This window comes from Podarcis melisellensis, assembly GCF_964234715.1.
Source record: "Podarcis melisellensis genome assembly, chromosome: 17".
NCBI classification, from domain to species: domain Eukaryota; kingdom Metazoa; phylum Chordata; class Lepidosauria; order Squamata; family Lacertidae; genus Podarcis; species Podarcis melisellensis.
Genome location: NC_138534.1, coordinates 37,981,237 through 38,042,184, shown reverse-complemented (window position 1 = coordinate 38,042,184; position 60,948 = coordinate 37,981,237). Strand labels below are relative to the sequence as shown.

General features: G+C 45.5%; 4 protein-coding genes across 5 annotated transcripts in view; 1 reads left to right on the top strand and 3 right to left on the bottom strand.

Annotated features, from left to right (window-relative positions):
- Positions 1 to 527: 527 nt before the first annotated feature.
- PTMS (parathymosin) lies at positions 528 to 12,223 on the bottom strand. The gene is made up of 5 exons (XM_081895074.1): positions 11,987 to 12,223; positions 7,666 to 7,734; positions 4,668 to 4,752; positions 4,488 to 4,555; positions 528 to 1,558 (listed from the first exon to the last, which is right to left on the bottom strand). Exons 1-5 carry the CDS (start codon positions 12,032 to 12,034, stop codon positions 1,508 to 1,510), a joined length of 321 nt encoding a protein of 106 aa, XP_081751200.1. The 5' UTR covers positions 12,035 to 12,223; the 3' UTR covers positions 528 to 1,507.
- A 15,493-nt stretch (positions 12,224 to 27,716) lies between these two features.
- Positions 27,717 to 39,827, top strand: MLF2 (myeloid leukemia factor 2). The gene is made up of 9 exons (XM_081894836.1): positions 27,717 to 28,003; positions 29,577 to 29,649; positions 29,765 to 29,891; positions 32,152 to 32,187; positions 34,380 to 34,433; positions 35,326 to 35,451; positions 36,417 to 36,576; positions 37,120 to 37,359; positions 39,148 to 39,827. The coding sequence occupies exons 2-8, from the start codon at positions 29,600 to 29,602 to the stop codon at positions 37,296 to 37,298; spliced, it is 732 nt and encodes a 243-aa protein (XP_081750962.1). The 5' UTR covers positions 27,717 to 28,003; positions 29,577 to 29,599; the 3' UTR covers positions 37,299 to 37,359; positions 39,148 to 39,827.
- A 132-nt stretch (positions 39,828 to 39,959) lies between these two features.
- Positions 39,960 to 47,060, bottom strand: LOC309360209 (transcription factor HES-2-like). Its single transcript, XM_081894855.1, has 4 exons — positions 46,869 to 47,060; positions 43,248 to 43,343; positions 41,666 to 41,747; positions 39,960 to 41,531 (listed from the first exon to the last, which is right to left on the bottom strand). Exons 1-4 carry the CDS (start codon positions 46,962 to 46,964, stop codon positions 41,119 to 41,121), a joined length of 687 nt encoding a protein of 228 aa, XP_081750981.1. The 5' UTR covers positions 46,965 to 47,060; the 3' UTR covers positions 39,960 to 41,118.
- A 12,864-nt stretch (positions 47,061 to 59,924) lies between these two features.
- COPS7A (COP9 signalosome subunit 7A) overlaps positions 59,925 to 60,948 on the bottom strand; it is a 10,195-nt gene continuing 9,171 nt past the window's right edge. For both annotated transcript variants that reach the window (XM_081894764.1, XM_081894765.1), the window contains exon 8: positions 59,925 to 60,547. In XM_081894764.1, coding sequence (XP_081750890.1) covers positions 60,508 to 60,547 — 40 coding nt within the window. In that variant the 3' untranslated portion in view covers positions 59,925 to 60,507. The remainder of the gene's footprint in view (positions 60,548 to 60,948) is intronic.

Here is a 60,948-nt window from a genome sequence, read left to right as displayed (position 1 = left end):
GGTCCCTTTACCTCGGGTTACAGACGCTTCAGGTTACAGACTCCGCTAACCCAGAAATAGTACCTCTGGTTAAGAACTTTGCTTCAGGATGAGAACAGAAATTGTGTTCCGGCGGCACGGTGGCAGCGGGAGGCCTCATTAGCTAAAGTGGTACCTCAGGTTAAGAACAGTTTCATGTTAAGAATGGACCTCCAGGATGAATTAAGTTCTCTACCCGAGGTACCACTGTACTTTTATCATGAAAATGGAACCTGTACTCTACTATGCTGCATCTCTCCTTTTCATTTATTTTTTGTGTGAAAATGGTTGCATAGTCTTGGGAACACCGGACGTTGTAGCACTGGTGTTCCATTTCCTGGGTAGGACACCCACTGCAAGAGCCACGAGACCATTGTTTACCTTTTTAAAATAAATAAATCAGTTTATATTGTTGGCTACATAAGTGTGACAGGTGAGCTGACTTGCACTAGACGCTGATGTGCGCCAGAATTAACCAACACCCCAAGACACGTATGGACTGTTTGAAATCTTTTTGAAAGGTTTTTATTTACAGTGCTAAACAATATATATATTTATATTTCTCATCCTCATAATGTCTGTGCCATAGAAAATACTGCAGATGGGTCTGCGTTAATTTACAAACAAAAACAACTAAAGACCCTGAAAGGAACAAGGGAGAAATCAAAATTTGGTCCCTAATTTTTTTTTAATTTAAAAACAACCCGAAATGAGGAACACACACACTGAGTCACATTATTACTTTACACATTTAAAAACAAGCTTCGCCTTCTGGAAGAAGAAAAAAATGTCGACCAGATCCAGCTTGTTGCCTGCCTTGTAAATTTGTACAAAAATGTATTAATAATGAAAATCTTGTCTATGTTTTACTTAAAAACACATTTAAATTGTGTATATATATGTATGTATATATTTATATATTTGCCTTTTCCCAGCAATGGAAAGGGAACCAGGCACAGGACAAAGGAACAAATCACTGCAAGATTCCCTGCCCCCTTTTACATCCCAGGCTCTGGACCCAATTTAACATTTCAGCACCATAAAATTTCCACACCGCATTTGTGGAATTCTGTAAGGGGCCAAAGAAAAGAAGGGGAAAGGTGGGGGGGGGGGAGAGACGGGAATTTGTCCAGGGCAGAAGAAGTTTACAGAAGATGTATCAAAAAGCAGAGGCATGTGAGGATCTCCAGTTAGGCAGCAATTTTGAGAGGGTGATTGGGAAGAAGTAGGGGCGATGTTTCTGGATATTGGGGATATTCGAATGGGGGGGGGAGAGGAAGAAATCAGCAGCTGTAGGGAGCACTGTAATATGGAACAGATCTCGGGGCTAGGAAAGAGCATCTTCAGCTTCCTCTGTCCTCGTTGGAAAGCCTTTTGTGACCCCTTCTCGTCCTCTGTGGCTACAGCACAGAAGTGGGGGCCTGCACAGGTGGAGGAAGGAAGATGGGGGGGAACAGATAGTGGAGAAGAGGGTGGGGGAGGGAGGGGATCAAGCAGAAGAGCCGTTTTCTGTTTTCTTTCTCTTTGGGTCCACTTCGTCCTGTAAATAATAACAACAAAAAAAACACGGATGCATTTAGTCATAAGCCATAAACCATGTGTCTCCAGAGAATCCTGAAAAATTCAATGCTGCCTGGTGGAACTGGTGGAACCCAAGGTTGCCGGGAGGGTAAAATAGGGAGACGATCCACGTACGCCCCCTTGAGTATCTTGGAGGAAAGGCAGGACACAAATGTAACAAATGAACAAGTACGGTGGTACCTTGGTTTATGAACTTAATCTGTTTCGTTCTTAAACCGAGATGCTAACGAGGCCTCCCGCCACCAGTGCCCTTCCACCTTTCGGATTCTGTTCTTAGACCGAGGTAAAGTTCTCAAACCGGAACACTACTTCCGGTTTTGCAGAGTTCGTAAACCAAATCGTTCTTAAACCGGACTGTTCTTAAACTGAGCTACCACTGTATGCTTGTGAAGTTGTTGTACAAGTTCAATTCCACCCACTTTGAAGATTTCAGAAGGTACCCCATCAGGTCCACTGGCTTTGTTGTTTTTCATTTGGTTAATAGCTGTGCACAACTCTCCCAGATTTGGGGATACCGCAAGCTCATCTCTAACTTGTTTTTGCAGAATTTGTGAGGGGACCTCAGCAGCTATGGGGGAGTTGTGGTTAAGGAGATGTTGGTGGTGTTCTTTCCAGTATGCAATGAAGAGGCAGGGGAAGGGAAAACACACTTGTAACCTGCACTGTCTGTAGTGGACTAGGTCAAACCTTGAGCTATTTGAGCTGTTTTCTGCCCCAAAACCCTAGCATGTGGTGCAATGCAAATACCGTATTTTTCGCCCTATAGGACGCACTTTTTCCCCTCCAAAAATGAAGGGGAAATGTGTGTGCGTCCTATGGGGCGAATGCAGGCTTTCGCTGAAGCCTAGAGAGCAAGAGGGGTCGGTGCGCACCGACCCCTCTCGCTCTCCAGCCTTCGCGGACCTCTCCGCAAGCAGCGGGAGCCAGCGCTGGGCTCCCACGGCTTGCAGAGAGCTGCCTGTTTGGGGGCTGGGGTCGGGGGAAGCTCGGGCCTCCCCAGCCCCGCGCCTGGGGGGGGGAAATAATTTTTTCCCCTTTATTTCCCCCCCCAAAAAAACTAGGTGCGCCTTATGGGACGGTGCGTCCTATAGGGTGAAAAATATGGTAAATGCAGGACTGAGAGTAGATGTGGAGCTCTGAAGGTTATCTTCTGCAGTGTGGGCATCTCCTGTTTTTTCTCTAATCACAAAGGACTCGAACGAGGCAGCAGTGTTTCCCGAGCTCATTCAAATTACCAGCAGCTTTGCACATTGACACACCAGTGTGTGCAGCACTGAGGTGCAGAGATCCGATCTGTAGGAAACTGTGCAGGGAGTTTGTGGGTGAATGGAGGATGCAGAACAACATTGAAGCACAGTGCAAAGCCCCCCAAATTTGGTTTCGGGGGGGGGATGGGTGCTTCCAGGGAGGGGCTGCTGTTCTTCCGGACAGCCAGAATTTGCCTAGACGGAACTGCTTTATAAGAATGACAGCTTTAAGACCCAGTGTCTAAGGAAGCTTCACCACCGCCTCCCCAGCAATCATTTTTCCTAGTATGCCATGCCTTTTTAGATTGCAAGTCTGCTATCGATCTTCCCAAGCCACTCTGGGAGCCTGCTCGGCTCAAGGGTGGGGTCTAAAAGCTTCACATAAATAAATGATAGATGTGCCGTTACCTCACTTCCACCAAATGGGAGTGAGCAATTCACGTTTCACAGACGGCCGTGCCTTTGGCTTGCCGCAACATGCTTAATGGCCGACTTACAAATTGCCTAGAGCTGTTCTGTCGTCTACCTGTGAGTAGCCGCTGGGAGGGCAAGGCCTCAGCCCTTAGAAGAAGCGCCCAGCTTTGACCCAGAAAAGGCCTTCAAGGACTCAGGACCACAATACCTCAAGGATCGCCTCGCCCCCCATAAACCCACCCAGACCCTGAAATCAACATCTGAGGCCCTGCTTTGGGGGCCTCTCCCACGAGAAGTCTGAAGGGGGGGCAACATGAGAACCAGCCTTTTCTACAGCGGTTCCCCATTTGTGGGATGCTCTCCCCAGGGAAGTTCGCCTGGCGCATTCGTTATCTTTAGGCCCCAGGTGAAAGTGTTCCTTTTCAGCCAGGTCTTGGGCTGATTGACCATTTACGCCCTTTTAAATCCATCCGTGGGAGTGGCGGTGTTATTGGTATGTTTTCGTTTTACAGTGCATTTTGTCTTCTCGTTTTGCATTTTTGGTGTTGTGAACCGCCTTGCGATTTTCAAAAGCATGCGGATTTAATAAATAAATACATAAATGGAGAGCAGAGGAAACCCATTCTCCATTTACAGTGGTACCTCGGGTTAGATACGCTTCAGGTTACATACCCTTCAGGCTACAGACTCCGCTAACCCAGAAATATTACCTCGGGTTAAAAACTTTGCTTCAGGATGAGAACAGAAATCGTGCTCCGGCGGCCCGGCGGCAGCAGGAGGCCCCATTAGTTAAAGTGGTCTTCAGGTTAAGTACAGTTTCAGGTTAAGAACGGACCTCCGGAACGAATTAAGTACTTAACCCGAGGTACCATTGTATTTGTTCACCCCACCCCACAGCTGCAACCAGCTTCGAGACACGGCCAGAGCTCTCACGCTACAGGATAAGCAGCCCTTCACCTTGGGGGTGGGGTTGTTCGGGGGGGGAGGTTTCCTGCCTTTATGCGTTTACACGTGGACCCCGGCACAAGATGAGAGTCATGCGTTGTTCAGGGTCATCTATCAATCCAGCTGGGTTGTGTACTTGGAACTGAGTGGCGCCACCATCTTGTTCTGTGCCTTAGGAAGCCAAGTGCCTTGGGGTGGACTTGTTCCTCATACGTCCCCTTAGTTCTTTGGCGGAACAGAACTCTCCCCACTCCTGCCATCCTTGGCATCGTTTCTACTAACCTCTTCCTGCTTCTTCTCCGCAGATCGCTTCACTGCATGTGAATCTGGCTCCTGTTCGTTCTCATCGTCTTGGAATTGAGGGAAGGGGAGGGGTGGGAAACACACGTTAGATCAGTCAACCAGCCACGGAAGGCAGCATTCATTTATAGCACAGCTCACAAGCGGTTTGCTCACTCTCACCTTCGTCCTCGTCCTCGTCGTCATCCACATCCTCAGGATTTGCGTCTTCCTCCTCGTCCTCTTCCTCGGCTCCATTCTCATCGTCCTGTATAATGCAAACCCACAGAAGGCAGCAGTTGTGTCAGTGTCTCCGGGACATGCTCTGCCTTCCCAAAAGCTCATCCCCGTCTTAATTTCCACTTTCCAGAGCCCAACAATTCTAATAATAATAATTTTATTATTTATACCCTGCCCATCTGGCTTGGCTTCCCCAGCCACTCTGGGCGGCTTCCAAAAAAATATTAAAATACTGTAATACATCAAACATTAAAAGCTTCCCTAAACAGGGCTGCCTTCAGATGTCTTCTAAAAGTCTGGTAGTTGTTGTTCTCTTTGACATCTGGTGGGAGAGAATTCCACAGGGAGGGCGCCACTACCGAGAAGGCCCTCTGCCTGGTTCCCTCTAACTTGGCCTCTCGCAGTGAGGGAACCGCCAGAAGGCCCTCAGAGCTGGACTTCAGTGTCCGGGTAGAACGATGGGAGTGGAGATGCTCCTTCAGGTATACAGGACTGATTCTGCTCAATTTATATTTATTTCATTTACTGTCACACAGATACCCTACTCCTCTTCAGAGGAGCTGGTTGTGGCTTAAGCAACTCCCTGCACTGTCCCCTTTACACTTTGAGTCTCTGTTCTTTACAGAGGATGACGAGAATTCTGCTTCATTTCTGGCCATATTCGCTTCTTGCCAGTTTTCCTTACACAGCCACTGCTCTCTTATTCAAAACACAGCTCTCCTCTCTGGGTGAACTTCCACGTTGGTTCTTGTCAGGGCATGGGAGAGGCTGACACTGGAATGTGCGGATGTTCATTCAGCAAATCTGACCCTGATCAGGAGATAGCAGTAGCTGCTCATAACACAGATGGACTCTTAGCTGAGAGCCTTCTCCTAACCAAGGCTGTGCTCACCCAGCAGGTACAGAGAACAGAACTAGCAACAGCTGTGATCTTCAAATTAGATGTGATGCAGAAGATCAGTGACTGGCATTTTCCTTGATTTTAGTCTTTCTGCAGAGCTATTTTGAGGTTGAGGATAGCAGTGTTCTGGGAGAGGGTCTGGACCTTTTGCCAAGTCTAAACCCCCATCTCCTGAAGCTTATTAGCTTTGTGAGGGAGGGTGGGAAATAGGGGAGAGGCAAGCAAAATGTAAGTATTTCTGTACCTATTTCCCAGAAGCAACTGCTTCGCCACAGAATGCAACATTGAATGTATCATGGGTCTTCTCAAGCTAGGTGCTAAAGTATGGCTAGGCAAACTAAGGCCTGGGGGCCGGATCTGGCCCAACTGCCTTCTAAATCCAGCCCACAGACAGTCCGGGAAACGTGTTTTTACATGAGTAGAATATGTGCTTTTATTTAAATTCCATCTCTGGGTTATTTGTGGGGCACAGGAATTCATTCATCCCCCCCCCCAAAAAAATATATAGTCCGGCCCCCCACAGGGTCTGAGGGACAGTGGACTGGCCCCCTGCTGAAAACATTTGCTGACCCCTGTACTAAAGAAACCACCATTCCACATTAAGACTTATTTTTTTCATTTAGGGACTTCTTCATCTCATCTCATTGTGATTGATGCTGAGAGCACAAGAAACTCTTGCAGTCGTGCAAACCCAGCTCATCATCTTGGGACTGAATATACAGCCACCCACTCACTGCAGTAGCACACTTTGGGCTTTCAAATTTCAGCAGCGCCCTGGGCGACGCTAAAATTTGGCACTCCCGTACCTCTCACGCTACATTCTACAGCACTGTTGTGGCACCCCGTGCAGCGTGGCACCCAGGTCGGCCGAACTACCCTAAAACCGCCTCTGGTTCTTGCTCTCCCTGCTGCCCTCCACGAGAGGTATTTTTGCACCCTAGAGAAGTCAGCATGAACCCCACTTTGTAATTCTTAGCACCTGAAACTCTCCACTAGGTCTCAGGATACCTGTTTAAGGAGCAGGACGCAGTGGTAGACTGCAGCATGGCCTGCTTGCCACACATTCTAATTCTCCAGGGCAGCTAAGATTGCCACCTTTCCCTCCTACCTTTCCCTTGCTGCATGGCAGATTCCTCCCCCCCCCCCGCCCCCCAAATTAAGTGACCCTCCTCGCTCAGCGGACACAGTTTCCCGGCAGATCTCCATCACAAGAAAAGCTACACTTGTTGGCATGTCTGCCCACCACAGAGTTGTCCACAGCCTTCAAGGGAGCAGGGTTGACAACCCGGTGCAGCAAATAGATAGCCCTTTCTTCTGCTGCTGATCTGATGGAGCAGGAGAGTAGAAACAGCAGTTCCTGTTCCCCTTTCCTATCCCTGCAAGTTGGAGCCCCAAAGTGGCAGAACTTGGAAATCGTTCAGTCCAACCGTATATTCTGATGGGCACTCCTTTGCCTATTCTGCTTTGCCCCAGCCTGCACCCCAGCCTTGCCTCTAGATGGTACTAATTTTTCCAGTTTTCCTTAGGAAAAGTCTATATGGGCATTAAAAAAAAAAAGCACATGTGCAGAGAGCTGCTCAGTTTGGCACTTTTGGCATCACAAAGAAGCCTCCCCTCTTCCCCCTGAAGCATTTTGCAACTTAAAAAAAATGAATAAATCTTTAAAAACGCCAGGCACCATAGGATCTTTTCCATTATAGCTGTACAAATGGTGCTATAAACAAGACCATCGTGGGTGGAGCAAGATAAATGGCAAGAGGAAACCAGCACTCATGGCTGAGGCAACTATGTGAAGAGTCAGAAGAGGCAAAACCAAAACCCGGTGTCTCTTTTTTTAAGTGTTTGCCTGTACACACCCTCACTTTGCTGTCTTCCTTGCCATGCTCTCCAACCTCTCTCTGCTTCTCAACCAAATACAGGCATAGGCAAGGGACTACAACTAGCTAACAGGACCAGTGGTCAAGGATGATAGGAGTTGTAGTCCCAAAACATCTGGAGGGCCAAGTTTGCCTATGCCTGACCAAATATCTGCCCAGTTACCTCTATTATCTCCTTCTTTTCTTTGCGGGCAGACTTCTCCTCATGCTTCTCCTTCTTTTCTTTCAGGTCCTGGAAGACAGGAAGAGAAATACGTGTGCTTAATACTAGAGGGGCTGTAAAGAAGGGCTAATATGAAGAAGCAGGAATTGCGTAATAATAAGACAGAAATAATAAAATCGGTGAAGAGGAGGGCGTGGCTCAATTACCGGCAATAGGAGAGCAGATAGCTGAATACCAAAGGCAACATGTTTAAGCGTTTCAAAAAGGAGAGGTTGCTTTTAGAATTGCCCGCAGTGTATCACTGAGATTAAGAGCCTTGTCACTGTGACAAATAGGGAAACCTAGGCAACGTTTTTCAAGCTATAGAAGCCTCGCGGTGGAAGACCAGCTGAAGGCTTGCCAACATTTGGTGGTCGTGGTGTGATTTAACTGTGGCCCATGACGTTTTGGTGCCCAAGACTGATCATCCAAATGGGCGCTTCCTCCCACTAATTAACATGTGTCACAATCTGCCAGCCTGCTGCCACGCGGCTCCCATTCATTCCACTGGAGCTTGCACAAAATTACTTCCAAGTCTATTATTATTACGCATGAAATTTGTCAGCCACCTCACAGCGCCTCGTTTTAGGGCTGCCTGTGCCCGTGGTTTGTTGTTGTTTGTTTATATGCCACTATAACATCATTAAGATCCTTCAGAGAGCATTTTTGGAAGTTAAAAATTTAGCTCTTTCTAAAAAGGAACCCTTGTTTTGTTTTTTTAAACTTCTGGGGAAGCCGTCCCATCGCATATGGTGTTGCACTGCAATTCTCATCATCCCCTGAACAATTGCCCATGCCGGCTGAGACTGATTGGGATTTAAATTCAACACCCGATTCACCCTGCCGTTTACAGAGACTAGCCGGAGATGTCTAATCGGAAATGTCTACACTGCTGGTCACTGCACTTATGATGTAGACCTGACTTTCATGGGCAACGACTTATTTGACTTTAGTTATTAATACATCTATCAGCAACCTCCCATCTGGTGTTGCTCCTGAGTGCTAAGAAACCCAGAGAGTCAGCACAGCTTTTAAAGCAGTGCAGTTAAGGTTCGGTTCATCATCTTGATTCAAAATGGTGTCCAACTCTATCCAAACACAGGTGAAAACCTGCTCCTTTATCTCAGGAACCAACATGCAAAATTTGGCTATGATAACTCAAGAGGCGTCCAGATGTACAGCAAATAAGTAACTCTCTGAAATAGATAGCAGATGGTGTGGTAGTTTCTGCTTGGCTATTGGCTGTTTATAGGTAAGAATAGCAGTATGTTTATGCAGTCTGTTCCCTCTATGTGTTCCGGAATATTTCATCTTTATCTCCAAAATTCTTCTGACAGAGCCTTGTAAAATAGGATAAGCTGATATTATCTGCATGTTGTGGCTGAAGAGTTGTATCTGAGAGAAGAGTGGTTTTGTTCTTGGGTGAAACGAGATAAGAACCTGGGGCCTTAATTACTATACTACACTAAGCTGCTTTCTTTAAAACACACACACGGGGGGGGGGTGCAATTTAACATACTGAAACATCATCCATTTAGTTATTTATGCAGATAACAAGCAAGAAACTTACATACGAGGTTTAAAATAGGATTGCTAAACATGCACCGCCCTCTGAGAAAGGAAAATGGGCAAAGGACATAAGGCAGGGAACATATCCCAGGGTTACTCTAGAATTTTTATTTTGCTCTCCGTAAAGGGTTTTATAGGGTGGATGGAAATGTGCACCTTTTTGCACACTTTTTGATCTGTGCCAACACTGGGCCCTTGCACCAGTTCCGGTGAAAACCCAGCTATGCACTAAAACAACTTCACCTTTGTGCAGGACTACAAAGTAGAAAAACCTTAATTAGATGGTGTGAGAGAGGTAAGCCTTTGTAAAGGAGGCATCCGGGGTAAGAAAGGTTGCCATATAGGACAGATGATCCCATAAATGTTCCACTAGAGGGCATAATACGCTTTCAAAACTCAGGCATGAGGCTTCTAAAACCTGCTACTGGCAAAGATGGAACACTGGCCTAGATATGAGGTAGTCTAACCCAGATTGATCATTTCAGGGTCAAATCAGCATCTGAGATTTCCATAGCTAATCCTCTAACCAGAACCATTTTTCTATGCATTCAGAATCAAAAGTAGCTTCTTTCTTCCTTTCACACACAGACAAAAGGCAAACATTTTCCATGGCCACTCCCAAAGCCTGGGGCATAATGAATAGTAACTGACTGGGGTTCTGGGGTTTCTCTTATAAAACCAGACAGATTTTCCTCCCGCTGGTCATTTTCTGAACTTGCAGCTGGAAGGGTTGTGTTCTTAGAAATGTCATGTCATGACAATAGCCCATAAAACCTTCCATAAGTGATGTAGTATGCAAGACCCATCACTGACAATCTCACGGGGACATAATTTGTATGATGTAAAACAACGAAACTGACTGGTGTTGTGATCCAACCACTGCTATCAAAAATAAGGTGAACCTGGGAACAATGTGCCCCAAGGCTTTGCTTCTGCAAACATTGCACACAATTAGATACCTGGTTTTGTACGTTAACTAAAATCTGGGGGAAGTCTTGTGTGGAAGACTATTTTCAAAGCTGCGGAACTGACTATCTTTAGCTTTCTCATGCAAACTGAGAAAGAGATGTACAATACTGTAGAAGCAAGTCTGAGCAGCATGTAACTGTAATTTATGCCGATGTCCCCGGCTGCCCTTAAGGTTGTTTTAATCAATGACTATCCTTACAGTGCAGGAGAGGAGACTGCCTAACTATCAAAAAATATTGTGAAAGACCCAAGCCCTGGAACACAGTTTGAGTACTGTTTGCCTTTGCCTTTTATCTTTTTCTCCCTCTTTTCTGGCAGGCCAGAGAATCCTATGCCCTGGTATGCCCTGCCGTGAAATTGCATGTTTACTCAGAATTACTGCCAGGTACACGTGCGTAGGATTGCAGCTTTACACGTTCCTGCTTCCATTCTGCTACAAGGGAGCGAAGAAGCTGGACGGAGACCTATTAATGGCATGGCGGCACTGAATTCCTACTGCCTCCCTCGTTTAATCTTTCCCTTCTCTCCCCACCCCCTCTTCAATTAACGTTTCCAATCCAGCATTAGTAAATATACCAGGAGCAAATCCCACGCGGCGCTAACCGCCCCCCCCCCCTTAGGGAGTCACGTGGCTTCTCGAGGGTTGTGTTGTCTTACTCTTCGGGGTGACCTTGCCCCGCAACCTACTTTCCCGCTTCACCCGCAGCAGGCAGCCTTCTTGCAAGACCCGAGCTACAGTTCCCACGACGCGGAGATAACACGTGTCTCCGCGGTTTGCGCGCACATGGACACAAAACAAAGTCAGGAACGCCAAGGCAAGCGAAGACATAAGGTCCGATGCCTTCGCAGGCAAGAAACATGGTTGCGGGGGAAAATGACCCATATGTTGGCAAGCGAGCAGGCAGGCAGGCAGGCAGGCGCACGCACATCCCGGCGCGCGCGCGCTCTTTAATTGCCTTCCATCTTTTCCTGGCTTTGTGCTGCGCGTCTCCGCTTCACTGTTTTTGTTTCCTAATAAAGCGAAACGGTTTAGGCGTCTGGTTTCGTAGTCCGCCGGATGGGAGGTTCGGCGTCCTTGTTTAAAAACTGTGCCCCCCTTCTTCACACTGAGGATCACCCACCCAACCCAGGTGGGCGCATGGTTTGAAAGGTGACCGCCCCCTCCTCCCCGCCCGCTCTCCATGATGATTAATGGCACTAGGATGAAAAGAAAAAGCTCTCCGCCTTTGGCACAGCTAGGGGCACCCAACTGACACGTGCATTCTTTCCCGGTTCTCACAAACCCTGGAGACTTTGGGCAGAAAGCAAACGCGCCCCAGCCAGCCAAGCGCACCGTGTTGGCCGCGAAGGTGACGGGCGCGAGAGCGCAATGCCCGCACGCCGCTCTCTGCCCGTCTAAGGGCGTGCGTTTTCTTTTCCTGACCCGAAGCCCAGCCGACAGCTCGTTTGCAAGGGGACCAGGAAAAAAAAGGAAAAGCGGGTCGTTCGGGAGACGCGTGGAAAGGCGTCGGGATAAAGGCGGGCGCGGGGGCGCGGGGAGCAAGGCGCACGCACGCCACCCTCCTCGAGTCTTCTCTTCCCTCCGTAACTGTTTCCCCACAACCAGCTTGCGCCCTCTCTGCCATCGATCCCGAGCGCAGCGGGGCAAGGGCGAGCTCCGCCACCAGCCCCTATCCGCCTGCTTCGTTGCAATCGAGCATTGGGCGCCCTCGCCCCGGGGTCTTGATCCCAGCTTGGTCCTCACCTTGGCCCCCAGCTCCACCGGAGCCTCCTCGGCGGGCTTCTCCGACATCCTGGAAAGAGGGGAGCGAAACAAAAGAAAAGGCGCAAGGCGAGAAAGAGCGAGGGCGCGCGGGAGAGGCGCTTGGCCGGAGGGACCAGGTGCAGCTCGGGTTAAGCTCTCGGGAAGCCGACGGGCACTTCTCGGCTCGCCCCGGCGCCACAGCCACAGGGTTCTCCGCTGCCGCGATGAGGCTGTGCCAGAAAAAGGGATTTATACGGCGCTCGGCGGCGAGGGAGGGACCTGCGCAAAGGGAGGGGAGGCTGGGAGGGATGAGCGGGAAGGAGGGAGGGCTGGATGGAAGAGCGAAGGCGCAAGCAAGGCTGCCCAGCAGGAGGAGGAGGAGGAGGAGGAATATAAATGGCCCGGCAAGAGGGGACGCTGCGCTTTGCGAAACAAAAGAAAACAAAACCATTCACTGCGGAAGGAGGGTTAGGGGAGCTTGCGTGGTCCTGAAGGCCGGGAACCCCAGCCAGAGCTATGCCCTTGGGGAAGCTTCCCTTCCGCGCTTTGTCTCCGGCTCCTTTGTTCGAGTCGCGCTCTCCTCTCCTCTCCTTCGCAAGACCGCGCGTGCCCTTTGTACTACTACCCCGTGTTAACGGAGCCAGAATAACGAGAACCTAAATCGCCAGCTGCTGGCTCCGTTGCGCCAGGCACGGCTGCAAGTGATCTGCTGTCTGCGTGGTTGCAAGGCTTGAGATAGCTGCCTTTAGCCACCCCCGACTGTGGCAGAAAGCTGGAACCGAGTTGTGCCCCACAGTTGGAATCCGATCCAGAACCCCGGGGTTCCTGTTGCGGTGGAAACATCTCCAGGTTATTACCCAGGACTCCTCGCATTCCAGTGAATTCTGGAGTAAAAACGGTATTGTTCAGCCTAGGCCATGCTGAGCCCTAGGGGTGCGTATCATTCTGTGGCTCTCTGCCCATGTCCAGAGTGGACTGGAGAACCCTCTCCAGATTCCATACCATTTGGCACAGGACGGATTCATCCTTTTTCATTCCCCCTTGATAGAAACTTGACAAGGGGTAACCAAGCCATGTTAGTCACCTTCCCTATCCCAATTCATTCACCTGTGAAAAATCAGCTACATGCATGTGAGAACCAGTCCCAAGACTTGCACTACTTGGAACAAACTAAGGCATCCAGAGAAAAGGAATGGGGGTGTTTTACCAAGTCTCCCCCCCCCCAGTCCCCTGGGCAATTATTTTTGAGGAAACATGAACCCCCTGCTTACGTGATCACCTGTCCTCTTCCAGTGTTCCCCTTTGCGAACACCATATAACACACTTCTTCACTCATTCTGTTCACAAGAATCACATTTTGCCCAAGAAAATTTCCCTGAGCTAGAGTAAATTCCCTCTGAATCACTGATGTACTGACTCGGGGTTATCTTCACAGACACATTTTATTTATTGAAAACCTTCCCTTTAACAGGTTCTCAAGGTGGCTTACAAGACTTTACGACAAAACAAAAGCATTAAAACACTAGTATAAAAGCAGTCAGCAGAATTAAAAGCAAACACCAACAGCAAAGAAACAAAACACAAAGAGTGAAAAAGCCTGGGGAAAGGAAAAGGCCTTTCCCAGTGCCAAAATGACATCAAGGTAGGTGCCATGTAAGCCACCTTGTGGAGAGCATACCCTAGTTGAGAGGCCACCATCAGATAGTCAGCAACCTTTCCCCTGAAGCCACCTGTCATACCTCAGATGGAGGGGAACCCAAAGAAAGGCCTCTGCTGAAGATCTCATTGTATGGGTGGACGAGCAGGCACAAGTGGAGACCGGCAGTCTTTCAGGCATCCTGGTCTCAAGCCATAAAGGCTTTTAAAGGTCAAAATCCACACACTGAACTGAGCCCAGACCAGACTGAAAGCCAGCTAAGTTGGTGAAGCATAGGAGTAATGGGATCACAATGCCTAGATCCAGTTAATAGACTCACAGTTGTACTTTGAACTAATGGAAGCTTCTGAACTGTCTTGAAAGGCATCCCTATATACATTGCATTACAGTACAGTGGTACCTCGGGTTACGAGCTTAATTCATTCCAGAGGTCCGTTCTTAACCCAAAACCATTCTTAACCTGAAGTACCACTTTAGCTAATGGGGCCTCCCACTGCTACCTCGCCGCCGCCATGCGATTTCCATTCTCATCCTGGGGCAAAGTTCTCAACTCGAGGTACTACTTCTGGGTTAGTGGAGTTTGTAACCCAAAGTGTTTGTAACCTGAAGCATTTGTAACCAGAGCTACCATTGTAGTATAATTTGGAAGTTACCAAGACATAGATCACAGAGACCAAGGTATCTGTCTAGATACAGTTGCGGCTGGTGCACCAGTCTAAACTGGTATAACATGCTCAGCACCACAGAGGCAAACTATACCTCAGGTGGCAACGATGGATCTGTAGGCAATCCCTCTCCAGAGGGGTTGCACTCCAGCACAGGGTGAACATAAGTAACATGAGGAGATGAATCATCTCCATCCTGTCTTGTCTAGGCTGAGCTTCATGTTCTTTGCCTTCATCCAGTTAATTACTGAACCCATCTAGTCCTGGTTTATCACCATCATCACTTAATATGAGTTCGGTGAAAAAGAGAAATAGAGCTGTCATCCCCATATAGATACAACTAATTTCAACTTCCCTGATGATGACCTCACTCAGTAGTTTCATTTGTATGGAGGACAAAGATGTCAGGAAGTCAAGGAGTGGTTCCCCCTGCACCACCTTCTGAAATTGGCTGCCCAAGTAGGTGTGCACACTTTACTGTGCAAAAGAACTCCCCCCCCCCTTTTTTTGCTTTCCCTATTTCAAGCCTTGCCCTCTTCTATCATATCTGCACAGCACCGATGGGGCTACCTGCCTATATCACACAACTGAGTCATACTATCAAGTCCTCCACTACTGGTCAGTTGGTTTGGACTCCCCATTGTGTTTTCATACCAGAGTCTGGCAAAATCTAGTGCTATGGGAAGAGAACAGTAAGTAGGCAAATCGCTCCTTGGAATTAAGTGGCATTGATTAACACCCCCTCCCCCAATGGATATTTCTGCTCTTCCTTCTGCATCTTCCAATATCTCAAGACAGAAAGACAAATATGGATTGGCTTCTATTGTGAAATAGGGCACATTCCATTATTTAACTGGTCCAAATGTCTTGCAGCATGACATGCTTCCTAAGGAAGCATAAGTAGTCCACTTGTTGAGCACATCTGGCCCCTCACAGCACACACTTTGTGATAACAACATGGCTGCTCAGTTTGGTATTAAGGAGGCAAGGCACAAGCCTTTCTTCTATCTGTGTCATTACTGGCTTCTTCACTTGAGAGAATGTAACAAATCCTTTTGACTCTTTCCTGTTATTTCTGCCAATTGGATCATTACGTTCATTGGGCCTAAATACTTTTTTTTTTTTAAGCTAGAAAAGTGGAAGTTTCAGCACAGAAACCCAAGAGTTGTGAAGCTGAAATAATGCAGTTTCCAGTCTTCTGTATTCAACTACCCCCATTTGTGTGTAGCACGTGCCACAAGCAGAGGATTAATCAAGACACAGCTTGTCATAAGTATTCCTATTCTGAAAAAGGAATATATGTTTTTAAACAAAGCTGGTCTTCCAGAATGGAATAAAACCGCCACAATGCAATGTGCACAATTCCCAACTTAAGAGAGCATATCCAGATAAACACAATTGCTGATATCGAGGACGACTAGGAGGTCCAGCAAAATCAACAAGGTCCTGCTCCTTCTGTTTTCTGGTGTAGACCATCTATCAGGATGGCCAAGACAGTTGCTGCATCAAATGTAGGCCTAAAGTCCAACTGAAATGGATCCTGATAATTGTCTCATCCAAGACGTAATGAAGTTGGCACAGCCACCACTCACTCAAAGCACTTTACCCAGGAAGTGGCAAATAGTGGGTCTAACAGCAACCACACATATGCTTCCTTCAAACAACTTTGATGACGTTGGAACAGTTTTGTCTTGAGATGTAGAAAGAGAGCTGTCTGGTAGAGCTCTGAGGGTTCCTTAACACCTTCTAGTTGCCGACCTTGGCGGCTCCAATTTCAGTAGAGTCCTGTGCAACACCAAAATCCAGTGCCCCCTGCCTCTCGCCTTCCATTGGACTTCATAGCAGTGGCGTAGCATGGGTTGTCAGCACCCGGGGCAAGACAAGTAATTTGCACCCCCTAACCCGTGGATTTGCGCCCCCTAACCCTAACCCCCAGATGTTGCACCCGCTGCGGCCGGCCCCCCCTGCACCCCCCACGCTACGCCACTGCTTCATAGTTGTGATGCCTGCTGTGGCACTCCAGAAGCTCTGTGCCCAGTGCAACTGAACCAGTTGTGCTCTCCTAGATCTGTATCTGCAGCATCTGCTGGCTCACAATAAAGATGAACCAGGGTCACTCAGAAAAACTCTGCTGGGAACACAATGATGGCCAAGAGCATTCTAATATTTCCAACCACTCCTGCAGAAGAAAGTAGGTGCTGGATCTGTAAACCTCAACAGGAACCGATCTGACCATGGTGAGATTCATATCCTCAGCTATGATCTTAGTACCTATCTCCTACCCTAGAAATGCCTTCAAAGGCTGGTGCCACATATCCAAAGTACTAGAGCTTTCCTCAGTTGACAGCTAGAAGTTAGTTGAAGATTCCACCTAAACATTAGGAAGAACTTCCTGACAGTAAGAGCTGTTCGACAGTGGAATTTGCTGCCAAGGAGTGTGGTGGAGTCTCCTTCTTTGAAGGTCTTTAAGCAGAGGCTTGACAACCATATGTCAGGAGTGTTCTGATGGTGTTTCCTGCTTGGCAGGGGGTTGGACTCGATGGACCTTGTGGTCTCTTCCAACTCTATGATTCTATGATTCTCTGCTCCTGGATAGCTCCTCTTCTTCCATCAGCAACTGGGGAACAGGAGCTGTGTAGAAAATTTCTCTCGTTGCTCCTCTGCTGGTCCAGCTGCCTTTTCCATCTTCTTGGGAAACACTCAGTATCTGGAACTACCTTGGCCTTTGGTAAAAAATCAAGTAAAAAAGTCCTTTTATCAGGAAAGCCACAGAAAAAATATATTCAATTGATATCTGATAACATAAATCCAAAATTATATCCATTGCTTTAAAAATGTTCAACCCACAACCAGTTTTATTCTTGCCTTCATTCATAACTCCATGAGCTGCTCCTCTTCAAAACAGGATCCAGAGCATGTGGTCCCACAGCCCTGTCAACTAGCTTTTCTATTGGTGCCCTCACAATTAAAGCCAAATACTGTGAGGCAATTACCATGCTAATTTTTATTGTGGGAATCTTTTGTCAGTTGACTTGAGAGCCTCCCAGGAATAAAAAGCAGGATATAAGCCTTCAAAATAAATAAATCCCATTTATTCTTGCAAGTAAAAAGTTGCCACAAATAATAGGTTAAAACATATTCATTCTTTGTAAATTCTCCAATTGGTCTTCTAGCTTGATTGATCGCTGCAGAAAACACTCAATAGGGCTGGGTAATAGTACAACGGGAGCCATCACGAGATGCTGAGCACTTCATTTAAATAGGGGCCTTTAACAGTCTTTAAAATATAAATACAATAATGGGATGGTGAGATATGTGTATTTTTAACAAAACAAAAAAGTGCTTATGTTCAGTAGGCTTTGAAATGCAGAACAGGCAAATTCTGTGGAATCTTTTATGTTTTGCACTTTGAATAAGAGCTGGGTAGCAAAAGTTGGGGCAAGTGCCTACAGTAATGGCCTCTGTGTGTGTGTGTGTGTGTGTGTGTGTTTGTAGAAGCAAGCTTTATCAAATTTGTATGGACTGATTTTTTGCAATGTGTTTCTAGGTTCCTAAATTGCAGAGATCGCCATTACTTGGGGGGCAGCGGGTGACACTTCAGAGCAGACATCCTGCTGTTAGTTGAGGCAGCAAGCCTGTGTTTCCAGGGTAGAACACTTCACACTTCCTGTGTAGCTGAACGCTCCACTACACATAAACAAGATCCTTCTGAATACTGGAAGAAGAAATCAAGAAAACAGCATGTTAAGAATTGAGTTCCTGTCAAACCTTCCCGTTAACACCTATTCCACCTCCCCCCCAGTTTAGGCGTATTAAAAACAGAGATATCACCTTGCCAACAAAGGTCCGTATAGTTACTATGGTTTTCCCAGTACAGTGGTACCTCGGGTTAAGTACTTAATTCGTTCCGGAGGTCTGTTCTTAACCTGAAACTGTTCTTAACCTGAAGCACCACTTTAGCTAATGGGGCCTCCTGCTGCTGCCGCGTCGCCGGAGCACAATTTCCGTTCTCATCCTGAAGCAAAGTTCTTAACCTGAAGCACTATTTCTGGGTTAGCAGAGTCTGTAACCTGAAGCGTATGTAAGCCGAGGTACCATTGTAGTGATGTATGGAAGTGAGAGCTGGACCATAAAGAAGGCTGATCGCCAAAGAATTGATGCTTTTGAATTATGGTGCTGGAGGATTGCAAGAAGATCAACCCTATCCATTCTGAAGGAAATCAGCCCTGAGTGCTCACTGGAAGGACAGATCCTGAAGCTGAGGCTCCAAGACTTTGGCCACCTCATGAATAGAGAAGACTCCCTGATGTTGGGAAACATGGAGCGCACAAGGAGAAGGGGACGACAGAGGACGAGATGGTGGGACAGTGTTCTCGAAGCTTCCAGCATGAGTCTGACCAGACTGCGGGAGGCAGTGGAAGACAGGAGTGCCTGGCGTGCTCTGGTCCAGGGGGTCACGAAGAGGCGGACACGACTAAACAACATTGTCATGGACACGCGAGCCCACACCCGCGATCCTTCTATAGCGAGGATCGAGGGTCTTTTGTCTTTCCTCCTCGTGGCATTTATTCGCACGACCTTTATGGTACTGAAGCACCGAAGGATCTCGCTCGGGAAAGAAAACGCAGCTCGAGCGCCAACAAGATGGCGAGGAGCTATTAGTCTGGAGCCGGAGCCTCGCACAGGTTCCCTCCCACTCCTGCTTTCCCCTGACTGGAATTTTCCACTCCAGCTGCCTTCGCTCGCAGCCCGCCTCCCTCCCGTCTTGTCCACACCCAGTTCCAGAATAATTCCCGGCTTCGCACATTTTATTCCCTCAGAACTCCTCCCCAGGCCAATATATTAATACGGGGCGGGGCTAATTCGCTTGTCCGCGCGAGGCAAACCGCGGGAGGGGGCGGGAGAAGACGAGGTTTTTTGTGTTGTTGTGTTGTGTTGTGTGTGTTATGTGTGTGTGTTTTGCCGTTGTTTTCCTCCTCCCTCCCTTTTCCCGCGCTCTAATCGGGAGCTCAGGGAGCTCGTGTGGTTGAAAGACGGAGACGCAGCGCTTTTTGCTCCCCTTATAAGGAGAGGACAGGGACGGGGACTGCGATTGGACGATTCAAATGAGCAGGAGGCTTAGCAACAGGCTTCGTATTGGCTGCCGGGCGGGGAAGGGAAGGAGGGGGAGGGAGAACCCACAGCGCCCCGCGCGAGGGAAGAAATGGAGGGAATGGGAATGAGGCCATGGGGGAGGGAGTTGGGTTTTGGGCGACAGTTTCCGTGGCAACAAACGGGAGGATTTCGCTTCACGAAAGCCGTGGGGCGGAGTGTCCCCTGGAGGGGTGGGAATGAGGGGAGTGGGTCTTCCCATCGTGGCTTGAAGGAGGGGAGGTGCAATTTAGCTTGTTGGTTACCTCAGAATATTATTTCACAAGCAAAACTAGCCTGATAACACATTTGAAAAACGACGACGAGGAGGAGGGGAAAAAAACCAGGGCAGCACACCTGAGAGACTTCTATTTGGTGCATCTATAGGACCATAATTCCCTCTTATTAAAAGCACCAGAATAGTTTCAGCTTTCAACAATATGCAGCACAATCTGTTACTAATATTGTACTGGCCTTAGGTGAGAGTTAACCACTCCCATCATAAAAGGTTGCCATGTAAGAGAAGCCCTCAGGCAGATAGGAAAGATTCCTGGGATATTGTGTGTGTTTGGCAGCTAACAAATCATTTATTTATATGTGTTAATGGATGCATAATATATCTGTGTTATTAATTATGTTTGTGTGTGTGTTGCTATTTCATATATAACAAAAAAAAATAGTGTCTGTAGCAATACAAAAACACAGATCAGAGAAACACCTAGCCAAAGATCCGATCAAAACTCAAGGGAATCCTGGAATCTTTTTGGAAAAATAAAACTAGTGCCTGAACACGAACAGGGAAGTGGGGTGGGGTGTGTGAAACCAACTTTTGAAAGGTTGGAGCTATTATGGGTTATATTATAATTCACATAGTGAGGGGATCCAGATAAGAGCTTCTAAGGAATGGGTTTATGTGAGAAAAAGCAGTCCTACTCATATCCAGTTAGGGCTTTAAGAAGTTTAACGCCAGCACTTTGAACTGGGCTCAGAAAGCAACTGAGAGCCAATGAAGTATTAAAATTGGCATAATATGACCCCTGCAACCTGCCCCATTCAACCATCTAGCAGCTGCGTTTTGAACCACTTGTAGTTTCCAAGTTCATTTTGAAGGCAGCTCACATAAAGTGCTTAGATTAGCACTGTCCCAATATATCAGGTCAAGCAATGTGGGCAGAACAGACTGGTATGAAATAACAGAAAAACATGGTATTCCAGGAAATGTTTTCATATCAATAAGGAAATGCAGGCAGACCGTGTAATACATGTTCATCACTGTTCATGAGTACCATTAAAGCACAAAGCTGCCATAGGTTTTAATGTTTTGATAGGCACTTTATTAAATAGAACCTCAGATTAGTTAGTACAAGACAGAAAGGGGCAGACATCCACTGGAAGGAGATTTTGCAAATTGGCAATCCCCTTACATTCCACCTTTTTCTTTTCTTAACTGATTCCATTAAATCTCTTATTTCAACTCTGGCTGCAAATGGTGCTGCAAATTAAGGGCCCCTCAAGATGTGCCTTTTTATGGTGCATTCATAATGATTTATGCTCATGATGGGGCAGCCATACCCGATCCCACTTTCAATACTATTTGTGCATGCAATAGTTTCAAGGTGGACACACATGGCTTTATTTCCAATAGATGTGTGTCCAAAACTTCCTGCTGAAATCCTGTAACTTTTTATAGCACACATGTTCCGGTGTGTGGGTGTATCTATAGGGCAAGCGTGCTGCTCCAGAAAGCAATAATAGAACAATAGGGAAGCATCACACAAATAAAATGGAACAATGTGTAGACGATCCAGTATAAATCCACTACTAATGCACTGTTACTGTGCCTGTTAAATGTTGCAGAATGCACCTGTAAAAAAAAACCACCAGTCAAGAGGGACCCTAAATGATTTAAAAGGGGGGGAAATGGACAGGGTTATGGACTAAATTTGTTATTGTTGCAAGTCAGGAAAAAGGTCTCTGAATTTTGAAAAATGGTCACCATGGGTTACAGCAGCAATTCCAATTTTGCAAAGATATTTAACTCTACATCAGTCAAATGATAAAAGAAATCTCCCCTGGGATTTACCCTGGCTTTTAATACACAGTGCCCAAGTGTGGCCACCTTTTCAAACAAGCTATCAATAAAATGCATTGAGGTTTAAAAGGCCAATAAAGGCTCAGCTGAATCTCTTTCTATACCAAATTGGTGGACCCCAAAAGAGAAAATATGCAGAAGAACACCTCAGAGCCTGAGGCTGGACTATTCCCTCCCCCACCACAGGGCCTTTCTTATCACCATTTGGAAAGTGCATCATACATTCTTTTCCCTGTGGTTTAATTTCAAATCATGCAGACAAACATGGGTCACCTGGCTTCATATATTTATGGGGCAGGTAAAGGTGGGTTTGGGACGAAAGGTGCCTGCAAAGCGGCTTGTTATCTCTGTGCACAGTGCTAGCCACATGCCAACAATCGGCAGATGGTCTGTGCTTGGAAAATGTTGCGCAAGGCCCTTTGCAGTTCCCCCCTTTACCTGCCCCACACCTGATGTCATATAGAAAGTCAAGTGTAGGACTGGTGGGCATGATTTGGCCGAAATGGCCTCATGGATCAAGTGGGGAGGCCTAATTAGGCCCATGGAGTGGAAGATCTCCCCCTTGTGTTAGGGTGTGCTCAGGTGGGGAGCCAACAGAAGTAGGGGTGCCATGTCTGAACTCAATCATTGAACATCATCACACTTGTGTCATTGAATGATGCACTTAATGAGGTTCCACACCAGTAGTGACTGTATAAGGGGTTATGTTAACATATTGGATTTGCTATGGTAAGGAGAAATCTGGATTAAATGTAAAAATAAAAAGTATGGGCTGGCATTTTAATGATATTATTGTGTGGATGCGGCAAAAAACAAATGTATGAGCAGCACTGATTCCACAATACACTGAAAGTGCCCTTAAATTATTTCACTGTCATTTGTGGATTGCGTTGCTGCTCCTCCATTATAAAGTTCTATTTTATTAATTGTATTTTAATATCATAATTTATTATGTGCTGTTTTACATTGTTGTGAGCTGCCTTGGAGGCCTTTCTGAAAGATTTTTTTAAAAAAATAAGTAAGATGGAAGTTATGGCTGCTGATAGAAATCCATTCCAGTGCAAATGGATTTTGAATGGCTATTCCTACCTGGCTGGGAGTAAAGTCATTGTTCTGATGGATGGCCTTATGTTAAATTGGAAGCTCTTACATTAGCACACAAGGTTCCCAAAATTACATGCACATTTAGAAAGGGTAAGGTGCATCAGGCTGCAGTTTTATACACATGTGGGAGTAAGCCCCATTCAACTCAGTGGGGCTATCTTATTAGTAGATACAAGATTGCATGTTGGACTAGCAAAATGTGAAGTAGCAAGTCTTCCTCTCAACTTTTGCATGGAATAGAGATAGGGTTTATGGGTCAAATTCATTTCTGATACAATGGCATGCATGCCTCTCCAGAAGTAAGTTTAATTAAGTTCAAAGGGACTTGCTCCCAGGTGAGTGTGTGTTGGATTGAAGCCTGAGTAGACCAGTATAGGACTATGCTATAACAGATTTATTATGTCATGAGATTTCATGGACTAGAGAAGTCCATTTAATCAGAAGCATGAAGTGTTATTTTAGACATGGCCAAAGGAGTAGGGAATAAACAATGAAGACAACTGGCAATGAAGTGGGAAAAATGCAGTCTGTAAATTCTGTGCAAACTTTAAGATCTGCAATACACACTGCACTTTTTGTTGGTTCTTTTAATCCCTTTATGGGCAATTCATTTGTAATAGTGCAATTCTATATGAAATATACTCAGAGTCGCAAAGTGATTTCATGCTCTTTATTCAGCTCATAGTGGTGAGGAGGAATGAATGAATGTCCCCTCAAAGTATCTGCTTTATATACATTATTTACACAAAGGGCTGCACATGATTGGCTAATTCCGGAATTCTACTGTAAGCCAATCAGGTTGTGGATTTACTTCCATCTGGAGCATGATTGGGTGGTTCCTGCCAACCAATCATACTGCTGCATTGTTCTAGGACCAATCAGACTGCTGCATTCTGAATCCTATTGTTCTAGGACCAATCAGACTGTTGCCTTTTGGATCCTATTGTTCTAGGACCAATCAGACTGCTGCAGTTTGGATCCTATTCAACTCAGTACATAACACTATATCTACTCAGAAGTAAGTCTCCTTCATTTAGTGGGGCCTATTCCTGCCAACTATTCCGACAGTAAGCAAAATATTGAGATTTGGTGATTCTGCTCTTTTATTATTTGGAAGCTTTGAGTCTCTCTCAGGCCTCCCTGTTTGCTCAGAAGTGTCCTATTGAGTTTCCTTTTTCAAATCACTTCAGCCTTACCTTCACTTTTTGTACTTCCCATTACTTTCATTCATTTCACACATTACTGAATGATAATTTAGAAGATCCAATCAGTGTACAACAACAATGCAAAAGAGATAAACTAGATCCAGAAGTCATTATCCAAAGTTAAACATTTGTATGTCCCATTGATGTCAGTGGGAGATACCTGAACCCTGAACTTAACTATTTACTCAGCAGCAAGTTCTACTGAATTCAGTTTGGAGCCTATTGCCAAGAAATTGTGGCTAGAATTGCAGCTTTAAGCACATGCTTAATTTTCCCACTGAAATCAGTGGTACTTGAAAGCATTTGGGTGAATCATGTCCCGAAACTATAACAGAATCCCAAATTAATTAGGCAAAGCTGCTCTTTGTACTTATAAAAATTGTAGGTGGCTGGCACAGCGTTAAAAGAGACAATATCCCTTTATTCTCTTCTGAAGTGGCACCTGGTAAATAGTACAGATAACAGAAATGTACAGAGAAGCATTTTTCTTTATAAATGAAGTAGTTTTCGGGCCAAACATGACATAACAAATCAGTCTCAGGGGCCTGTAGTTTGTGTTTGGAGCATAGTGCAAAGGAAGGGTCAGTTTGACCCTTTCCTCTCCTCCCGCATTACCTAACCTGCTCTTAGCCTTGGAAGGGAAAACTCCATCAGAGCTAATGGAGCCTTCCCTTCCGGAGTTAACAGCAGGCACAGGGATTATTTTTGTCAGGACCACAGCAGAGGAAGAAAGGGTTAAACCATTCCCTCATCAGGCGAAATATTCCCTACACCTCCTTTTTAAAAAACCTATTGATGGGATGATTCCTAATGACACACTTGGCATCACATCTAGTTTTCCTCTTACAAAGATAATTAATAGGTGGAGCTGGTTAGGGCTCATCTCATACCCAGCATAATTCTTGGGCATCTCCACATGCTGCTGGATTACAACTCTCATCATCCTTGATCATGTTGGGTGGTGCTGATGGGAATTGGAGTTGTGTTTTAATGCTGTAATCTACCCTAGGATCTTAGGGTAAAGAGCAGACAGGTAGGCAATCAATCAATCAATCAATCAATCAATCAATGCAATGTCTATTATTATTATTATGCCACCCTGAGCAGCTTCCAAAAAATTAAAACATCAAACACAGTAAAACATCAAACATTAAAAACTTCCTAATACAGGGCTGCCTTCAGATGTCTTCTAAAAGTCAGAGAGTTACTTATCTCCTTGACATCTGACAGGAGGACGTTCACAGGGTGGGTGTGACTACCAATATGGCCCTCTGCCTGGTTCCCTGTAACCTCAATTCTTGTAGGGAAGGAACCGCCAGAAGACCCTTGGAGCTGGACCTCAGTGTCCAGGCAGAACGATGGGGATGTAGACGCTCCTTCCGGTACATTACTACTACTACTTAAACTTGCATATTGCCCCTCATACAGAGCCGAAGCTATTTAGGGCTTTAAAGTTCAGCACCAACACTTTGAATTATGCTCAGAAATGTACTGGGAGCCAATGTAGATCTTTTAGGACCAGTGTTATATGGTCCTGTTGGCCTCTCCCAGTCACCAATCTGGCAGCCACATTCTGGATTAGCTGTACTTTCCACATCACCTTCAAAGGTAGTCCCACCGTAGAGCACATTGCAGTACTCCAAGCGGGAGCTAACCAGAGCATGTTTCACTCTGGCGAGACAGTGTGCAGGCAGGTAGGGGATCACAGGTCTTACCTCTGACCTGGAGGAAGGTGTATGGTGGGCGGCTTGCAGGATTCCAAGAAGCACAACACAGCGCCATCATGGGGTCTCTAGCCTGCAGCTCCCAGAAACCAGAGATGGGGAATCTGACAGAAAGAGGGTGGATTTGTACACAAACGAGGAAGATCATGTTTTTTTATCCATTAAGATTACACTTAATAGGTTTCCCTCCGTCTTATTACATGCTTAAATGTCAAATACACTGAGGCCAAAATACCATTTCCCCTTGCATTTCCCCCCATGTTCCTCCAATGTCCTTAATAATGTCCTGTAGTTATTTGCTGAGCTTTCTGTCTAAGATGCATATGTATGCATCTTGTATTCAGATTAGGATAAAATTATCGCCACAATATTCACTACCTTTCAAATATGCAAATCAGCACTGTGTATTCAATTTTAATGTATGAGTAGAAACTAAACTGGTTAGTTCAGCTGGGTCAGACCTTTAGCAGGCTGAAGCAGAATGAAATTACAGCAACTTTAGTCACAGCTGAATCCAAAACAAAACTGAGTCAAACACATCTAATGCATTAATTTCCTGACATTTTGTCTCGACTAAACACATGCAAACACACATGCACACACACACACTTCAAAGAAAGAGAGAAAAAATTATCCAAATATTTTTGCTAGTTTTAATTTTTTTTCACCTTCCCTTTTTTCCTGCTTTGTATTAGGATAAAAAGTTCACAAGAGGAGGTTTTTGTATTTTCGTTTGTAATGTCCATCCTTACTTCTCTCTTCCTCAGCCTCCTTCCCCTTTACACCTGGGTCCATGGGGCAACCAGGTGGAAGTCAGAAGTGCAGGAATATCACCTGTTTGATGAGCTGCTTTTCTGCCACGTCCTCTAGAGCAGTGTTTCCCAACCTTGGGCCTCCAGCTGTTTTTGGACTACAACTCCCATCATCCCTAGCTAGCAAGACCAGTGGTCAGGGATGATGGGAATTGTAGTTCAAAAACATCTGGAGGCCCAAGGTTGGGAAACACTGCTCTAGAGGTCAAAGGCAGCGACTGTGTTCCTCGACGTTTGCAAAACTGAATTTGGGTACCTCGGACTGCTGCCTCTGTGGGCCGGTCCTCAGGATGCTATTTACCTATGCAGATTTCAAATGCGATGCATGGAGGCGAACGAATCGTGTGGGTGGATCAAAATCTGGGCTCGTGACACTGTCAACACATGCATTAAGACTGTCAGTTTTGACAGCTGAAAGAGAACGGGAGACATTTGCTTTGGCTGTAACTTAGAATCATAGGATATATTTTTTTTAGAGTTGGAAAGGACTCTGAGGATCATCTAGTCCAACCCCAAGCAAGACGGGAATATGCAGCTGTCTCATACGGGGATCGAACCTGCAATCTTAAGTGTTATCAGCACCAGGCTCTAACCAACTGAGCTATGCGTGAACTTGCCTCTATGTTTCCCGTTGATTTGAAATACTGCACACACCTGGTTTGAAACGCATTGCCTTCCACACAATGCCGTATGCACTCAGGGCGTTCACACGTCCCAAGCAAGCAAGCGAGAGGCTCAAGAGTACCTTAAATGATTTACACGTGCGCTGGCTGGAACCCGCAAAACCAGCTACAGGTTTATTGCTTTGCAGACGCGCTGAGCTGCCGTTCTGTGATGGTAGAGCGACCTCTACTGTTCACACGGGCGCGTTGCAGCTTCGGCGACTACTGGCAGGACCGGGGCATTCTCTCCCCATTCATATGAATGAAGTTGAAGCTGGACTGCAAGCAACCATTTCCTTGGCATCCAAAGAATTTATGTGGATGCATTTATTTTTGAATGTTCATTCGCCTGCATTGCAAGCCCCTCGGAATGCTGCACTTTCCCTTGTTGCAATCCCAGCAAACGACAGCAATGCGGGGGTGGGTGGGATATTTTGCAAGCCCCCGGCTATTGCACTGCAAAGCAAAGACCCACCGTCGTGCAGCGGACTTCGCCCCAGATCCGGCTATGTAACTCCTTTCTGGAGGGTGGGGCTTTGAGGCTTTTGAGGGGGCGGGGTTTCTGACATCACATCCTGCTTGGGCCTTGTTGTGGGTTTTCTTTGAAAAGGCAAAATATCCTTTTGCTTGCAAACGGGGATGCTAGCAGTATTTGTCTTTTCCTAAAAGAACGTGGGGGGGAAAGAGGGGTGCAAACTCGGGCGGCCTTGCTGGTGGCCCCGCGGGTGGCTTGCTTGGTGGCGGGGGTGGAGGATTTGAAACAAAGAAGCTTGTCTTTTCCCCCCCAACACACCAGCCTATTTGCAACAAAGAACATCTAGTGGGGGGGAGGCAGGCAAGGCAGGAAGGAAGGAAGGGGGGAAAAGGGATGCAGCATTAATCTTCCCCTTTAGGACTCGTGGCTGGAATAAATTCCGGGAGAGCAAGAAGCAGGAGACGACAGCAACAAAGGAGCTGGCCAGAGATGTGAGCAGTCCCCTTGGGGAGTCTTCCGTGGGGCTTGCAAGGATGGAGAGGGAGGGAGGCAGGGCGGGCGAGAGTTGTCCTGACAGCTTGGGAAAGGAGATGGGGAGTTAGCTCACAAAGCTCAGCGCCCAGAACCTTCCGGATTTTCGGCCTGGGGCATCTTGGAGACGGATACACAATCCGGAATTGGGAAAGGAAGGTGTTTTTGGAGAGAGAAGTTGGTCCTTGCCTTAGGCCTGCTTCTGTCCCTCTGCCTCCCTCTCTCTGTTTCGATTACAGGGGCAAGCAGGTGTTATTGATGATGCCATGCACTGCAATAAGTGGATTTTGATGGAATTGCATTAATTGTACCGTGCTATGCAAATAGTACTTTTTGCAGTTGTTGGTTCCTGGTGTGAAATAACAGTAATGTGATGTGTTGTTGCATTCTGTATTGCTAAACGTGTTGGGGGGGGGGGTTGCATTTGTTTGCAGCTGACAGAGTTGTGGTTGGAATTCAGATTGGAGGAGTTTGTGCAAGGGTTTTCGGGCGGGGAGGGGGATAGGACTGGGCTACGTGAGCTCCACGGAGTTGCCTCCGCACTGGGATAGGAGTTGAGTATTTGTAGAGTAAGCAGAAGGTCTAGGACCTGAGCACTGCATTTGGAGGTGATGCAGCAGCGAAGAGATGATGGATTGGTGTGCAGCAGCCTGGGCAGGTTTTTCTCTGCTGTCCTTATATGCACTGTTTGTTCATTCTGCTATTTAAATAGTTGGATTCCTCACAGCTAGTGGTGGAGTGGGTGACCCTAGAGTCCTGTGCTTCTAGTGCAGGGACAACAAACATGATGTTTTGGACTACAGCTCCCATCGTCCAGCTGGCTGGGTTGATGGGAGTTGTAGTCTAACATCTGGAGGGCACCTCTCCTTTATTAGTTCTAAAGATGAGGGGATTTGGGGCAAGTGCGTCTAGCTGTGCAGTGATGAGAAGAGTGCCTATATACCTGCTAAGGTTCTCTCTCTTCTTCATGGTTGTTAAAAGGTGCAGGAGCCCTGTTGTCCCTTGCAATTGGTTACCCCAATACTTATATACACAGAGAGAAATTGTGAGTGAGTAGTTGCAGTTTATGTGTATGAGAGAAAACAAAGATTGGGTGGCTTAGTGCAAAGGTAATTTCTCAGTATCTTTTGAGACCTATCAGGAGAGTAAAGAGCAGTGATGGGGTATGTTGTCTAGTACGAATGAGGGCAGGCACATGTTCTTTACGGTTCCTTATATTAATGGGGAAGGACTTGGGACTTGCATTGTATAACAACTTTGAAAATATACACAAACCCTTAACTAATGTCTAAAAATCATACAATGCCCTTTCAAAATGTGTTGGGGCGGGTTATTGGGTTGCTTTTGTTTTTATTTTGACTATGTGTTTTGTGTTTTTACATTGTGATTTTATCTTGTGAACCTCCCTGAGACTTGCAGGTATAGGGCGGTATATAAATTTAATTAATAATAATAATAATATAGGACTGCATGCAAAGGGGGAGTCTGGCCTTCATATAGATTCATATTCCTCTTTTGTTTCCAAATGAACAGCCCACCCTGCATTTGAGGGAATTATGTTCCGGTTCATGAGAGATGGAGAGCCAGAGGACCCGATGTTTGTGATGTGAGTACTCTAGTTTTGCCTCCTGGAGGGAAGCAGTGGACAGAGGGGAGGGATAGGTTTGATGTGAACTGCTTCAATACTTAACTCCCTTGTGTATCATCTCCTCTTCCTTCAGGGACCCTCTTGCCATCCACCACCAGCATGTGAACCGTGTGCTCTCAGGCGGCTTTGGTTATAGCCCCTTCCTCAGCATTGGCAACGGGACTGTCCCTGCAACACGCCAGACTAGTCGAAGAATGCAGGTAATGGAAATCTGGAGACTTTGACTAGGTCTGTCTTTCCCCCCTTTGGTACAAATGCAAGTAAAAAAAGAGAGCCATATCCCTGTGCCACTTTTCTACCTAAATAATAATCAGCATTTTGAACATAGGAAACTATACCGAGTCAAATTGTTGGTCTATCTAGCTTGATTTGGCTAGTAGTGCCTTTCCCAAAGTTTCAGGGAGAGATAATCTCCCTCACTTCTCTGCCTTTCAACTTGAGACTAGCAGAGATTTTCTGAAAAACATGCTGTGCCACTGAGCTTCAGCCTTGATTTTTTCCTCGCAGCTGTAGTACACAGGGTTGATATTTCACCTTGACCCCAGGACATGCTTGTAAGTCATAGCCTTATGAAGTTCATCAGTATGTCAGGTTCAGACCCTGAAACACAGGCCCAAAAGGAGGGCTTGTGGGAGTGGTTGGGGACGGGGATACCAAAGAAGGATGTCAAAAACATCAGAATGGCCAGTTCTTGTGCTTTATTAAAGAAAGGTGTAGACTTACAGCAAATTAGCCTGCCAGGTCTCCCAGCCTTTACAGACACGGGACAGACATGGCAGCAAGGAGATGGCTTGTCCACACCTAAGAAACCCTCATGCCTTCTTTATTCACCACTTGGGCCAGGACTTCCCTTCAGATGAGGGCATAGGTGGCAAATACCCAAATCTTACAGATAGTTCCCCTTTCTGGGCTCAGAGCCCAGCACCCCAGGCCCACAGATCAGGATAACATCAAAGCAAGACAATTAGCTTATAGCAAAGCAAGTGAATAAAAACATATATGAGCTCAACTACCAATTAATTGTGGGGTTATCTTGACTACCAAGATGGCATTTGCAGAGCTTTCGGAACAGTTCACCTGGGGTTCAACACAAGAGAGATCCTATTGAACACATCAGGATACGGGTGGCGCTGTGAGTTAAACCTAGGACTTGCCGATCAGAAGGTCGGCGGTTCAAATCCCCATGATGGGGTGAGCTCCTGTTACCCGGTCCCTGATCCTGCCAACCTAGCAGTACGAAAGCACGTCAAAGTGCAAGTAGATAAATAGGTACCACTTTGGTGGGAAGGTAAACGGCGTTTCCATGCGCTGCTCTGGTTTGCCAGAAGCGGCTTAGTCATGCTGGCCACATGACCCGGAAGCTGTATGCCGGCTCCCTCGGCCAATAAAGCGAGATGAGCGCTGCAACCCCAGAGTCGGCCACGACTGGACCTAACGGTCAGGGGTCCCTTTACCTATTGAACACATCACAAATTTGTTTGGGCTTTCAGTATCCTTAGTAAGTTGGTGTTATCCACAAGCCTGGTTAATTTATTGTCTCCATGGGTGAACTGATGAGAAAAATAAATAGCAGAACCAGAACAGAGTAGCTGAGGGTGGGCAAACAGTTCAGTTCCTCCATCTTTTCCTCCTGCTTTCTGTTCTTCACTCAGTTGCCAGTTTATAAGAAGCTGGGCAGTTTTACCACATGACTGATAAGGAGATTTAGGGGTATTTAGTGTGGGGGTGAGGAAAGAAAGGCCCTCCAGATGTTATTGGACACTAACTTCCATCAGCCCTGCCTGCAGGGCCACTGTTCAGGTATGATTCCCCAACCCTGCTAGTGAGGTATTTTTTAAAAGCATTTTGCAAGTCCATCAGGTTTCCTCTTTAAAATGCCAAAGAATTTTTAAAGTGAAAAATGTTCACTTTCAAATAATTTTTGTTGAAACAGGACCGGACATTTTCTTGGTCTTCCTTTAGCTCACCCTCTTACACCTTTTCTTCTAATAGTCCTACTTTCTCTTCCTGGTTCGCTGCTGGATTAGGGTTTTTGTGTAGGGTTTGTTTGTTTAAATCTTCATTTGGGCATTGCTTCCAGTTCTTAAATGAAGCGTCCTTGCCTTTTATAATTATAATATTATTAATTTTTACTTATTACTAACCTTTCTAATCTGTAGGATGTGTTTTATTTGGCTTTCTATTAGATGACATTATATAACCTGCAATCTTCTTAAAGAGATTTGACCTTGCTTTTAAATTTCTTTTTAAATGCTTGTTCCACTTTTGAGAGATTCTCTATTTTGAAATGAAATTACTCGGATGATAGACTTGAGGAGCTGATGTCATGCTATAGCTCCCCCTCTTGAATCTTTTAACTGAGTGAGTGAGCCCTTTTGTTGTTCTAAGATGTGGGTAGGAGAGATGTTTATTACAGAAGGGTAGCTTGTCATTGTTCTTTATGCCTCTGTCCTTTTACAGGCAGGAACTGTTTCGCCCTTTGGGATGCTAGGAATGGTAAGCCCTGCTGTTCTTCTCCCCACACAAGCGGAGTTCTCTGAATCTTTTCCTCTGAGTAACATTCCAGATTTCTTCTGCTGCAGAGTGTAATCTCGAAATCATGAAAGTAATGATACTTGTAAATTCCTCGACAGAAAGGGAGAATGTGGAGGATTACTCTGTTCTGATAGGAGAATTATAAAGGGGGGAAGGAATCTCCTTTGGCCTTTCAAGAGAAAAATAAAAAAGAAGTCAAAAGGGGAGAAAATGTTGAATAATAGATTAGAATTTTGCAGAATGGCTTTACTGTACCTGCATGTCACTGTAAGCCATAGGTAAGGTTTACTGTGGTTTAAAGGCTTTTTCCGCATGCTGGTGCATTAGAAGAAAATAGAATAATATAGAATCAGAGTTGGAAGGGATCTTGAGGATCATCTAGTCCTACCCTCTGCAATGCAGGAATATCCAGCTGTCTCTTACGGGGATCAAACCCCCCAACCTTGCTGTTGTCAGCCCCGTGCTCTAACCAACTGAACTATGCAATAACAGAATACGTAATGCAAGGAGGAAACTTTTGTGATGGTTTTGCTCCTCCCCACTCCTGCTGCTCTTGCACTGCCAGGAGCTAAGGTTTGGTTTTGCTTGGCATTATGTCCGAAACCCAGGCTTGTGGTTTATGTCCCCCAAACAAACCATGAGGGAACGGTAAGTCAATAACAATCCTTGGCTACAGCTCATAGTTTATTTGGAAAGAGAGGAACCATGGCCCTGGGTTTGAACGTCGCGAAACCATGGCTTCGCTCCCTGATGTGCAGCAGGATTCTGAGCAGGGAGAGGAATGAAGGGGTTGTGATTTGCTCCCTGTTCACCGTTACATTGCGCGTTCACTTTTAAACCATAACTTAGCTATAGTTTAAAGTGATGTGTGATTGTGAATTTGGTTGTCTCGGGAGATTTTTCAGTCAAGATCATGGGAGTGGTGGGGAAAATGGATTGCTTATTTGGATAATGAGGGCACTCAGGGAGGTTAGCTGGTAAGTGGGGAGAATCAACTTGCTCATTGTGTGAGCACAAACCATTTCTAAATGGCATTTGAATTTGACAAAACCAAATTGGACATTGGGCCATAGCCACGAGGCCAAAGAGATATCCAGGAGTCCACACATTTTTGGCTTGGAAACTAAGTTCCTGGATATATTGTTTTTTACCTTGAATAACTTGGTGCTGGCTGCTTAAGTTTCAGAGTAATTGATAGTGTGCAGATCTTGCTGTACTGACTGATATTCCAAAGAATATTTAGCCTAAATGTGAATATGTCCAAAATTGAGATGAAATCCGATGCACTAAGAACATGTACTGATGTAGATTTAATTTAAATTTCCTACTCTAAAAATGGTGGCTTTCCCGATTCCTTCCTTTGTATGCTTTTGTGTGTACGAAGTAACAACTTGTAACTTTAGCACTGTAAATATAGAACGGGGTGTGTGTGGCAATGTTGTGTATTGATCGGATTTTGGACTAGGTAGCCCTGGATTCAAATCAGTGTTCAGACATGAGGCACACTGGGTGATCCTAAGCCACTCAGTCTCTGTCCTAATTTAGTAAATCTTTGTCTTAAATTAGACTGCGCGAACAGGAGGGATTGTGAGGACAAAAAGAGTACAGTGCCTTCAGTTTTATGGAGAAAAGACAAGCTAGTAGTTGCTCTTGAGTGTAATCCAGAGTATGTCCCTTGGGTTTCGGGCAGAGGCGGGGAGCTGGATCTCACCGGGGGGGGGGGGGCAGATCCTTTTATCGACACACCCCTTTGCACAGTAGGCAGCATTCCACCCATGCAAAAGTCAGAGGTTTCTACATGCATGCACATCCACAATCACACACCATCCAGGAAAGCAAAAGGCATTGGCATAGTTCAAAGGCAGAAGTGCTCCGTGAGGGTGCAGACCAGGCCTGTGAGTCCTGTAGCCCAAAGAGAGAAGTTCCCCATTCCTGATTTGGGGCATAGTCACCCTTGAAACTGTACTGTGCACTCATGAGGGTCTGGCAACAGTCTAGACTTAGTCATATCCTTGATATTTGCAGGTGTTCATGTAAACAATGATTAAAAAAGGAGTAGAAACTCTGTTCATTCTATCTGAGCATTATTTGTGCCTTCATTGACTGATCACTCTCCCCAAACCTCAGCTCTTTTCCTATACTCTTTCCTTCAGGCAGGTGGTTTTATGGACATGTTCGGAATGATGAACGATATGATTGGGAACATGGTAAGACCCCCTGTGTGCATTCTTGTTGCATGGTATGATCCCTGTGTTTGTGTCTTTCCGTTCAGTTGCACCACGGTCATCCCCAACAACAGATCCCATGATAGAAGTGACACAGCTGGGTTTGTGATGCGCTGCTGCATGACACCCGCTGCACGGCTTGGGTGACTTGTAGACGTGGCTGTGATTTTGCTGCCCCGGAAGACAGATTCTTGCTTATGCCCAGGGCTCTGTGTACGTCGCAGTTCTATTGTAGTGCGCACACAAACCCCTGCGAAAAATGCAAATCAGAGCGTAATATTGGGAACAGAATTCTTGAGGATCTTGGTTATCACTGTGAGAAGATATGCTTGAAACCAATACCTGCTGGAATCTCAGCCGAACTGGTAGTTGAATAAAATTTCCAGCTGCTGGATTCCAGTGCCCTGCCTAGATCATTATCCCGCCTTCCCTGACCCACAAACCCAGAGTAGATTTTGCAAAGTGGCAACAGCTGCAGAGTAAGACTCATAAAAAAAAAACTATAAATTTCTGGCCTAGTTCATACAAGTTACAGAACTCTGATTGCTTGTAAGCAGAATTTTATTTGTTTAATTTTTTATTCCCCGATGTAGGGTGTACACAGCCCTCTTGTGGGTGACGTGGTGGCAAATTAGCTTTTAAGCATGTGCAGAGTTAGTTAATATTTTCTCCTAGTTCCAAACAAGTTGTGCCCCATTCTTGCTCCTTGAATAGTATAGGAGGGGAGATACCCCCCTTTTTCAAAATGTCAAGAAAAACCTAGAAAGTCAAAGGACTTGTTTGCAGAAATGGTGGTTTTCATTCTGTAGTCGCAAGAGTTCTGTGGATGAATCCAGTAACCCTGCTCACCACCTTTGATCTTTTGCGTGTCCAGGAGCACATGACTAGTGGTTCCAACTGCCAGACGTTTACCTCTTCAACTGTCATATCCTACTCGAATCTGGGGGAGGGCCCCAAAGTCTATCAGGAGACCTCGGAGACACGCTCTGCACCTGGTGGGGTAAGAAAGAGACTGTTTTCTTCTACTAGAATTTTCAACAAGTCCATGGACTGCTGGTCCCACCGGGTGTCTAGGCATTGTTATAGGAAAAAAACTGCTCCTCACTTATGGAGTACCGAAGAGCCTGTATAGAGTCCTAGGTTCTCTATCGGTAGGAGAAACTAACAGAGGTCAGCCAGAGAATATTGAGAAGCAAAGCAGCTAGTAAGCCTGATCTTTATTAAACTGTTGCAACAGAGTCCTCACTCACCACATGCAGGAGGGAGGAGGAACCCAGAACAATGGTGCACAAGCCCATATATACTTTTGAAATTGCCACCCTGTAGCTCAAGGCCACCCCCCAATACATAATACATACATCACTGGAGGGGCAGTCTACAGCAGAATCTTGTCTGGCAGGAAACCTGTTGATGGGTTTACCTGGAAAGCCTGGCCATTCTTTTGTGATGATATATACTTAATTCCTGAGTCCAGGTCACAGGCCCTATTAATACCCAAATGGGCCCTTAAGGCAGGATTTGTGAGCACAGAGACACTGGGGAGGCTTTTCCCATTTCCATCCAAACTGCAGAGGAATATTTGAGGTCACTGAAAGCGTCAAAATGGCTTTAGGACTGTTTTCCTGTACTGTTTCAGACATGTGGTTTATATATTTATGTATGTGTTTGCCTGGTACATTTATGAACATTTATTTTATATCTTAGACCTTATAATTCTCATAACAGCATCAATGCAGACTGGGTGTGCTGAGGGTCAACATACAAGATTCGGAATCTCTGGTGGGTTTATGTTTTCCGGTGCAGGATGAATTCTTATGTAGGGCCAACAGATTTGATGACTAAAATTACCTGCTGTGAAATTTGAGGCAAACCACTTGGCTTCCGTTTGGGAAGATCCAGGGAGTTAAAAGGCTAGCAAAATAGTTCGACAACCCCAAATTTACAACTTTGTTCTCTTGTCCTTAGATCCGGGAGACCAGGCGGACGGTGCGAGACTCTGACAGCGGTCTGGAGCAGATGTCTATTGGACACCACATCCGGGAACGCGCGCACATCATGCAGCGCTCGCGCAATCACCGCACGGGTGACCAAGAGGAGAGGCAAGACTACATCAACCTGGATGAGAGTGAGTGTTTTTCCCTCTGGCTCCTCCCCTTCCTCCAGACAGTCTGCTCAGCCTCACCCTCCCACTCAATGGCCTCCTCTCCTCCGTTCCCATTTTCAGTACGTTTTGAATTGTGCTCCCAGTACGTTTCCGAGCACAATTCAAAGTGTTGGTGCTGACCTTTAAAGCCCTAAACGGCCTCAGTCCAGTATACCTGAAGGAGCGTCTCCACCCCCATCGTTCAGCCTGGACACTCAGGTCCAGCTCCGAGGGCCTTCTGGCGGTTCCCTCATTGCGAGAAGCCAAGTTACAGGGAACCAGGCAGAGGGCCTTCTCAGTAGTGGCGCCCGCTCTGTGGAATTCCCTCCCACCAGATGTCAAAGAGAACAACAACTACCAGACTTTTAGAAGACATCTGAAGGCAGCCCTGTTTGGGGAAGCTTTTAATGTTTGATGCATTACAGTATTTTAATATTTTCTTGGAAGCCCAGAGTGGTTGGGGAAGCCCAGCCAGATGGGTGGGGTATAAATAATAAATTATTATTATTATTACTATTATTTCAGGTGATGCCGCTGCGTTTGACGATGAATGGAGGCGAGAAACATCCCGCTTCCGGACGCAAAGAGGGCTGGAATACCGGCGCCACGAGGGAAGCAATGGCCGCCGGGCCGAAGGGGCCCGCCTTGCTATTCAGGGACCTGAAGATTCTCCAACCAGACAGTCGCGCCGGTACGACTGGTGAACCCAGAGCAGACTTAAGGGGGGTGTGATGCGGTCACCCCCAAATCTACCTTCATGCTCTTGTAAGTCTTAACTGTTGCCCTTCGCATGCATGCTGTGTCCCAGGGTATGCCTGCCCAGCTTCTCAGTTGGGGTACAATCTGGCGAACCTGACTACTTTTTCAGTGCAACATTGGGCCTGTGACTTACCTCTGTGCCCAGCAGTGATCGCCTTCATTTTTTTTAGTATTTTTAAAAACACACACACACATACAGGAAAACAGCATGCACATGTGCCTGGCTAGGCCTTAAAGATGGTGATATTTACAGAGCATGAGAGGACGTTAAGGTGCAGCAGGCTGCCACAAGTCGGGCAGAGGAGGGAGTCATGGATAAGAAGAAACCTGAGCTTTCTGGAAGGAGGGTTGTTGCTCTTCTGTGTGTCAGAAGCAGAGGCTTCTGGGAATTGCAGAGAATGAGGAGTGGTTGACGAGGGAGTATTTTGATAAAATCTAATAAAACGCTTCGAAACAAAGCAGGGTATATGATTCATCTGGTGGCTCCTGGTGCAATTCTGTTTCTGAAAAGAAGCCTGATGGAGCTTTGTCGTTACCTTTATGGGAGGCCATCAGGGAGCGCTATGCATGCTGCCCTGAGTCTTGAGCAAAGGCAGTTTGCAGGGCGGAAAGTTAGTCCAAGCCCCTTTGCAGCCCTGGAAGTAGGTCCCAGAGGTTCCATGCTTTTTCCAGTCAGGATCTCACTGTGGAGAGAATCAACAGCTAATGCTTGTGCTTCCACTGAGCTCCCACAAGAATCGAGTATTGCACCATCTTTTCAAAAGTAATCTCTTCTTCTGCTGGGCTGTTCATCTTCCCGAAGGCAAACTTGGCAGCAGCCACGATTGTTGATAACATAAGGGAGGAATCTAAGGGCACCATCACATCATCAGATTGCAGCCACACTTTGAAATAAATCCAAACCTGTTTCAATGAGGTTTATTTCAAAGTGAATAAATTTATTGCCTTGGTTTGAAATGGGGCAACTGCCATCACTTCTCTTCCGGAAGCTTTGGAATGATTGCTTTTAGAGGCTTTTAAGGTTTGTCTTGCAAAGAGAATTTCCTTCTCACACAACCACAGTTGAGAGCAAGGGAGGCTGTAGTATAGAAATGTTGTAAGTTAGGGTTGGGGGAAAGCAGATGTTGTTAAAGACTCCAGCTCCCATTATCCCTGATCACTGGCCATGCTGGCTGGGGATGATGGGAATTGGGGGTCCAGAAAAATCCAGAGGACCACAAAATAGTCCTCCCTGGCCTGAGCCATGAGCAAGGTACACATACCATGCCAGGAACTAGGCACCTGAGCTGCTTTTTTTTTTAAAAAAAAAAAGCAAAGTTGGATTTAGTTTCTGCTGATAGGTTTGATTGAATGAAAGCAAATTCTCAGTTGGCTCAAGTGGCTAAAGATGCTTTAACAGTGTTCAAAGCTAGAGGTTGACTTACAGAGGTGGTACATTTCAGATTAGCAGCTGGGAAATTCCATGGCTCCATTCAAAAAGAAGAAAAAAGTCTTCCACAGAGAAGATAGATTGGGGGGGGGGGGAGTTCAAGCCTACAGTCTCTCTGAGAGGCCAGGTTTTTGTGTGTGCAGGAGCTTTCCTATAGAGAGGAAAATTCCGCTGTGTGAGCCCCAAACCTGCAATCTGAAATTGTACAGCCCTGAAACAAATTGTTCATCCCCGCGAGATCTCAGCCATGGGGGTTTTGCACTGAGTTTCCTGTTTTTCTTGCTCGCTGTTCCTTCTGCATTTCCCTTCTGTTCCCTTTCTGATTTCTATTGTTTCTCTTCTTCTCCTCCCACCCTCTTGCTCAGGTACAGACAGTGAAACTCTGATGGCGAAGCCCCTACGAAACATCACTTGGACCTTCCTCAAGTTGAATACTAGCCTCCTGCCCCTCTTTTAAGATATAAATTAAGTGACTAACTCTCTCTTCACAGTTGTACTCCTTGCATAGAGCGGGTGGCCAAGGGGAAGGGAGGGACCTTGTCCATGAATGAGTGACACATCAATTTTACTTTGTTCTTTTTCCTCTTAACTCCTCCCTGCCCTTCACTGAGCTACCCAATCCCTCCCCTTAGTGTTTTTTGGAGGGGTGCAGGAGTGGTTTCCCTCAGTTTTTGCCACCCCCTCTATTTCCTGCTCCAAGTTTGGCTGGTTCCGAAGTTTGTATTTAATCTACCCACCCACCTCAAGTGGCAACCAAGTAAGGAAACCTGTTGACCTGCTATTAGTTTCAAGCACTTGGAAAAATAACCTTTAGTCGCCTTTGCTCTCGGCCTGCCTGCCTGCCTGCCTGCCTGCCTGCCTGCCTGCCTGCCCTGGAAATGGGGTATGTATGAAAGGGTGGAAGGGATCAGGTGAGGTGTGGACAAACAAAACAGGCCCTACCTCTCTGCCCCAATCCAGTCAGCTCCCCATCTTATAAAATTTGATTTCGTGAAACTTGTAACTAGATGTTTACTGAGTTGAATAAAGAAATGGAACCTGTAAAGCAAGTGGAGTCGGCCTCTATCTCCCATTGTTGCGTCTCTTGAGTTCTCAAGGGATACAGAGCCGCTTGTTGGCTTTGTGTGACACTATTCTTTGAACGCCTGGCCTCAAAAGTCCGCATTTCCTCTTATGAATCAGTCAGTTTGACAAGCTGTGTGTATGGCTAGTTTTATTAAAAACCTTTACCCTTTCTTCCCAGTGCGTGTGACTATTTGCAAGATGGAATCCTTGACAGAACAAGAGTAGCACTAAATCCCCGGGCCCTGAAGTTGTAATCTTGATCAGAATGAAAATGGCCTGTTTTCCTTCTCCCTCAGACTGGCAGCTCTTGTGAGGAATACTTAATATTCTGCCTGGACATTGCTAAACACTGGAGGGTTAAGTTCTTTACAACTATTGCTTTAAAATGGATCTCTTAAAATACATCAAGTGTCCCTCTGTCATATTCAGCATTATACCAACGAAACATGGAATTAGCTCTGGCAGATTAGGCAGGCAACCAAACATATTCTACTGTGTTAATAATTGCACGTAGCAAGCAAGCCTCAGACAGCATTGCCAATGGATCCTTCCAAGCTAGGGTCCAGTGTTCACAGCATGTCCATCGTTTGCCGTAGCACTTAATGACTCTACTGAGAAGTAGGGCTTGTCTCTGTGTATTCATCTTACTTGCCCTGAGCTGCTGTAGGTAACTGAGCTGCAGATTTCAGAAGCTCATTAGATGGCAAAATGTCCATCTGAGACAAAGGTGAGTTGATATCTGGAGCTGAAACCTTTTGCTGAAGCCTTCAGTGTCACAGTTCAGAAAGCCATCTCGTTTTGGGAAGGCAATTCTGCTTTGTTTCATACTTGATCTACCCCAGTTGGATGTCTTGAGTGAGGCCAAACCTCTTTATTGAGCAAGTGTGTGTCATTCAATTTTGAAACTTAAGTGGTCTGCATAAAATAATATAAAAACATTTAAAAATAGCAACTTTAGAACAGCAGACAATAAAACAATCAATATACAGTCAAACCTTGGATCCCGAATGCCTCCGTTTTGGAATGTTTCTGCTCCCAAACAGCAAAAATCCGGAAGTAAATGCCCTGGTTTTCAAATGTTTTTCAGAAGCCAAATGTCCGATGCGGTTTCCGCTTGATTGTGGGAAGCTCCTGCAACCAATCGGTTGTCGAACATTTCGGAAGCCGAAAGGGCTTCCGGAACAGATTACATTCGAAAACCGAGGTTTGACTGTATAGATTAAAAAACAAATACCCACAACAAATTACAAGTCACTTTTCCGGAACGTCATTCACCACGGTCTCCACACGCGGGTGCTTGTCGCAGGCAAGGCTGGCTGAATCCAAGGTTTCTGTAGCTGGGGCAATAGTGTAGAAGCTGAATACTGCAACCAAGATCCAACCGTGAGAGTGTGGGAGTCTGAATCCAAAGGAGGCCCTGGAGGCATTAGAGGAGATGCCCATAGAAAGGAAGGTTGGTGGGAGGGGAGAGAGTCTGCCTTGCCTAGTTGCCAGGCCTTGAGGGCTGGTGTAATGGTAGACCTGGGCCCTGAAATCCTTTCCAAATGTTGTAGGATCTGAGATTTCATCTCCTGTGCCGAAGAGGAGCCAGCTGAGTTAAGGAAGGTACAGATGGTATTGACGCAGTGGCAGTAACCAGAAACAAAATCTTGACTGTCTTGCGGAATGGAGGCAGCAACTGCACCTGGAGAGGAGAGGAGAGGAAAGTTAGGAACAGAAGCTTCCTTGCCAGACAATAAGCAGCAGCCTGAGTGCTGGCGCTCAGCATCTTTTTACATGGCCTTGCGGAAAGAAGGGCTCAGGAAAAATACTTCTCACCTTGCTTCTTCAGCCTGCGCAGCTGCTGCACCGTCGTTTCCAGAATCTCTGCCTTCTCCAAACGTGATAAGGCTCTGGAGTTCTGTGGAGGATAAAACACAACAGCCCAAAACACATCATCTTTTTTTAAAAAACACAGAGCCTAGGGCTTGCCGATCAGAAGGTCGGTGGTTCAAATCTCCGCGATGGGGTGAGCTCCTGTTTCTCAGTCCCTGCTCCTGCCAACCTAGCAGTTTGAAAGCACGTCAAAGTGCAAGTAGATAAATAGGTACCACTCCGGCGGGAAGGTAAACGGCGTTTTCATGCGCTGCTCTGGTTCACCAGAAGCGGCTTAGTTATGCCTGTCACAGGACCCGGAAGCTGTACGCTGGCTCCCTCGGCCAATAAAGCGAGATGAGCGCCGCAACCCCAGAGTCGGCCACAACTGGACCTAATGGTCAGGCGTCCCTTTACCTTTACTTTACCTTGAGCTTTGGGAAGGGTTCAAAAGTGAATTCATTGCACACAGAACTTACTGCACTGCATTGGTTCCCTGTTCTTGGCACAGAAATGGATCGGTTAAGCCCTAGCTGTGCAGCACAGCTTTCCATTTAAAAAGCAGGGGAAAGATATGTCCAAATGCTGCAACTTTACATAATCTTTATTATTTGCAACATTTAGTAAGTTTAGGAGAGGAAGCAAGGAGTTATGTTGGGTGCTTGGCTCTTGCATAACTGATTATTACTTGGCTATCTTCTTGTCTTCTGAAGATTTCAGAGGTAGCCCACACCCTTTCAAATACCCACACAGCCCTGCCCTTTCCTGGAGGTTATGGCCTGTGTACTTTCTATGTTTCTAGTTTACAGTAGTGTCCAAGTAGTAGTAATAATAATAATACATTTTATTTATACCCCGCCCTCCCCGGCCAGAGCTGGGCTCAGGGCAACTAACACCAATAAAATTTCAGTAAAAACATAATAAGAAAAAAACACCAATTTAAAATACAGGTTAAAATGCAATTTAAAATGCAGCCTCATTTTAAAAGTCAAAACCATAAGGGGAGGGAAACATAAGGGTCAAACCAAAGGCCAGGCAGAACAGCTATGTCTTGCAGGCCCTGCAGAAAGATGTCAAGTCCCGCAGGACCCTAGTCTCTTGTGACAGAGCGTTCCACCAAGTCGGGGCCAGTACTGAAAAGGCCCTGGCCCTAGTTGAGACCAATCTAACCACCTTGCGACTTGGGACCTCCAAAAATGTTGTCATTTGTGAACCTTAAGGTCCTCCGCGGGGCATGCCAGGAGAGGCGGTCCTGTAGGTACATGGGTCTTAGGCCACATAGGGCTTTAAAGGTCAAAACCAGCACCTTAAACCTGACCCTGTACTCCACTGGTACAGGAGATTGATAAGAAATTCTTGCAAGGGATCACCCAAATTCTATTAAAAACGCTTTTGTTGCCACAGACGGTTGCGGCTAAACTTTTGGATTGTGCAGAGGGGAGGGTGTTGCTCTTGCAGATACCAGCACCTCTCAAATCTAAGGAACCGAGTTAAGTTTTGGCCACATGGGTCGGTTGTTTCTGAAAAGACTGAACTCTCCATTTACCTGTTGATCAGGGAGCTGCTGAAGAAGCTTCTGCAGCTGCTCCAGGCTTGCATTAATGCGGGCCCTGCGGCGTTTCTCAATCAGTGGCTTGATGGACTGGCAGAAGCAAGTGGGGAGAAAAACAAAACTTATCAGAGAACTGAAAGGCAACAAATCTAGGGCATGCCCTGCGCTGTGCGTTGGATTAACAACTTGAGAGAATCCCTTAATTGAGAACAGAGACCATGAATTCCTGAGCCTAACCACACCTATGTCCCCCACACCTGACCGTCCCTTGTCTCTCAGAAACAGTACTTCTGTCTTGTCAGGATTCAACCCGCACCTACCCCAAAGTTAAATTGTGGAGAATTCCCTCTATCCTAGGCCAAAGTGTGAGGAGAAGTTACTCCTCAGAGTCAGGGCTTTTTTCCCCAGCTGAATTTGCCATAATTCAATTCCAGCACCTCTCAAGTGGGCGCCATTGCCATTATAAGAGAACAAGGTAGGCATTCATGGTGAGCTCTGGCACCTCTTTTTCTAGAAAAATCATCATCATAAACCTTCATTACGGTCCAGAGACCCAACAAATCGTTACAAAGCAACACACAATTCATACAGCCTACCTCCAGGTTAAACAAGCATTTCGTTCAGAATATAGGGATCATTGGTTCTTGCAACCACCGATAAAAACTTTGCCACTGCTAATGTTCTAGCGTTTGTCCAGTCTTCCAATAGGAACCTGACATAGTGAGCCTCTGATTTTCCTGGGAAAGGTACCAGCAAGGGTAATATCAGTTCAGCCCTGGCTTGCTCATACTTTGCACAGTTCAGCAAAATATGCTTGATGGAATCGATGTCTTGAGCGCACGAGCAAAGTCTGCCCTGGTAGGGAACTCCTCTCAACCTGTCATCTAGAAAAATAGCCCTGCTCACAGGGTGGGGTGGGGTGGGGTGAGCCAGGACACCCATGGTAATATAAAGCTGCTGTGTTGACCTGCTGGGTAAATGTGCCCTGAGCATATGATCTGCCCATTAATTTATTTTTGGTATTAAAAATGAGTTCACAGCCCAAGAAAGATGTAAAGGTATTTCTGTATGCCACAACTGCTGCTCGGATTTCAATAGCCAAAAAGTGGAGAACACAAGAATTACCAACTGTGGAAGAATGGCAGATGAAGATGATGGACTTTATGGAGCTAGCTGAACTCGCTGGGAGAATCTGCGACCAGAAAGAAGAGGAACATCAAGAAGATCGGAAGAAATTTAAAGAATAAATATTGTAATATTAAAGACTAGAAGTTATTTGAAAGTACTAAATAGGCCTAGGTTTAAATTAGAATTTAATTAAATAAATGAGATATAGAATGTTAAGAAAAGTTAAGAAATCTGATTATAATTGGAATATTGTTTTTTGAATAATGATATTGGAAAACTGCTACATTTAGTTACAAGGAAATTCAGATGGAAGAGATTAGAGGAAGTCAAGTAATATGTTTATGAGGTTGGAAGTTTAATTAATTAATTTTTATTGTTTATGTGTTTGTGGTTATATTTTGTGTTATTATTCTTTTTATTTGTTTTATTTCCTTTTTTTATTGGTGTTATAGTATGTGTTGTTTTTGTATGAAACTTAATAAATATTATTGGGGGAAAATATAAAATAAAAATGAATTCACAGTCCTTTCACACAATGGTTCGACAACCTAGTTTCCTCTTACTTTTTTCCTTTCAACAACCTGCATTGCTGAACCACCCAGAGAGGAGATTCTGATTCACCTTGCCTGCCTTGCAAAGCTGAAATGGATTTGTATCCACTCTGTGCCACAGCTGCTTGTCTTTACTATATACCGTAATTTTAAATTTTGAGCCGTGGGAAACACACACCTGCAAATGCTCTGAACTGATGCCATTACCCGCACATAGACTTAATTGTACAGTGTGTCTTCAGAACACAATTCCAAGCCTGTTTACTCAGAAACAAATCCCCTGAAATTCAATGGATCTGTCCCCCACCTCCCATATTGCGTGGAAAGCCTGTTGAATGGCTTGGATAAGACCCTTCCTTCCCTGGATCCCAAAATAATCTGCCATCTGTCCCTCACCACTCCAGATTATCCACCAAGCACACCAACAAAGCTAATCATTTCTCAGTAGCAATGTTAAAAGGTTTGGGGAGGAGGGGAGTCTGCGAGGCTGATGCAACAACAGAGAAACTATTTCCATATCGATCATTAATGTGCTTGGCATTGGCTTTCCTGGCAGTGTTCAGCCCCACACTTGGTGCAAGATGGCCGTGGTGGCTCACAGGTGAGGAAAAAGGACTCTGCAGAGAGAGGTAGTGTGGTGTAGTGGTTAGATCGTTGGTCTAAAACCTCTTTAAACAGGACTCTAAGGAAAAAGGATTTGATGAAAGTGGTTCAAAGTTTGAATTAGAGATATTAAGTAATGATTTAAAATTTTTGTCTAAAATTTATAAATTGCTGCTTGAATGGCATTTGAAGGATGAGGAGTTTAAGTCGGTTATGATTCACTGGGCCAGAGATTTTGGGTATAATATACAGCTGAGTGATTGGGTAAAATTATGGAAAGAAGGTTTAAAATTTACTGCATGCAATGCCCTAAAAGAAAATGTGATGAAAATGATGTATAGATGGTATATTACACCTGTTAAGTTAGCGAAAATGTATAAAGTCAGCAATAAATGTTGGAAATGTAAAGAAAAAGAGGGAACATTTTATCACATGTGGTGGGAATGTAAAAGGGTGAAATGCTTCTGGGAGATGATATATAATGAGATAAAAAAAATGTTGAAATATACATTTATAAAGAAACCAGAAACATTCTTATTGGGCATTGTTGGGAGTGATATAAATAGAAAGGAATACAAGTTCTTTTTATATGCAATAACAGCAGCAAGAATATTATTGGCCCAGAAATGGAAGCAAGAAGAATTACCGACGATTGAAGAATGGAGGATGAAGTTAATGGACTATGCAGAAGTAGATAAACTAACAGGAAGGATTCGAAACCGGTGGGACCAGAAATTCACAGAAGACTGGAGTAAATTTACGGACTATTTGAAAAGTATTTGTGAAGATCAGACGACGTTTGTAGGTTTGCAAGAAGTCTTGTGAGGAGTATTATTGGAAGTATTGCAAAAATGGAGAAGGGGGAGGATGATTTGTTAAAAGATGTAAAGGCAATATAAAGTTAAGAAATGCATAAGTGGTTAAAACGGTGGATCATCAGAGGTGCTGATGGAAGTCTAAAAAGATTGTATAAGTGATAAATTTCGTGGTACATTGTTAAAATCAATAAAAAATATTATTTAAAAAAAAAAAGATTGTTGATCTAAAACCTGAGAAACAGGGTCTCTAGTCCCCCACTCACGCATGAAGGATAAAAATGGGGAGGAGAACTAGGTGCAGCACCTTGGAGGAGAAACGCAACAAAGCCCTGGTGCCATCACATGTCCCTGAGTGAAAAGACCTAGAAGTTCACCTGCAGTCATCCGGGGCTCAGGTGCAGCCCTGCTTGAATGCTACCTCTTTGGCGCACGTTCCAGGGCAAAACGGGACTTTGCTCTGTTAGATGCTGCGATTGCAACCGGCGGAAGGAGATGGAGCATCTCTGTTTCCTTACCTTTCGGTAGAGGCTGTTGGGATGCTTCGATTTCCTTGCAGACCCTCCGCTTTTGCCCAGACCCTTTGACTCTGCCTGGCCCGCTGCCAGCTCCATGGCCCTATCTTCTGGAGACTGCGCGAAGCAAGAGCAAGGTTGGCTTTTTCGTTTTGTTTTTAATTGGCTCGATGCGCCGTTTTCATTCCTCTTAAGTAAAAGGGATTCACGCCTCCTCCTTCCAAGGTGTCAGCTGCTCCTCCTCTGGTCGGTGGAAAGGCCGCCTTCCTTAGCAGATGCTCCAGCCGGTCCCTCTCTTCCACACACACACAAACACACACCTCAAAACCCCACAAAAGGACTGCAAAACTTTGGCACGGGTTTGGAGTGAATCAGACAATGTTGGATTTCTGGGTGTTAACTATGAACCCCAGTTTGATGTATCAATTCTCAGTTTGGGGAGCTGTGCAAAACAAGGAGTTAATGCTACAAAACTTTGCCACTGATTTGGAAGGGTCAACAATTTCGGGGTTTGTAGTTAATGCAGCTGTTTTGCTTCTATCCAGTTGAAGATGCTGGTACAACCTTCCTCCACCTGGTGCTCCCAGGTGTTTTGCACTATTCCCATCTGCCCCAGCCAGCACCTGTGGTCTTTGATGAGGCCCTAAGCTACTGAAGGTAATGGGGCCCTTTATATGCCCAGCTGTCCTTTGTCAATAACAAATTGTCACTTTTTTTTGTGTTGAACATATGCCATATGGTAATTTATGGACCTAACAAGTATCTAAAGCCATTTGCACATAACAAAATGTGTATTTTATCAATGTAATTTTTGAACTGAAATACAATTAAGAAGAAGTATATTAATAGTGAAATACAATTAAGAAGAAGTATATTTTTGGGGGGGCCAAGAGAGTGGGGCCCTAAGTTATAGCTTGTTTAGCCACGTCCAGTTGGGGAAACTTGCTCTGGACAGAAGAAAATAAGAGCCAGAAGGATTTGGGGGTGGGCATGCATTGGTGATGGGTGGCTGTTACGTGTGTGTCTCTCTCCAACAGTGGTACTTCTGTCTCATGGAAATTGTGGGTAGCCCTGTTGACCTATAAGAAATGGCTGCAACAGTCATAAAGTGTGTGTGTGTGTGTGTGTGTGTGTGTGTGTGTGTGTTGTACCGTTAATAAGAATTAAAAAGAAACAAAAGCTTACAACAGAATTTTTATTAGGGACCAAGTTAATGTTCATAGTAGTCCCAGAGCTATTGAACAGGATTACACTCTGACTTCACACAAAATTTGTGTCTTTCTGTGAAGCTTGCAATACAACTCCTTAGGCCTGGTCCCTGTCTTGAAATGATGCTTAAGCATGTAATATTTTACATGCAAATCTCTTGACTGGTTTTAAAAGCGTAATTAGTGCTTTACGTGCTTCGTTGTGTTTGCATCCTTACAGCTGCTCTGTAAGGTGGGTCAATATTATTTCCCAGGCTGCAGATGGTTTGCTTAAGGGCAACCTAGTGAGCTCAGGGCAGATGTGAGATTTGAAGCCAGGATTTGCTGATTAGTAGCTGGGTTACTTTTCACACTGAAACAAGTGATTGTTACATTTAAGGAACGTTCTTCAAAAATACACTTGGATACATTCAGAACAGTATAGCATAGTACAGTATATTGAAGAAAAATACATTTCAGTAAAGATACATTCATGGAAAATTACATTTCAGTAAAGATACATTCATGGAAAATTACATTTCAGTAAAGATACATTCATGGAAAATTACATTTCAGTAAGGATACATTCAGATACATTCTTTAAGTCAATGAAAAAGGCACAGAAAGGATACATTCAGATCAAAATGATACGTGAGACTGCAAAAATGATACATTCTCAATTGATGCATTCTCCAGGGCAGTTTTTAAAGGCAGAATTCTATACTGTACTTTTGATATTGGTAGGGTCATTTTCCTTTATTCCCCTCTCTGACCCTGACCCTCTGACGACAACACCAACCACAGCAGCTCCTGTTACACGTGATGAATTTCTCTCTTACCATCCTCTCCCCAAGACTTTGGCCGCCTCATGAGAAGAGAAGACTCCCTGGAAAAGACCCTGATGCTGGGAAAGATGGAGGGCACAAGGAGAAGGGGACGACAGAGGACGAGATGGTGGGACAGTGTTCTCGAAGCTGCCAGCATGAGTTTGACCAAACTGCGGGAGGCAGTGGAAGACAGGAGTGCCTGGCGTGCTCTGGTCCAGGGGGCCACGAAGAATCGGACACGACTAAACGACTAAATAACAACAACAAATCTTCTCCCCATCTTCTTTCCCTTTGGTACCATGGTGCTGAATTTTAGATTATAAAATCTCTGGGATAAGGATGCAAAATGAGAAGACATCTTATTGGCAGCTATTAAAATGTTAAGTACCTAATGCAATCCTTTGTGGTATGGATAATAAGGCCTGCTTTCAATGCGCCTTATTAAATGCTAGACTTCAGCTTGCTGGGGAATGTCTGACAAGAGAAACGGTCTTGGTCTTCTGTCGCTCCTATTGAGCTGCATGTTGTTGACCCTGTTCTCGCAGTCTACCACTGTCATGCGCAAGCAGGCTCTGAATGCTGCTGAGGGGGTTGTGGTGAGAGACAACCAGAGACCTGTGAAATGTTAAACAGGAGCAGGCTGCCAACTCTCGCGCATAAAAGCGTCTGAGCAAGTAGGGCAGACAATCTGAGCAGCGAGAAGGTGGCATTTCATCTGCTGAGCCCTGAAAGGTCCAAAACTTTCCTCAGTTCTGAACGTTTTTTTTTTTTTTTAAAGATATTTATTAAAGTTTCAAAAAGGGTTACAAAGTAAAAAAAAGAAAAAAAAGAAAAAATACAAAGTACAGAAAAATAAAAGAGAAACAGTTAAAAACATATCAATCTTTTCATGTCTTGTCTTTCATTTGCTTGTTTCCCTGACCTCCTCACACCTCCCTTTTTTTGTATTCCAGTTCAGTTAGTTAAATCAGCAAATCCTTTCCCTCCTTGTTTTTATCTTAATCCTTTACCTTAATGTATTGTAACTTTGCATTCTCACCTAATAACAGTCCATTTTTGCATACTCCATTATGACATTGCTGCTAGAACCACTTAACTTCATTCTGACATCATTCTAACATTCATTAATTTTGCAGTATTTATATAAGTAGTCTTTAAATTTCTTCCAATCTTCTTCCACCGACTCTTCTCCCTGGTCTCGGATTCTGCCAGTCATTTCCTCCAGTTCCATATAGTCCATGACCTTCATCTGCCATTCTTCCAGGGTGGGTAAATCTTGTGTCTTCCAATACTTTGCAATGAGTATTCTTGCTGCTGTTGTAGCATACATAAAAAAAAGTTTTATCCTTCTTTAACACCAATTGGCCGACCATGCCCAGGAGAAAGGCCTCTGGTTTCTTCAGGAAGGTATATTTAAATACCTTTTTCATTTCATTATAGATCATCTCCCAGAAAGCCTTAATCTTTGGGCACGTCCACCAGAGGTGAAAGAATGTACCTTCATTTTCTTTACATTTCCAACATTTATTATCGGGCAAATGATAGATTTTTGCAAGCTTGACTGGTGTCATGTACCACCTGTGAACGTATAGTACTGCTGGTTCTGAGCTCAGACATGATGATGTGCTTGCCGCACTCTCTCTCAACTTCTCCTCTGAACAATTTTGGATTGGTTCACTAGCCTATTTTGTGGTCGACCCAGCAGCCATTGTTGCTTTAGATGGTTTGCTGAGGTGGACGTTGTGCTACAGAGAGCCAACCAACAATTTTTAAGTAGCTAAAAGTGAATTAACCTATAGTGCTTCCACCTATGAGTCCCATACCCTCCAACATTTCTCCAATGAAAATAGGGATGTCCAGGATGTGAGGGCAATCTGGCTGTGACATCTGTCACCCCATTGATCACCAGGGTTGATTCGGCTGATCTGGCTGGCTAGGCGGGTGTCCCTTCTGCCCTCACCGCTCCATGTGCGTCCCTCCTAAAGCTGCATGCTCGGTGGAAGAGGACGACCATCCCAGATAGAAGGAGTGTACCATTCTTTGGTCAAGGGTATACAATAGCTGTGCTCCCCTGCTAGAACCTCCAAACAAGCTCAAGAAAATAGGGGTGTCCTATTCAATAATAATAATAATTATAATAATAATACTTAAATCCCACCCATCTGACTGGGTTACCTCAGCCACTCTGGGTGGCTTTCAACATATGTAAAAATACAATAAAACATTAAAAGCTTCAGACCCAATGGGAAGTGTAGTTCCAAACAGTTGCAAAGCCCTGGGTTGAGATAGGCTGGCATATGTCACTGAAACGGCTTCCTTTCAATCTTCCCCTAACTGCCTTTTGAGATATATGTGTGTTCCTGGCTGTATTTTCAGCTGCAGCTGTTCTATGACAAGTAAGACGAGATTATTGTTGAGATTAAACTTTCTATTAAAAATTTTTAAGGTGGTTTTGGAAGCTGGTGGAGGACCAGCTATCTCAGGATAACTGAATGTGACACATTGGAGGCATGAAAGAACCTTCAGCAATGTGCGATGGCAGAGGGAGTGACCCTGCATGCGAGATCAGGGATGGGTGAACCATAATGACAGTGTGGTATAATGGTTAGAGCAGTGGTTCCCAACCTTTTTTTAGCCATGCCCCACCTAAGCATCTCTAAAATCCTCCAGACTGGATTATTGTAACTCGCTCTACGTGGGGCTGTCCTTGAGACTGACCCAGAAACTCCAGCGGGTGCAGAATGCCACGGCGAGACTCCTTACAGGGTCCTCGCTGCGAGATCGGTGCTATAACAGCTGCACTGTCTCCCGGTGGAGTACAGGATCAGGTTTAAGGTGCTGATTTTAACCTTTAAAGCCCTATATGGCCTGGGACCCTTGTACCTACAGGACCACCTCTCCTGGTATGTCCCACAGAGGAACTTACGGTCTTCAAACAAAAACATCTTGGAGGTCCCAGGCCACAGAGAGGTTAGGCTGGCCTCAACCAGAGCCAGGGCTTTTTCAGCTGTGGCTCCGATCTGGTGGAATGCTCTGTCACAAGAGACTAGGGCCCTGCGGGACTTGACATCTTTCCGCAGGGCCTGCAAGACAGAGCTGTTCCACCAGGCCTTTGGTCAGGGCACAACCTGACTCCCTCCTTTGGTAATCTTCACAGAACTCTAGCCCAATGGTTGCCATCAATTTGATTTGAATTAATTTTATAATGAAATGATTTTAGAATGTTGTATTATTTTATTGTTAGCTGCCCTAAGCCTGGCTTCAGCTGGGGAGGGCGGGATATAAATAAAATTTTATTATTAGTATTAGTATTAGTATTAGTATTAGTATTAGTATTATAAACTCCTGGTGACCCCCCCCCATGACATATAATTATTATTCTTCAAAAAGTGAATTCCTTTTCATATGGAGGAAGCCTAAAAGACCATTCACTGTTAATAACTCATTCTCGAATTGCCCCCCTTAAACATCAAATTGCCCCCCTGTGGGGCGTGTGCCCCACGTTGGGAACCACGGGGTTAGCGTATGGAACTATTTCCCCATCAGACAGCCAATAAACAGTTTTTAAATAACTAAAAGCAAATCACGTGGGAGAGCAGGGTTTGAATTTCCACTGGGCCATGAAGCTCACTGGGTGACCTTGGGCCGGCTACCCTCTCTTAGCCTAACCTACCTCGCAGGGTTGTTGTGAGGTTGGAATGGGGGGGAGGAGAAGAACCACCCTGAGATGCCTGGAAGAAAAAAGTCACGTAAAAATGAAATGAAGTGAATGAATGACTATAAACTTGACTGCCCATGTTTCCATGTGTAAAACGCTGGAGGGTTTACATGCCTCTGCTGATGACCAGCAAGGCCAATGAGCCTTACACTGCTGTAATAGATTTTTTATTAATTTTTTTCCATAATATCTCCAATCATACAATTTTCCACATCACATATTTTGACTTATTGAACCTCCCTCAACTCCTCTGACAATCGTCCGTAGTTAAATTTCTATCTTCACATTCCTTAATTATAGTATCGCCTTTAAGTAAAAATTTTCTGTCCTCATTTACATTCTTGCAATATTCCCTATTTTTTTCACAAAGCTTCTTTAAAACACACTAGCGTTGTATGTTCCTCACATACAGTTTTCAAATATTCTCTGAATTTTCCCCAGTCCTCTAGAAACTTATGGTCTCTTTGAAGTCTGATTTTTCCAGTTAATTTGTCCAGTTCTGCACAGTCTGTTAGTTTTGTTCTCCATTCTTCCAAAGTCGGTAGTTCTTCTTGTTTCCATTTTTGGGCCATCAATATTCTCGCTGCTGTTATAACAGCAATGAGCCTTACGCTGATCCCACAGTGGTTTCCACCTTCTAGATGGAACAACCATGTATGGGAAGGGCAGGGTAAGGGTGAGAAAGAAGCAGGGGCATCGCAGTCATTCTCTGCTCGGGGGCTTCAGCAGTGCATGTTCATGGTAGAAAAGAGTATCCACATTCACACCATACATATAAAGCACTATGAGACCATTTTAAACAGTCATGGTTTCCCATAGAGAATCCTGGGAGCCACAGTTTTTTCGGAGTGTTGAGAGTTGGGAGGAGACCCCCATTCCTCTCCCAGAGCTACAGTTCCTAGAGTGGTTTAATGAACAATCCTTCCTCCTGGTGAACTCTGGGAATTGTAGCTTTTCGGAGGAGATGGAGGTATCTCCTGCTTACAACTCTCAGCTCCCTTAACTACAACTCCCAGCATTCTTGGGGTGTGGGGGAGTCATGACTGCTCAAAGTGGAATTGTATGGTCTGGATGCCACCAAAATGTCGCTTGACCTCACCCAGCAGGGAGATGTCAGCCTAGGAGGAACATTCTGAGCCTCCTGCTGAATGTGCATGGGCCCTCCTCGCTTTTCCTGCAGAAACCTGAACGTTTGCTGCAAGACATAAATCACTTCTGTGGTTTGAGAAGCCTAAAATATGCCATAAAATTCACTTTTGAGAAGCCTAATCAAGGCGTTGACAGACATCAGTCAGCGTTACTCCAATTCCATCTCTGTAATTGTCTCCTTGTTCTTCTTCTTTCAGCATCTGAAGGAGGTCATTTTAAGGGGGAAATGCCATTTTTTCAACCTTATGGGCTGGTTCTCCCTCCCTTCACACCTTAATTCACCTCCTGCAGCTGCTTTTCCCATCCCCTGCAGAGACAGACAGGAATTCCACAGTCCTTGCATAATGGTTCCTAATGTTCTTCTTTGGAGGACGTGTGTGTCTCTCTCATTGCAGCAAGAACCAGGAAGGTGTGTGATGATTATGCAGCAGAGCTCGCCCCCCCTCCAAAAAAGACCCTCACAAGGGAGGGAGGAAGAGGAAAGTTTCACCCCCCAGTGCTACCTGAGTGTTTTCACCTGAGTGTTTACCTTTACTTTTTACCTTTCAAGAGAATTTGTCCCACATTCGAACAAGTTTTTGCAGGTTCAAAGCTCTGCGCATGCATACTCTCAACAAACCTTCCAAAGAGCCTTGTAAGGGGGGGCAATATTATTATCCTCATGTTGCTTATTGGGGGGGGGGTAATACCTAAGACCACCTAGTAAAGCTAGAATTGAGCCTCAGAGTATGAAGCCCACACATGTCTGCCAGCCATCAATAATATTAGGGAGCACACTCACTCCCAAAACCTTACGGGAATTATTATGTGAGTTAATTCAGGTAATTTTGCATGGTTTTCTTCATTCTCCAGAGGCTTTGTCACAATAAGGGGAGAAGGCCAGAGCCCCAATTCAGAGCACATGTTCCATGAACAAATGGTCTCTGCCTTTCCAAGTAGCACCAGGAACAACAACATGGTCTGGCTTCGTACAAGGCTGTTTCCTTGGTTCCTCATCCCTTTGCCAGATGTCTTCCAGAGCATCAGGGCTCCTTGGGGAAGGGGAGGGGAATCTGCAAAGCGTGTAGGTCAATTCACACAACTAAAGACACACATTGTGATTATGGCTTGAGTAGCTCCACGCAGTTATGAGCCGGTGATTCTACTCGCTGCTCAGCTCTGATCCAAACAGGAAAAACCTGCAACCAAAAAAAATGGTGGCATAAGAGAAAGTGAAGATAGGATGTTTAGGGAATGGTGGATTTAGAGTGCAGAAATTTAGAAAGCAACTGAGGGCAATGCCTGCTGGAATGTCCAAAGCCACAGGGCCGGGGTGGGGGGAGGCTGAGCAAGATGTCTAAAAGCCAATGGTGGAGTTGGTGCTGTGCCCTGATTGGCTCCTTTCCTCCATCCCCATAGCTAATAAATAGGAACAAATACTCCACTGTGGAGTTTGCAACCCAAATCATGCAAAATAGTCAGCCTTGTTGTTCTCTTTCTTTCCCCTCCCTGATTTGCAAAGCATGACGCCCGTGCTCAGGAGAGCTTTTGCTACACATGAATCACAGCTGGGTTTGGATTTGCTGGTTGTTCTTCGTACAATTTGCATGGGAATATCTCCCAACTGGGGACTTTCAGAATGATGTTAATGAATAATTATGCATTTCTCCCAAGCGCGGTTGTTGTTGTTTTAATTGAGGTGGTCTAGAAAGGTGTTAGTAAACTCCAACAAAACTCTGAGGCCTGGAAGGTGGAGTAGGGTTGCCATATTTCAAACAGTGAAAATTCGGGCAGAAAGGTTGTTGAGCAAAATCAACACTGCCAACATGGGTTGCCATATGTCCTGATTTTCCTGGACATTTGGGCAATTTCCACCCAGACACTGCTGGCGATTATGGTATTCTGGATATGTCCAGGAAATTCCGGACGTATGGCAACCCTACAGTGGAGGGATGTATGGGGTGTTAGGGGAGAGGTAGTATCTCTTGTGGGGGACACATCATGCTCCTTTTGGGGTAGTTTGTCCACCTTTGGTCCCCACCCTGCACTCAGCTCTCACCTGTGACTCCTAGAAGCTGTCAGCATGCAACAGCGACCACACCCTGGGAAATGGCTTTGACTGGCTGGCTGAACCAGGTGAAGGTAGCTGTTGGGTCTCAAACCCTCAGTGAGTTAGGGATCTCCCCTGCATGTGAAGACAGGCTCTAGTGGATTGAGTGGATGAGACCAAGAGAGGGTCCAGCGGTCAAGAAGGCAGTTTCTGTTAGGATATTCCGTTCCACCTTACAAGGAGCAGGCATGATTATTGTGTGTCACATGCCTGTTTACAGTCCAGCACAGCTTGCTGGGAACTTCCGTTTTGTGTATAGCTTTTGCTTATGCTGCTTGCTTGGACATGAAAGGGAGAAGTCATGTTTTTCCTTTGTCCTGAATAAACGGCTTGTAAATATGTTTTACATATGCCTCCATCTGCTCTTCTGTTGCGAAGAGTTATTTACTCTGCTGATTAGAGCGTGCTCCAGCTTCTGAAGAGCTCTGAAGCTGCGGGTCACTGTTTCATGCTGTGACAAGGACTGGAGATTGCCCTGGTACCGGCCGGTGGGCTGGAGCCAGCTGGGGGCCTGCAAATTGCCCCCCGTTTCCTTGGACGCATCTCAACAGTTTCTACACATGTTGTAGAAGTGAGGGGCAGATGGTGACAGCAGCCGCAAAATTAAAAGATGCCTGCTTCTTGGGAGGAAAGCAATGACAAACCTAGACAGCATCTTAAAAAGCAGAGACATCACCTTGCTGACAAAGGTCCGTATAGTAAAAGCTATGGTTTTCCCAGTAGTGATGTATGGAAGTGAGAGCTGGACCATAAAGAAGGCTGATCACCGAAGAATTGATGCTTTTGAATTATGGTGATGGAGGAGACTCTGAAGAGTCCCATGGACTGCAAGAAGATCAAACCTCTCCATTCTGAAGGAAATCAGCCCTGAGTGCTCCCTGGAAGGACAGGTCGTGAAGCTGAGGCTCCAATACTTTGGCCACCTCATGAGAACAGAAGACTCCCTGGAAAAGACCCTGATGTTGGGAAAGATGAAAGGCACAAGGAGAAGGGGACGACAGAGGATGAGATGGTGGGACAGTGTTCTTCTTGAAGCTACCAGCATGAGTTTGACCAAACTGGGGGAGGCAGTGGAAGACAGGAGTGCCTGGCGTGCTCTGGTCCAGGGGGTCGCGAAGAGTCGGACACGACTAAACAACAACAACACAGCAGTTTGACTTCATCCCCGGAGGCACACTCCATCGTCTCTCGAGACAGATGCCAACAACAACAGGACAGTGGGACAAGGAGGTGCAGGTAAAATTCATGGGTGGTAATCAAGTCATATAGTTGCAAGCTAAAATCAGGCCAGGATGAGGAAAGGAAAGCTGCAGTGAAAGTATCCCCAGAGCGCACAGAACACCTTTGGCGGCAGGCAGAAAAAGGAGCCAGAATTAAAGGAAATGTAACATTAACATCAGCCACTACAGTAATAATGTTCAGCACTTATCTTGCTCTTTCCATCTTCCAAGTGATTTACAAATGTTAACTAATTAATTAATCTCCCTGTCCTCCCTATCTATAAAATGCAAAATCATGGGTAGGCTGAGAAAGAAGATAAGATCCCTGGAGTTTGGGTAAAAGGCAGACAATGAAAGAGAAAGAGAGAGGGAGACAGCATGCAAAGAACCAAGGAACCAAATGCCTGGTAATTGCAATCTTGCAGTAAAACCGAGATGAGTTCCTGGCACGTATTTGCTCCTGGCTGGGCCTCCTCTGCCATGTTCAGTTTCAAGTCCCAGAAAAGGAACTTGTGTGTGCATGCACACAGACATGCACTAACAGTTCTGGGCCTTCTTCACATGTTCGCCCTCTTCTTCCCCAGTTAAATCTCTGTTGCATGAGGTGGCAAATCTTAATCCTAAAGTAAGGTTGCCATATTTCAAAAAGTGAAAATAATTTATTATTTTTACCCCACTTGTCTGGTTGTGTTTCCCCAGCCACTCTGGGCAGCTCCCAACAGAATATTAAGAACACAATAAAACATCAAACATTAAAAACTTCCCTAAACAGGGCTGCCTTCAGAGGTCTTCTTAAAGTCGGATAGCTGTTTATTTCCTTGACATCTGATGGGAGGGCATTCCACAGGGCGGGTGCCACCACCGAGAAGGCCCTCTGCCTGGTTCCCTGTAACCTCACATCTCGCAGTGAGGGAACTGCCAGAAGGCCCTCGGAGCTGGACCTCAGCGTCCGGGCTGAACGATGGGGGTGGAGACACTCCTTAACTAGAGCACGGGCAACTATGAGATCTTCCAAGTCTCTTTTTCCTCTCCAAGAGTTTGTGAAAGGTAATGTCTGGGTTAAACATGACACCCGAATAATGGCTTATTTCCATGTCTGATACCTTCAGATCTTTCCCTCCCCACATTTGTTGGGGTTCTTGGATCAAAAGGTTTAGAGTGGGTATGAAGTGACTTCAATCCTTTTCCTTTGTGAATCTGAAAAAGGCCACCCGGTCTCCATCCTGCAGGCTCTCTGCATTCCTTAGCCGCAGGGATCACCCTTCCTCCCAATTTTCATGCTGGCTTTGCTTTTCAAAGGCAGGGAGTTGGCACAGACTTTTGGCAGGTGCTCAGGGATTATGTGTGTTTAGGTCGCCATTAGCACCTATTTCATGTGTCCCTTTTTGCCTCCTCCGGTCTCCACTTTGCCCACCATCCTGAGGGGAGGGGCTGGAGAGTTATGCACAGATCCATAGTCCTCTTGAAAGGGGGGGTGTATTATAATGAGGATTGTAGAAAAACTACAAAAACTGGATAGCTTCAATAACTCCTGTTCTTAGGTCTTGCTCTTTTTATTGCAGTACACGTAAGATTTTTATTGAACCCTTTTTGCAGAAATTCCCAGGATGATTGGATAGATTTAATGCTTTTTTCCACTCCTTTCAGATCAGAACACACCCATCTCTTCCAGGGTGGCTAAATATTGTGCTGCAGTATGCAGGGATTAATTTTCACAAACATATAATTTTGCTTTTCATGCCTGGCATTTTATAATATGATCCAGCTATTAGTAATTTTATTGCTGTGGGTTTCTATTTCGTTTTGTCAGATGTTATTTTATACATCTGCACCAAAGTTTCTTTCTGGTCACTGATTGTAACAAGGAGATTGACTGATTGAAAAGCCCTAAATTTCCCCTGCTTCACAACTGCAATACAGATGTTCAAGGGTTGCTTGCTGCAGGTAAAAAAAAAAGTATACCAGGGGCGGGGGGCCTGTGGTCTAAACCCCTGAGCCTCTTGGGCTTGCCAATTGGAAGGTCGGCAGTTCGAATCCCCGCAATGGAGTGAGCTCCTGTCACTCTGTCCCAGCTCCTGCCAACCTAGCAGTTTGAAAGCACACCAGTGCAAGTAGATAAATAGGTACCACTGCGGCAGGAAGGTAAACGGCGTTTCCATGTGCTGTGCTCTGGTTTCCGTCATGGTGTTCCGTTGCGCCAGAAGTGGTTTCGTCATGCTGGCCTCATGACCCAGAAAGCTGTCTGTGGACAAACACCGACTCCCTTGGCCTGAAAGTGAGATGAGCACAGCAACCCCATAGTCGCCTATGACTTAATCATCCAGGGGCCGTTTACTTTTTACCTTTACCTGTACCAGGGATAAGGGATAACTTGTTCATTTTTTCAGATATTAGAAGGTGCAGTGTGGTCTCTCCAGGAATGCTGCAGATTTTTGCTGCCTATGCTACTTCTGACACAGGCAGGCAAAAATGTTCCTTTTAAACCAGGCCTTTGGTTGATAAATTTGACATCCTATGCCCTTTGTGTTTTTTTGTGGTGGGGCTGCTGGGCTGTTGTTTTCATTTTTATTACGTATTTTGTGGTTTTATATCTTGATTTTATTCTGTGAACTGCCCTGAGACCCCTGGGTATAGGGCAGTATATAAGTCCAATAAATAATAATAATAATCCAACTAGTTGGTCACCAATGCAATAAAAGTGCAAGGGGCAAGGCTTCTCTCTCTCTCATTTCAAGCAGGGCATGAAATAATTCTATCCCATGCCAAAGGGAATTCTTAGCTCCACACACATCACCTCCCATCCTGTTTCCCCAAAAAGAGAAGGGTCTCCGGTGTGGTAATGAAATGAAACCAAAGTAAAGACAGCTCCTGTAGATATGTCCATAGATTTATTTCTTTAAATCGCTTTATATATTTATACTATTTTTTTCCAAAACAATCCATCCGACACACTCACACACGCCCCCTCCCCACCCCTGACCCCAGGAAAGCAAATGATTGAGATGTCGAGCTGCGTCCCGGAGCAAATGTCCCAGGATCTGCTCGCAAAACTAAAGTGGCTAACAGCTGCCAGATTCATTTCCACCCAGGCTTCCACCCTATTCTGTTGGGTGCAAAGATAACTGAAAACAGAGGTCACTTTATGGCTCTTTAAAATGCACCCCACACGAGGATGGGGACGGGGAGAGACAGAGAAGAGGGGAAGCAAAAGAAGAAGTCTTCGCAGGCAGAAAATAAGTGGGAAGGATTATGAGAGAGCAGCGGAAGGCGAGAATGGATGAAAGTGTCAGGGGAGGAGCAAAACGGAAAGAACAAACTACATGCAAAGGGGGGGGGGGGAGAGAGAAAGAGAGACTGAGAAAGGGGGAAGGGATTGCACAGAAAGACATCCAGGTTGGAGAAGAAAGCATCACACGTGGGACATCTGCCGTGCTCCCCAGCCAAAGGTCCTGCTAGTTCGACTTGGACCAGATCTTTGCACTGCCTCTGAGCCTGCAGAGAAGGAAAAGGTGTTAGAATGAGCGCCAGCAGGAATTTTCGCCTATAGACACTACGTGGTTAATGGGACGCGGGTGGCACTGTGGGTTAAACCATAGAGCCTAGGACTTGCTGATCAGAAGGTCGGCAGTTCGAATCCCCGCGATGGGGCGAGCTCCCGTTGTTCGGTCCCAGCTCCTGCCAACCTAGCGGTTTGAAAGCACGTCAAAGTGCAAGTAGATAAATAGGTACCGCTCTGGCGGGAAGGTAAACGGTGTTTCCGTGCGCTGTTTTGGTTCGCCAGAAGCGGCTTAGTCATGCTGGCCACATGACCTATACGCCGGCTCCCTCGGCCAATAAAGCGAGATGAGCGCCGCAACCCCAGAGTCGGTCACGACTGGACCTAATGGTCAGGA

What these genes read in the sequence shown, in the direction of transcription:
- PTMS (XM_081895074.1), bottom strand. Translation starts at nt 12,034, where the DNA reads ATGTCGGAGAAGCCCGCCGAGGAGGCTCCGGTGGAGCTGGGGGCCAAG. An exon ending in CGGTGGAGCTGGGGGCCAAG is followed by an intron (nt 7,735 to 11,986) that starts GTGAGGACCAAG and finishes CCTGTCTTCCAG; the next exon opens with GACCTGAAAGAAAAGAAGGA. An exon ending in CGGAGAAGAAGCAGGAAGAG is followed by an intron (nt 1,559 to 4,487) that starts GTTAGTAGAAAC and finishes TATTATTTACAG; the next exon opens with GACGAAGTGGACCCAAAGAG.
- LOC309360209 (XM_081894855.1), bottom strand. Translation starts at nt 46,964, where the DNA reads ATGGAGCTGGCAGCGGGCCAGGCAGAGTCAAAGGGTCTGGGCAAAAGC. An exon ending in CCAACAGCCTCTACCGAAAG is followed by an intron (nt 43,344 to 46,868) that starts GTAAGGAAACAG and finishes TGCTTCTGCCAG; the next exon opens with TCCATCAAGCCACTGATTGA. An exon ending in AGCAGCTCCCTGATCAACAG is followed by an intron (nt 41,748 to 43,247) that starts GTAAATGGAGAG and finishes TATCCTCCACAG; the next exon opens with AACTCCAGAGCCTTATCACG.
- MLF2 (XM_081894836.1), top strand. Translation starts at nt 29,600, where the DNA reads ATGTTCCGGTTCATGAGAGATGGAGAGCCAGAGGACCCGATGTTTGTG. An exon ending in GAGGACCCGATGTTTGTGAT is followed by an intron (nt 29,650 to 29,764) that starts GTGAGTACTCTA and finishes CTCTTCCTTCAG; the next exon opens with GGACCCTCTTGCCATCCACC. An exon ending in CCTTTGGGATGCTAGGAATG is followed by an intron (nt 32,188 to 34,379) that starts GTAAGCCCTGCT and finishes TCTTTCCTTCAG; the next exon opens with GCAGGTGGTTTTATGGACAT.